Here is a 72,089-nt window from a genome sequence, read left to right on the forward strand (position 1 = left end):
GGAGCGTGCATTGCGTCGTGTCATTGATCAGGCTGTGGAGGAGCAGGAGCGGGAAGATGAGGAAGTCGCAATGCTGGATGAATTCCCAGGGGGGGCTACTCTATCTGAGACAAGTCAACAACAGGAGTCTGATGAGGAGTCAGAGGAGGATGGTGCCGGGGCGGATGAGCAGGAGCAAGAAGAGCATGCTTTAAACCTTTCTGGGATCCCTGTTGTGCGAGGATGGGGAGAGGAGAATGAAGAGGACGACATTATCCTGGATGATGAGCAGGAGCCAGGCCACCACACCGCTTCCACTTTAGTGCAAATGGGGGCCTTCATGCTCCAGTGTTTTAATAGGGACCCCCGTATAAAAAGCATGAGGGTCAAGGACCAGTACTGGGTGGCAACGTACTTAGACCCCCGGTACAAACACAAAATGGCGGAAATGTTACCGCCGTCGCAGAGGGCTGTCAGAATGCAGCACTTCCAGGCCTTGCTTCGAGAAATGCTGCATTCTGCTTTTGCGTGCGCTGGCAGAGGAGCAATTCCCACTCCCAGAGAAGGATTTGCGGGTACCAATCCAACAGCGCCTGCAAGAAGAGGCCGGTTTGAAGATGTGTTGGTGACTTCGGATATGAGGTCATTCTTTCAGCCGACCCATCGACAGGTGTCATCCGGATCCAGCATCAGGGAACGCCTAGACCGTCAGGTGTCCGACTACATTGGGTTAACGGCCGATGTGGACGCTCTGAGGAGTGATGAACCCCTAGACTACTGGGTGGGCAGGCTTGACCTCTGGCCAGAGCTTGCCCAATTTGCAATCGAACTGTTGGCTTGCCCCTCATCCAGTGTCCTGTCCGAAAGGACGTTCAGCGCAGCAGGGGGGATTGTGACCGATAAGCGTACTCGCCTAGCTCACCACAGTGTTAACTACCTCACATTTCTAAAAATGAATGAGGCATGGATCTCGGAGGAATTCAACACATGTGACCAGTAGACCATGTATATGTCTATAAACTATTTTTTTAATCAAGCACACAGACCTTCTTAATTCATTTGGCTCACTTCCTTGACCCAAAAAAGCACACCGTACTATATGCCCCTACCCTCCTCTTTGAAGAGGTTGAGCGGTGTCATATTTCTACTGGGGCTGCTTATGATATCCCTGTGCTGTGCTGACTTCCTCCTGGGGGTTCTTATTATGAAGGGATCACACTATCCCTGTGCTGTGCTGACTTCCTCCTGGGGGTTCTTATTATGAGGGGATCACACCATCCCTGTGCTGTGCTGACTTCCTCCTGGGGCTGCTTACGGTGCTGCTGTCAGCGCTGTATGTCACGGTGCTGCTGTCAGCGCTGTATGTCACGGTGCTGCTGTCAGCGCTGTATGTCACGGTGCTGCTGTCAGCGCTGTATGTCACGGTGCTGCTGTCAGCGCTGTATGTCACGGTGCTGCTGTCAGCGCTGTATGTCACGGTGCTGCTGTCAGCGCTGTATGTCACGGTGCTGCTGTCAGCGCTGTATGTCACGGTGCTGCTGTCAGCGCTGTATGTCACGGTGCTGCTGTCAGCGCTGTATGTCACGGTGCTGCTGTCAGCGCTGTATGTCACGGTGCTGCTGTCAGCGCTCTGTATTACGGTGCTGCTGTCAGATGCCTCTATCACGGTGCATGTGTCATTCCGGTATGTCACGCTGCTGGTGATCATCTCCTGCACCCTCTTCTTTGCCTACCCTGGTCCCTGACCTTCCCTCTCCTCCATTGCCTTCATTAGCTCCATAGTCCTGAATTGTTAGAACAATTTCCCAAATAAAATAAAAATGCTTGTAGTTATCGATCCCAAATTCACCTCATACATGTATTATGTCATTGTCCAGATGGTGGGACTACGTTTTACCCCCTAATAATTACCACGTGGCCGCAAATTCGACATGAAGGTTTGCAAAGTTCGCCTCCCATTGAAGTCAATGGGGCCCGCGGCGAACGTTCGGTTTCGCGAACGTTTGGGTCCGTTCGCATTTCGCTTTCGCGAAACGTCCCGTCGGAAGTTCGTCCATCACTAGTGCTCATGCGTGCACACATATTCGCTCGCAAAGCGCGAGCAGAGCCCTAACGGGCAGTCTTGAAGGGATCTGACATTTCAAAAAACATTATTCAGTTTCATTAGCATCAGGTGCTTGGTAGCTGGTGGTGATCTAAGACTGATTCACTTTTATGAAGGTCAGTCGATCAACCGAGTCTGTGGACAGGCGTAATCTGACCAAATAAAAAAAAAAAATGATTTTTTCTACTTTTTGTTATTAGAAAAATCCAATAAACTCAATTTTAGTCATACATTTAGGCTAAAATGTATTAAGTCACATGTCTTTGGTAAAAAAAAAAGTCAATAACTGTATATTTATTGGTTTGCGCAAAAGTTGTCACATCTACAAACTAAGGTACATTTTCTGGAATTTACACAGCTTTTAGTTTATGACTGCCTATCTCATTTCTTGAGGTGCTAAAATGGCAGGGCAGTACAAACCCCCCCCCAAATGATCCCATTTTGGAAAGTAGACACCCTAAGGAAATTGATAAGAGGCATGTTGAGCCCATTGAATATTTTATTTTTTTGCCTCAAGCGATTGAATAATGACAACAAAAATTATTTAATTTTTTTTTTTTACACAAAGTTGTCACTAAATGATATATTGCTCACACATGCCATGGTTATATGTGGAATTGTACCCCAAAATACATTCTGCTGCTTCTCCTGAGTACGGGGATACCACATGTGGTTGACTTTTTGGAAGCCTAGCCGCGTACGGGGCCCCGAAAGCCAAGCACCGCCTTCAGGATTTCTAAGGGCATACATTTGTAATTTCACTCCTCACTACCTACCACAGTTTTGAAGGCCATAAAATGCCAAGATGGCACAAAACCCCCACAAATGACCCCATTTTAGAAAGTAGACACCCCAAGCTATTTGCTGAGAGGCATGTTGAGTCCATGGAATATTTTATATTTTGCCACAAGTTGCAGGAAAATTACAAATTTTTTTTTTTTTACACAAAGTTGTCACTAAATGATATATTGCTCACACATGCCATGGTTATATGTGGAATTGTACCCCAAAATACATTCTGCTGCTTCTCCTGAGTACGGGGATACCACATGTGGTTGACTTTTTGGAAGCCTAGCCGCGTACGGGGCCCCGAAAGCCAAGCACCGCCTTCAGGATTTCTAAGGGCATACATTTGTAATTTCACTCCTCACTACCTACCACAGTTTTGAAGGCCATAAAATGCCAAGATGGCACAAAACCCCCACAAATGACCCCATTTTAGAAAGTAGACACCCCAAGCTATTTGCTGAGAGGCATGTTGAGTCCATGGAATATTTTATATTTTGCCACAAGTTGCAGGAAAATTACAAACTTTTTTTTTTTTTCACAAAGTTGTCACTAAATGATATATTGCTCACACATGCCAGGGGCATATGTGAAATGACACCCCAAAATAAATTCTGCTGCTTCTTCTGAGCACGGGGATACCACATGTGTGGGACTTTTTGGGAGCCTAGTCGCGTACGGGGCCCCGAAAACCAAGCACCGCCTTCAGGATTTCTAAGGGTGTAAATTTTTGATTTCACTCCTCACTACCTATCACAGTTTCGAAGGCCATAAAATGCCAAAATAGCACAAAACCCCCCCAAAATGACCCCATTTTGGAAAGTAGACACCCCAAGCTATTTGCTGAGAGGCATGGTGAGTATTTTGCAGCTCTCATTTGTTTTTGAAAATGAAGAAAAATAAAATAATGTATATTTTTTTTTCTTTTTTTCAATTTTCAAAACTTTGTGACAAAAATGAAGGTCTGCAAAATACTCACAATACCTTTCGGCAAATAGCTTGGGGTGTCTCCTTTCCAAAATGGGGTCACTTTGGGGGATTTTGTGCTATCTGGGCATTCCATGGCCTCCGAAACTGTGATAGGCAGTGAGGAATGAAATCAAAAATTTACACCCTTAGAAAGCCTGAAGGTGGTGCTTGGATTTTGGGGTACCGTACGCGGTTAGGCTCCCAAAAGGTCTCACACTTGTGGTACCCACGTACTCAGGAGAAGCAACAGAATGTATTTCGGGGTGTAATTTCACATATGCCCATGGCATGTGTGAGCAATATATCATTTAATCACAACTTTGTGCAAAAAAAAAAAATAATAATAATAATAATGTCTTTTTTCCACAACTTTTGTCAAAATATAAAATATTCCATGGACTCGACATGCCTCTCAGCAAATATCTTGGGGTGTCTACTTTCTAAAATGGGGTCATTTGGGGAGGTTTTGAACTGTCCTAGCATTTTATGCACAACATTTAGAAGCTTATGTCACACATCACCCACTCTTCTAACCACTTGAAGAAAAAGCCCTTTCTGACACTTTTTGTTTACATGAAAAAATATTTTTTTTTTGCAAGAAAATTACTTGGAACCCCCAAACATGAAGTGTTTTTTTAAAGCAAAAGCCATACCGATTAAAATGGTGGGTGTTTCATTTTTTTTTTTTTCAAACGGTATTTGCGCAGCGATTTTTCAAATGCATTTTTTGGGGAAAAAAACACACTTTTTTTATTTTAATGCACTAAAAATCACTATATTGCCCAAATGTTTGATGAAATAAAAAATATGATCTTAGACCGAGTACATGGATACCAAACACGACATGCTTTAAAATTGCGCAGAAACGTGCAGTGGCGACAAACTACGTACATTTTTAAAAGCCTTTAAATGCCTTTACAGGTGACCACTTTAGATTTACGGAGGAGGTCTACTGCTAAAATTAGTACCCTCGATCTGACCTTCGTGGTGATACCTCACATGCATGGTGCAATTGCTGTTTACATATGACAACAGACCAACGCTTGCGTTCAACGTTGCGCCTTAGCAGGGGGGACAGGGGTTTTTTTTTTTTTTTTTTTTTTTTTTTTTTTTGCTTTTTTATTTTATTTTTAAACTGTTCCTTTCATTTATATATATTTTTTTATGATTTTTATTGTTATCTCAGGGAATGTAAATATCCCCTATGATTGCAATAGGTAGTGACAGGTACTCTTTTTTTGAAAAAATGAGGGTCTATCAGACCCTAGATCTCTCCTCTGTCCTCAAAGCATCTGACCACACCAAGATCGGTGTGATAAAATGCTTTCCCAATTTCCCAATGGCGCTGTTTACATCCCGCAAAATCTAAGTCATGAAATGCTCGTAGCTTCCGGTGTCTTAGGCCATAGAGATGATTGGAGCCATTCTGGTCTCTGATCAGCTCTATGGTCAGCTGGCAGAACCACCGGCTGCATTCTCAGGTTCCCTGTTGGGACAGGAGAGCCTGAGAAAACCATGGAAGATGGTGCGGGGGGGGGGGACATTCCCTCCCACTGCTTGTAAAAGTAGTCTAGAGGCTAATTAGCCGCTAGGATTGCTTTTACATAAAAGCCGACCTCTGGCTGAAAAGAATGATACCAAGATGATACCTAAACCTGCAGGCACCATTCTGGTATAAGCACTCAAAGTCCAGCAACATACCAGTATGTTGCTGGAACTGGTTGGGCATATATTGTAATTTTTTTTTCATGCAGCCTGTGGGCTGAACGAAAAAAAAATATTGATCGGTGGGTATGCCCACCATTAGAATACCTCCCTTCATCCACCCACTTCTAATGGTGGGCATACATGCACCATTTATATATGCCGAAGCATGGGGGCATCCTCCCGCAAAAGGTAGGAGCAGATCGCTCCTCCACCCCTTATGCCCCCATGCTTCGGCATATATGCTCTTTTTTAACTGTGGTGGTGAAATCACCTCCGACAGTGCTGGAGTCGCGGCTTTACGTATCGTGGGAGCAAACGCTGTTGCTGTCAAGATAAATAAATCCACGCTACAGCTGAATGGCGTACCTGAAAACAAAAAATGGTTAACAATAAAACATTGCAGAATAGAATACAGTACAAAGGAGCAGAACAATAGAGAGAGAATAGACAGAGAGAGAACAATAAAACGACAACTATTTTTGGCTTTTTTATTTTATATATATATTTTTTTTTTTTTTACTTTTTTTTTTTTTTAAACACATTTTTATGTAACTTTAACACTTCTGTTGTAACGGTTCCAGCGGTTTGGGTCTCTCAAAATGTGATGGCATCTTGGGAGACCCTGTGAACGTGTGCCTAGCCTGTGCAATGCTGTACCCTACGCTAATACTCAACTAGTGAATGGTAGCATTCAAAACATTCACCAATGCAAAGACCAGGATTGTCAGGACAGCGGGGACAATAATAACGGGTGTCACGCCTATATCCGCGCTTTCTGCAGATACAACATTTTCTTTGGGGGACTCGTTGGGTAGGGGTACTCAGGAGGACATAAGGATAATGCCTCTCATGCAGCCGGCTTACTGCATCTGGTTGGGGAAGGTGAGGTGGAGCACCGCCTGGATACAGAAGGGCTCTGACGATATCCTCCTGGAATTTAAGGAAGGATCCAGTCCGTCCTGAAGCTTTGTGTAGCACATAAGCATTCAGCATAGCCAATTGGAATAAATAAACAGACACTTTTTTGTACCAGCGTCTGGCCTTACGGGCAACTAGATACGGCGCCAACAACTGGTCATTGAGGTCCACCCCTCCCATGTTGAGGTTATATTTGTGGACACAGAGGGGTTTCTCCACAATACCAGTCGCCGTAGGAATTTGGACCGTCGTGTCTACATGAAGGGAGGTAAGAACGAAAACATTCTTATTATCCCTCCACTTCATAGCGAGCAAATTATTACTGCGCAAGCAGGCTCTCTCCCCCAGCCTAAGACGGGACTCTACAAGCCGCTGGGGAAAGCCCCGGCGATTAGGTCGCACGGTGCCACATGCTCCAATATGCTGATCAAACAAGTGACTAAACAGTGGCACGCTTGTGTAATAATTGTCCACGTACAAGTGGTACCCCTTTCCGAATAAGGGTGACACCATGTCCCACACTATCTTGCCAGCGCTTCCTATGTAGTCAGGGCAGTTCTCCGGCTCTACGTGACCCTCATAAACCATAAAACTACGTGTATAACCTGTGGCCCTGTCACAGAGCTTATACATCTTGACCCCGTATCTGGAACGCTTGTTGGGAACGTATTGTTTGAATGACAAGCGACCAGAAAACTTAATCAGGGACTCATCAACGCAGACAACTTGATGGGGAGTAAACAAGTCTGCAAAACGTTGGTTGAAGTGGTTTATGAGGGGCCGAATTTTGTAGAGCCGATCGTATTCAGGGTCTCCACGAGGACGACAGAGTTCATTGTCGCTGAAGTGCATGAACTGCAAAATCTGCTCGTATCGTGCCCTGGACATGGAAGCAGAGAACACGCGCATATGGTGAATTGGGTCAGTGGACCAATATGACCGCAACTCACTCTTTTTGGTTATGCCCATGTTGAGGGAGAGGCCCAGAAAGATTTTAAATTTGGAAACCGTAACTGGTTTCCATTGTCTGGCAAGGGCGGACTGGGGAATAGTGGCGATGTGTTGCCCAGCGTACAAATTGGTTTGGTCCACAATAGATCTATAGAGATCTTCGGTGAAAAACAGTGAGTAAAAGTCAAGTGTCGTAAAATCAACTGTTTCCACGTTAATGCCAGGTTGGCCAGTGAATGGGGGAAGTATGGGTTCTGCAGAAGTGGTGGGCACCCAATTAGGATTGGCGAATTCTGCAGGAAGGGCACTATGTATATGACGGGCCTGTCTTTGTCTTGGTGGCAGCGGGACACTACTTGTGCTTGCCACCTCACCAGCTTGAACTGCACTTATGGGACTCGCCACGTCACCACATGCTACTGCAGTGCTGGATGTACGTCCAGGGTGTACTAGGCCGCTGGTTCTTGCCAGTTCACCAGAAGGATGAGCGGCTCTAGTATGTCTCTGCTCCATACGAGTGACCTGCGGTTCCTCCACCTGAACAACAGAAAACATTTGGGATCGGGTACACCTGCCCTTAACAGGGACCTCATCTCCTCATCTCCGTCGCCAGAGCTATCTGTCATGGAGCTGCTGTCCTCTACAGGATCGTATTCTGAGCCTGAATCTGACAGATGAGTGACGTCCTCTTCACTATCTGTCATGCTCAGAAATGTGTAGGCCTCTTCACTAGTGTACCTTCGCTTTGCCATTTTGGGCTCTAAATAGCCTGTCAGCGACTGTTTCAAAACGCTACAAAAAAACTGTTAGCAATTGCAGGGATCAAGCCTGACTCTGCGAACGCTGCAGTTATGTGTGTTGTGTTTTGTAAGTGACAGTGATCGATCGATACTGCACTTGGGTGGGCTAGGCTGGGCTTGGCGGAGGGGCTAAACGCAGGTGCTAGCAGGTATCTGGGCTGATCCCGCTAACAATGCGTTTTGGGAAACCTAAAATGCTGGCAATGCTAATATAGATCTGATCAGATACTATATTACTAAGGGAGGTGTATGCTTTGCGCGTGGGTGTTAGCGGTACTGGCACTAACCTGACGCTGCCTGGGGCAACGCAGACCTTATCTGACCCTCAAACTTATATCACCCGCCGGGTGATCAGGGGGTTAAACCTTTATTAGGTAATAAATGGCGGGTGCCCTGAAACTATAAAAAATAACTAACCAACCAGCGTCACCTGTAACAGTTATATGGTGATCACTGGTGAAATGGTTAACTAGGGGGCAATCAGGGGGCTTTATGCGGTAGTATATGGGGGTCCCTGACGCTGTAAAAAGCTGCGGCGAACCTAAATACTTACCTGCCTAACTAGCGTCACCTGTGACACTAATACAGCGATCAGAAAAACGATCGCTTATTAGTGACACTGGCGACAGGGGGTGATCACGGGGTTAAACCTTTATTGGGGGGTTAGGGGGGTAGCCTAGAGCTAAAGGGGGTTAACCCTAACTGCCCTAACAGTTATTACAGTCACAAATGACACCAATGCAAAAAAAAAATGCAATTGGTGTCACTGTGACTGGGGGTGCAGGGGTGATTGGGGGGGTGATTGGGGGGGGTGATCGGGGGGTGAATGTGTGCCTGGCGTGTTCTACTGTACGTGTGGTGTGTTGGTGCAACTCACCGATCCTCTCTCCTCAGTGCTGGAACGAAAAAGACCGACACGAGGAGAGATTACATCACTTCCTCTGCCTGTGTTTACATTACAGGAGAGGAAGTGATGTCACACTGCACTTCCATTCGTCAGGAGCGATGGCGAGGGGGTGGCCATGAATGAATGGCCGCCCCCTCATCCCGGATCGCTCCTGAACGGATTCCAACCGCCGCTGGCACCGGGGGGCCCCCCACCCGCGGGAAGGCACGGACGTACAGGTACGCCCATATGCCTGCCCGTGCCATTCTGTCGACGTACATCGTCGTGCGGCGGTCGGCAACTGGTTAAAGAGGAGTTTATGTAAAACCTTTCCAGATTCTGGTAGGTTACAGTCTCATGGAAAAACTAGTTTTGAGACTGTTCTTGAGCAAAGGAGGAGCAGTGGAGCAGGGGGCCGCCTCAGTGATGCATTGAATTTTTTTTTCGTTCTCGGCACCCAGGGCTGACAGCTTCAAGATCCCATCGGCAGCATCTGCATCATATGGTGGAAGATTATCTAGGGGCAAAAACAGACATGAAGAGCTTTGCCATAGATGATCCACTGGGTTTCTGGGTCATGAGAATAGACCACTGGCCAGAACTTGCCCAGTATGCAATTGAGCTGCTGGGCTGCCATGCATCCAACATGCTTTCTGAATGGGCATTCAGTGCTCCCAGAGGTTTTATAACAGATAAAAGATTGCGTCTGTCCACAGACTCTGTTGACTGGCTGACATTTGTCAAAATGAATCAGTCCTGGATTAGCAGCAGTTATCAAGCCCTTGATGTCGATGTTGCTAATTAAATGATATTTCAATATCAAATCTCTGCAAGACTATCTAGGCTACCTAGGTTTGTGGGTGTTAATTTTATCTTTAAGAATTTCATTTGGTATAGGTTGCATGGGCACAATTAACAGCCAAGGAGCAATTTTTCCACACCTGTTTGACAGGTGCATCACATACCTTTTTTTTACAGCGAGGTCAATTCTTGCTTTCAGCACAAGTACCTGTAGAAGGTTACGGGGTGAAGGCACCACCAACACTCAAAGACCAATTTTTCTGCACCTGTTACCTTTACCCAAAGTCTGCGAAAGAGAAACCAGACTTTATTAAAAAAGTTTTAATCTTGGCCTGAGTGTACTATAATTTGGCTTCTTTACAGAAGGCTTACTCACTGTGGTGCAAAAATGTGTTCTTTCCATCCAAGGTTTGCCAAAGAGACACCAGAATTTATCCAATAAATCTCTAATGTTGTCCCAAGTGCACTACATTGTGGCCTCATCATACAGACTGGCTCCCCAAGCCTTTACAAAATAAAAAGAGCTTGCAGGGGACATCTATTTAAATGTCATTTTTTTCTGCAGCAGATTCAATACACAGTACAGATGCACCATTTTACAGGCAGACTAAGGGTACTCTTCAGGGATCATATTTAAAGGAATTTAGAATTTAGAAGCAAAGCGAAGATTTTTAATAAAAGACTTATCAAAAACTGTCTACTGTATTTTTTAACACTACACTACACAACTTTTTTCCAGGTGAATGGGTAGGGATACAATGTATCCCATACTCATTCACACAGGGGGAGGCCAGGATCTGGGGGCCCCTTGTTAAAGGGTGCTTCCAGATTTCGATAAGCCCCCTGCCCGCAGACCCCGGCAACCACCAGGCAAGGGTTATCGGGAAGAGGACCTTGTCCCTATCAACATGGGGACAAGGTGCTTTTGGATGGGGGTTGCCAGAGCCCCCCCACCCCAAAGCACCCATCCCATGTTGAGGGCATGTGGTCTGGTACGGTTCAGGAGGGAGGCGCTCGCTCATCCCCTCCCTTTCCTGACCTGTCGGGCTGCATGTTCGGATAAGGGTCTGGTATGAATTTTGGGGGGACCACCACGCCATTTTAAAAATAATTTTGGCGTGGGGGTCCCCTCCAAATCCATACTAGACCCAAGGGCTATTTATTTTTATTTTTATCCGGAATATTTTTTTTTTTTACATTCAGCGGGAAGTCAGCTGAGAGCTGATGACTGAACACTTGCTAAGGAAGCGGCGGCCAGCTTCCTGGCCCTCTCCGTAGCAACCAGCTAGATACAGTGTAAAAAAATAAAACACAAAAAGCAAATCACAGCAAAATCGCGGTAAAATCGCTGTAAAAACGCTGTACTTGCGTTTTGGATGCGGGTCCATTGAATTCTATTACATGCAAAATGCTGCATTTTGCAGGAAAAAAAGTCCCGACCCTTTCCAAAAACGAAGAAGCATTAAAATGCATTGATGTGAATATGTTCCATAGGAACCCATGTTAAAAAATGTCCGTGCATTTCTGCAAAACACACTGACATCAACTGACACTGATACTAATTTAAAAACATTCTGAATAAAATATACTGACCATAACCCTTGACATTTCACCCTTATGTGCCCCAAACACTAACCCTGGGACTGATCTAGATCAATCTTTGATCTAGCTAATTTTTATTTAGTTGTAATTATTATTATTTTTACACACACTTGATTTTTTTCTCTCTGCAAGGACAACATATCTCTCCCCTCCATTCACAGAGAGAGAAACACAACTAATCAGAGGCTATCACAGCCATCACATCTATATCAACGGGAGCTGGGGCTCCCACTGAAACCCCGGCCTCTGTGCTGAAAGTGCACCACGGGGCATGTGCCCAGCACAAAGACAGATACATGAATATGCGGCCCCACAGAAAAAAGCCCAGTCCAGTGAGGCTGCATATCTACATACTGTCAGCGTGAAGTGGTTAGTTAATGTTAAGGATTTTATTTATACATCTGTGTCAGTGTATTGCAACACGCAGTTTCTGCTGAAAGAATTATTTCCAGATGCTTTCACATATGACTTGGTATTTAGATTATATCCTTGAATGATCTCTTTGTCAATTACATGTACTGTATGCGGAGCCCAAGATGACGAAGGTGGGCTGGCCTCTTGCACAGTTCCCATTCAAGCAGCCCTGGAAGTTGAAACAGGGTCTGTAGAGGTGATGGAAGGGCACTTGTGCAGGGGATACAGACACTAAAGGCTAGAACTTGGGAGTGAGTGCTGCTATGAGATGAGCAGATGTATGACTGGTGGTAAACATGGATATGTCAAATTATAAGCAGAGCCGAGTCACAAGCCTGGAGTAGTAACAGCCAGGGGCAGCCCGTTCATTAAGGGTACACGGGCACCACCTCCCCTTTCCATCGCCACTGCCACACCCTATTCATGCATCCAGACCCTTTCAGGATGCCAGGCGCATGAATTACAGTGGCAGGGGTGTATTTTTTAAGCACCTGATTAGAGCCAGAGGCTCTAATAGGCTTCAAAATAGGGTGGGCTTGTGGCGTAGAGCATTACGCTTGGAACCCATTCAAGTGTGTTAGAAAAGCAAATGAATATTTGCTTTTCTAACACTAAATCACCTCTCTGCCAATCAGGAAGCGTGGGCCTGATACTGTTTCCCAATTGGCTGAAAGGACAGGCAATCCTATTTGATGCCTAGGAAGAGAGAGATGCACTGCAGAAACCGCCATCATCCACAGGAGGAGGAAGAAAGAAAGCTGCTGCTCGCCGGACACGCTGCCCGTCCGCTTCGTAGATTAGGTAAGTTTGGGGCTTTGATGCCCGACCATGCTCCCGGGGGGGGGGGGGGGGGTTTCCACCGACCCACTTGGAAGGGGAAAAGAAAAAAACACCAGCCGCCACTGGTAACAGCTGAGCAAAAAGACATGCAGGCAGATAGATGCAAATTAAATCATGTTCAGAAGTGCAGGCTAAGTTCATTATTGAAGGTAGTAACATAAGCAGACAGGGGTAATCCAAAAGCAGGTCAGGTAGAAGCCAGGTCAATAACAGGGTAGATGTAAATTTTAAGATCAGGAACACAGGGGCAAAGGCTAAAAGACTGTTCAGTAATGATGATATGCAAAGCTCTGATTTAATTAGTCAGTTGGCACCAGTTGATGTGCCAGCACACCCACGCCTTCATTGTGTACATACAAGTAATTGACAAAGAGTGTTTATATGTCCAGGTCATGCAATGATGGATTAGTCAATTTCTGAACGTGTGTGCGTGGCATTAGAGTCAAAGGTCAATGATGGGTCAAAGGTCAATGATGGGTCAAAGGTCATGTTCAGTATATTTTAGGCAGGATTTTTTTTTAAAGCATTTTTTAAATTAGTATCAATGTCAGTTAGTGTAATGCCGCGTACACACGACCGGACTTTCCGGCAGACTAGGTCCGATGGAATCAGTCCGTCGGACAATCTGATCGTGTGTGGGCTAATCCAGTCATTTCTTGTAAAAAAAATCAGACAGACCTAGAAATGGAATATGTTTCAAATCTGTCCGACGGACTCAATTCCTATCGGGAAAACCGTTCGTCTGTGTGCTGGTCCGACAGACTAAATACAACGCAAGGGAAGCTATTGGCTACTGGTTATTGAACTTCCTTTTTTGGCCCCGTCTTACGTCATCAAGTTCAAAAATGAATGGACTTATGAATGGACTTAGTCCGTTCCTGTGTGGCCAAGTCTGTTTGTTCGGAAAGTCCATTGGAACTCCGCCAAAAGTCCGTCGGGAAAGACCGTCGGACCTAGTCTGCCGGAAAGTCTGGTTGTGTGTATGCGCCATTAGTGTGTTTTAGGTAGGATAATAAAAAGAAAGCAAAATGCGCACTTTTTTTGGCCTGTTCTACAGGTACATGCAGCAACTAACATACACATGTGTGGTATCACTGCCAGGAACAGGAGAATTTATTTTGGGTTGTTCTTTGGTTGGTAGGTTATGATAGTAACAGGAAAAATACAGCTAAATTTAAAGCAAAACATTTTTTTTTTACTATTTTGAGCCAGTTTTTCTATGATGATAAAAAAAAACAGGAGATACCCATTACCATTTACCACCAAATGAAAACCCAATTTGTCCTGAAAAAACAAGGTATAATCCACCTGTAGAGATGGGCCAAACACCCCCCTGTTCGGTTCGCAGCAGAACTCTAACCCAAACAGTGAACCTCATTAAAGTCTATGGGAGCTAAACAGGAAAAATCAAAAGTGCCAATTTTGAAGGCTTATATGCAAGTAATTGGCCTTAAAAGGGGTCTAGGAACTGCCCTGGGGGACATGTATCAATGCAAAATTTTTTTTTAAAAACAATAAAAAATGAACAGGTGTACACTGTGCAGGTGGCACAATACACTGACTGTGATTGCTACAGATGCCTGTGGTATAGGACGAGCAGAACACCAGCAATTGGGGTAGCTTTAGTTGTACACTGTGTAGGTGGCACAATACACCCACTGTAATTGCTACAGCTGCCTGAGGTATAGGACCAGCAGAACACCAGAAATTGTGGTAGCTTTAGGTGTACGCTGTGCAGGTGGCACAATACACAGACTGTAATTGCTACAGCTGCCTGTGGTATAGGACCAGCAGAACACCAGCAATTGGGGTAGCTTTAGCTATACACTGTGCAGGTGGCACAATACACCCACTGTAATTGCTACAGCTGCCTGAGGTATAGGACCAGCAGAACACCAGCAATTGGGGCAGCTTTAGAGGTACACTGTGCAGGTGGCACAATACACAGACTGTAATTGCAACAGCTTTAAATTAAATTCAAAGACACTGTCTCTCCGTGTATCTCTCTCCCCACTGACGCAACACACTATGCAGGTGGCCTTATATAGTGTTGGGCGTGTACGAAACCCCCTGAGCCATAATTGGTCAAAGCCACCCTGGCTTTGGCCAATTACAGCTCACTGTACAGACACCACTGTGATTGGCCAAGCATGCGGGTCATAGTGCATGCTTGGCCAATAATCAGTCAGCAATGCACTGCGATGCTGCAGTGAATTATGGGCCATGACGCGTCCATAATGTTCAGAATGGCGCGAACGGCCCATAATGTTTGGAATTCACTGAATGGGTGAACAGACGATGTTCGAGTCGAACATGGGTTTGACTCGAACCCGAAGCTCATCCCTAGTGAGGAGTACAAAGACAAGTGTGTCTTACCTACAGTCAAGCATGGTGGTGGGAGTGTCATGGTCTGGGGCTGCATGAGTGCTTCCAGCACTGGGGAGCTACAGTTCATTGAGGGAACCATGAATGTCAACATGTACTGTGACATACTGAAACAGAGTGTAATCCCCTCCCTTCAGAAACTGAGCCCAGGGCAGTATTCCAACATGATAATAACCCCGAACACACCTCCAAGACAACCATTGCCTTGCTAAAGAAGCTGAAGGTAAAGGTGATGGACTGGCCAAACTTGTCTCCAGACCTAAACCCTATTGAGCATCTGTGGGGCATCCTCAAATGGAAAGTGGAGGAGCGCAAGGTCTCTAACATCCACCAACAACGTGATGTCGTCATGGAGTAGTGGAAGAGGACTCCAGTGGCAACCTATGAAGCTCTGGTGAACTCCATGCCCAACAGGGTTAAGGCAGTGCTGGAAAATAATGGTGGCCACACAAAATATTGACACTTTGGACCCAATTTGTACATTTTCACTTAGGGGTATACTTTTGTTGCCAGCGGTTTAAACATTAATGGCTGTGTGTTGAGTTATTTTGAGGGGGCAGCAAATTTACACTGTTATACAAGCTGTACACTCACTACTTTACATTATAGCAAAGTGTCTATAGTGTTGTCACATGAAAAGATATAATAAAATATTTACAAAAATGTGAGGGGTGTACTCACTTTTGTGATATATTGTGTCAAATAGGTGCATCAGAATTTGTTTCTTTTTATGTGAACAAATAAATAATGCCACGTAGCGCTATAACTGTGTAAATAATGCCACATAACTAACTACCTCAAATACTCCCACACGTGAAATAATGAATAAAATCGCATGTGTATATGCAAATGCTAAAAGTGCATCACTCTAAATGTCACCTACTTTAATACAAGTATAAGAATTTACATATACCTATACTTAAAGAGGAAGTAAACCCTGATGGGTTTACTTCCTCTTTTTTTCCCTGCAAAGGTAAAGCATAATGGACTACTATGCATCGCATAGTAGCTCATTATGTGTCACTTACCTGACACAGGAGCCAGCGAAGTCGCCGCTGTCCCCTGTAGTCCGCCGCATCCATGTTGCTTGTGGCGTCTCGCAGCTCCGACGAATCACAGCGGCGCAACCGCGATGACGTCACTCCCGCGCATGCGCACGGGAGTCGCGCCTCGCAGCTCCGCCGCTGTCATACGGCGAAGCCGCGATGACGTCACTCCCGCGCATGCGCACGGGAGTCGACAAATTTGGCAAATCCATTCTTGGATTTGCCGCATTTAGTGCGCATGCGCGCCGCTGTCTACGGCGCATGCGCCGTAGACAGCGGTGCCCATTTTCGGGCAAATATCTCCTAAACCATATAGGTTTAGGAGATATTGCTTGGACCTACAGGTAAGCCTTAATCTAGGCTTACCTATAGGTCCAAGTTGTTTGGAAGGGTTTACTTCCTCTTTAAAAACCATAAACTCTACAGTATAAATCCATCAAACCACTGTGTAAAACATATTACATCACCATAAGTAATTATGATTTAACACTCTAAAACAGTCCACTGTAAGTGGACAAACTTAAATTAAACAAGAGTATGAAAATAAATAAAAATAAAATAAAAATGAAAATAAATAAATAATTTAAGTTTGTCTATTTAGTATATATATATATATATTTTCTTATATATATTTTTTTTTCCTTTCTGTTTATTGTCTTTTGTATCTTTGTATTTTTTGGCTTCTTGCACTTTAGTTTAATTATCCTTTACTCAGTAGTATCTAGAATATTGAGTTACTGGCGCATTAGAGCGGCTCATCGACAGGACGGGGGGGAGTGGCCGGATGTGAATGGTGTGTGGCATGTGAGTGTGTGAGGAGATGTGAGTAAGCCGCCCCTACGCTGTCTCTCCCACGTCGAAAGTTCTGAGGGCTGCTGATTGAAGAGAGGGTGCTGAGCGAGCGGTGGGAGAACACGGCGAGCGCTGAGACTGTCTGTGGAGCCTCGGGTGGCGCTGAGGAGCCGAAGAGCGCTCCGGGAACGGCCAAAGTCGGCTGAGGTTGTGCAAGCCGGTGGAAGGAGGCGAAGGAGTGGAGAGCGGAGACGCCGCTCTCAGTGTGGCAGAAAGCGGCGCAGCGCCTCCGGAAGGGCCAGTATCCTGTGCGGTGAGATGGGGGGCTGGGAGGCATAGTGTATGCGCCTAGTATTCTGTGGTTCCTGGTATCCTGTTATTTCCTCCTCTATTTGCCAGAGACAGACCTGACTAAGCTGGACTGGGGATATAGGAGACGGTTGGTATAAAACAGCAAACAGGTCAGCTTTTTTTTGCTCTTGCCCTATTATCTACTGTTATAAACAATCAGATGCTGAGGATATCAAGTTCCTAGGATATATTATATCGCATATATTGAACTGAACTGTATACATCTTACCAAGCTGAGCGCTGCAGATATTTGGGATATAAACTATATCTATGCCTGTCTCAAGCAGCGCCTTCTTATTTGTCTTTTTGAAATAAGTGATATATAAAGTATTTCTCTTTGGATGAATAACCCAGCAGCTAAAAACTCTACAGTTATATATACAGCCGCATATCTCTTCTAAGGGCCGGCACCTAGCAGCCAGTTTTAAAAAAGGGAAAAGGAGAGGAAAAAAAAAAAAAGAAATTCAGCGTTGAATTGTCATTAACCCCGATAACCTTACAATTAAGGACTTTCTCTCCCTCTGGTTTTTTTTTTTTTTTTGTTCTTCCCCGTATGCACCTCTCTTTCCTCCTGAAATTTGGAAGGGTTACATTAGTTCTTCCCCTTTTTTTTTTAGTTTCTCTCTTTCTCTTCTCAATATAATCTAACAGTGAGTCAATATGTCGAGGCGACGAGGAGAGGAATCAGCGCAGGACAATGTGGGGTCACAACAACTGCGCTCCTCTAAAGAAAAAAATAATCAGACAGCAGCTGCTGCTGCGGCAAAGTTAGAGCGGTATGTTCATACACCTGGTCAAACCCCAACAAAGGTAGGACAGACAGTGCAATCAAAAATTTCACAGGGGGTCCCGCTGATAGAAAAAGGCAAGGTCAACCATCTACAATGGCTTTGGTAGCTGGCGGACCCAAGAGTAAAAGTAATAAAAATCAGGGGGATACACAAAGTGATTCGGAACTCACATTTAGCACCAGTATACCTGTGGAGGAATCCCCAACACTGAAGGATGTTTTACAAGCGGTTAATGCATGTAAATCTGCACTGGGTGAAATGGCCGCTCAATTAACAGGAATGAAGGAGGAATTGGCAATGGTCCGCCAAGACATTCAAAAAGTAGTGGAGAGAACTACTGTTTTGGAAACAAGGATAAGCCAGTTGGAAGACGACGTTTATCCAATACAATTAGAGATTAAGAGTATGGGAAAGCAACTGGGCAGTTATGCCCTTAAAATGGATGAAATAGAAAATAGATCCCGACGAGATAATATCAGGATGTTGGGGTTACGTGAGAAAAGCGAAGGCCCTGATCCCATAAAATTCCTGGAGGACTGGTTTATTGAACTCTTTGGTAGGGAAAGCTTCTCACCCTTTTTTTCGCTAGAACGGGCCCATCGGGTTCCCTTTAGAGCTCCGCCCCCAGGAGGCCATCCTAGACCTATGCTGCTGAAGTTCTTTAACTATAAAGATAAGGTGACATTGATGCGTAAAGCGAGAGAGATGGGGGACATCTCTTATAAAGGCACGAAGATCTCACTTTATCCAGATTATTCTCTTGAACTGCAGAGACGCAGGGCGGAATTCCGTGGAATTAAATCTACATTACAGATATATAGAGTACCATATGCACTTTTATACCAGCGAGACTGCGGGTGACGACGCCGAATGGGACTCATATATTTGATTCCCCAACTGGGGCATCACTATGGTTGGAAGCTAATAAGGAGACCCTGCAGAGAAATCATGGGGAAAGGGAGGGAAATCAGCGAGAGGGGGTGGGAGGGGGAGAGCGGGAGGGGAGAGGGAGTAGGGGAAGAGGGGCAAAATGGATATAAGAAAAAGGGGAGGGGAACAGTGGCTTGATAAAAAATAACGGGAAGTGGGAGGTAAATTTGAGGAACGTTGGTAGGGAGACAGTGGGGGCGGCACATGGGTGATTGGGAAAAAAAAAAAAAGAGAAGGTGTATGGAGGGTAAGGTCACGTATAATCCCCCTGGGGAGCACCTAGGTAGGTGGTGGAAGGGGAGGGTGGTAGGGAGATGTGGGGGGGAGGGGGGAGGGGTAAAATGTTTGTAAAATATCATGAGAAGGCAAAAAATGAATATTGCACGATAGATGATCAGAAGAATGATATTAACACTAGTTTGCACATTGACAAAGATACACACCCAAGGGTTAAAGTTAATTTACAAGTAAATAGAGCACTGAAATGTCAGAAGGAGGAGAAAAGTATACGGGTGCACTTGGATTATGGTGATATTTGTGGGTTGTTTTTTTTTTTTCTTATATATATATCTGCTCTGTTTACCTGCTCTGCTACCTTCTCCTTGGGCCAGTTTTCTCCCTTTTGCCTTTTTTTTTCTTTTTTCTCCGATAGATGATACAGGTTAAAACACTTAATATCGGGTCATGGAATGTGAGGGGCCTGGGTAGTGCGATTAAGAAAGCGACTGTTTTTCCCATGTTAGAGAGGTTCAATGTGGGACTGGCCTGCCTGCAGGAGACACACTTGACAAAGTTGTCTATATCGCAAATAAAAAACAGGAAATTTCAACAGCAGTATCACTCAGTATATACTTCTTATTCAAGAGGAGTGAGTGTGCTAATAAAAGACGGAGTGAGCTTCTCCTGCAGGCAGGCCAGTATTGATGAAATGGGCCGGTATATTTTCCTATATGGCGTATTGGAGGGTAGATGTTGTATCTTGGCAAATATTTATATCCCTCCACCGTTTAAAATGGAGGTCATGTATAGATTAATGGAATTTATCGGGGACAAGGAAGATTCCCCAATTATAGCGCTGGGTGACTTTAACGAAGTCCTTGATGAAGAGATTGATAGGTTTCCCCCCAGGATGCGATCCAGGAATACGGGAGTAACCAGGTTGAGTTGTTTTTTGAAGGAAATGGGATTAATGGAAGTATGGAGAGAGAGAAACCTGAGAGTTAAACAATACTCCTGTTTTTCAGGATCGTATCTTACCCTCTCTAGAATAGACCTGGTCTTAGGAAACGCAGAATTAGTACAAAATATAAGGAACATAGCATATATGCCCAGAGGAGTCTCTGACCACTCATTGATGGTGGTGACCTTAAACACCGGGGAAAATAGCACACAAGGAGGATGGAAAATCAGCCCATTCTGGCTTGAACTAATAAAAGACGTAGAGGAGATCTCGTCAAAAATACAAGAGTTTATAGGGTTTAATACGGGTACTGCTCCAATAAGTGTAACATGGGATGCCCTAAAGGCTTTTCTTAGGGGCATCCTGATCCAGCAGGTAGCAGGAACCAAGCGAAAAGCAAGGGTCTGGGAGGAATGTATCAGGAAAGAACTGATCGAGGCTGAAAATAACTATGTAAAAGACCCAACCCCAGAAAATCAAAAAATATGGTTAACTAAACAACAAGGGTATAAAATAGCAGTTACAAAAAAGGAAGAGAGTAAGCGTATATGTCAGAGGCAGCGTTATTTTGGGGAGGGGGAGGGGGTGGGTAGAATGTTGGCCAAGCTGGTGAAAACAAACTCACCGCCATCAGTTGTTACTAGAATTAGAACTAGGTGTAGAAGTGGTGAAGATATAGTAGAAACCTTTAGAGCCTACTATCAAGAACTGTATCAATCACAAGGGATGCGGGAGAAAAGGGAAATGGATAACTTCTTGGAGGGAGTGGAGTTGGTGACCCTTACCCAAGAGGAGAGGGAAGTGTTAGACGCCCCGATAACCCTCAGTGAATTACAACAAGCAGTGTCTGGGATGGCTAACCAAAAGGCTCCAGGACCTGACGGGTTACCGGGGGAGATTTATAGATACTATGGAGAGATGCTGCTCCCAGAACTGCATAAGACATTAAGGGGTGCCGTGGAGAAGGGTAAACTGCCTGCCTCGATGACAGAAGCTATTATTATCGTGATTCCCAAACCAGAAAAGGATCCATTAGAGGTAGCCTCCTATCGGCCGATTTTGCTATTGAATTCGGATGTCAAAATACTAGCTAAGGTTTTATCAAATAGACTGAATCAATTTATTACTAAATTGGTTCATCCAGATCAAACGGGATTCATTCAGGGAAGAACTACTGGTATGAATATTAGAAGAGCTTTCCTGAATATGCAGACTCCGTCAGAGAACATGGGGGCAAGAGCTATAATGTCATTGGATGTAACTAAGGCATTCGACAGCATAGAGTGGGAGTATCTATGGTGCGTATTGGAAAAAATAGGATTCGGGCCCTCCTTTATAGGATGGATCAAAATGATGTATTATGCCCCTAGTGCAAGGGTAAGGGTTAACAACAAGCTTTCCGAAAAGATTGAAATGAGCAGGGGGACAAGGCAAGGTTGCCCATTGTCTCCTCTGCTCTTTGCGCTTGCTATGGAGCCATTGGCAATAGCTGTTAGATCGGATCCGGGATAACAGGGTTCCAAATAAAGGGAGAGAGACAGGAAAAGATCGCTTTATATGCGGACGATGTCCTCCTTTTTTTGGGGGATACCGATCAATCCCTGGGCTGGGCAGTCAAATTAGTAGAAGGTTTCGGAAGGTTTATGGGGCTTGTTATAAACTGGGGGAAATCAGAACTGCTCTGAGTCGACCCCCTAGATGATGTGACTGCGCCAGGGGCTCCCCAGGTAAAGGTGGTGGAAGCTATGAAATACTTAGGTATATACCTGACAGTAAATCCCGATCAGTATATTAATAAAAATGTAATGCCTTTATTAAACAAATTTAAACAAAAGTGTGACGTCTGGAGCCGGCTTCCTTTATCGGTGGCGGGCCGGTGTAGCCTGATTAAGATGATATGGCTGCCTCAATTGCTGTACATCTTGCACAATGCTCCAGTATGGATATGTAAAAAATGGTTTAAGAAACTGGAAACCCTCTTTCGGGAACTCATCTGGAAGAAGGGCACAGCTAGGATCCGGCTTCAGACGTTACAGCTTCCAATAGATAGAGGGGGCTTAGCGGTGCCGCAGCCTAGGAATTATTATCTGGCAGCGCAGCTGCAGCATCTGGCGGGTTGTGACTTGGAAACTGGAAGTAATTTAGTAAAAGGGATTATGATGATAGGCGCCCCTCACAAAACAGTGGCTGAGGTATTAGAGGCTGACTCCTTTCGGCACAAAAATTCCGTAACTCTTATGATGGGTAAAGTGTGGAAAACAGTAAAAATATTAATGGGGTATACGGGTTTGTCAGAATCTACGCCGCTATGGGATAATAAAAATCTCCCGGAATTAATCTCAATAGGAAAGATTAAAAATTGGAAAAGACAGGGTATAAGGAGGCTGATCCAACTCTATGACGGTAATACCCTAAGGTCATTCTCGGACCTAAGGGAGGAATATAACTTACCACAACAATCCTTCTTTAGATACCTTCAGCTGAGACACGCGCTGGCAGCCCAGTTTGGGGTACATATGCCAGTATGGGATAAAATACCTTTGCTTCGGGAGTTACCTACAATGGATAAGGCCAGCGGGTGTATATCGGCAATATATAAACAATTATTTTTAAATGTCAACCAGGAAGGGGACCACTTAAAACAGAAGAGGAGATGGGAAGAGGACCTGGGGGAAATATCAGATGAGCAGTGGAGGAGAATAATGGAATTAGGGCCAATGACATCAGTCTCCCCCTCACAAAAAATCTCGCATCTGATGTTGGTGCATAGGGCTTACTATACCCCTAAGAGATTATATCAATTCGGTAGGAGAGATAATGATGATAGATGCCCTAGATGCCAAAGACAGGGAGATCTTATGCACATGGTGTGGCGTTGTCCGAAGTTGTTTCGATATTGGCGGGGAGTGGTGGAAACTATAAATAAAGTCTTTGAGGTAAAATTAGAAATGGACCCGATAATCTGCGTGCTGGGTTATAGGGAGGCACGGGGAGAACAAAAATGCACTACGGTGGCAGTTGTGCGCTGCCTATTCCAAGCATGTAGAATAATAGCACAAAGGTGGCAGGCGGAGAGGCCTCCATTGGTGAGTGAATGGATCCAAGACATCTGTGAATTAATTTGGAAGGAGAAGACAATATATGTAAAAAGGGGGAACCTGAGAGAGTTTGAAAAAATATGGAGACCATGGGCTGATGAGATGGGATACCCCTTAGATTAGAAATGAGTCGGAGAATTAAGATCAAAATTAAGAAAGGGGTTGTAGACTTTAATTTATGCTATGAGTAAACCGCCTAAAAAGTAACATAAAGACGAGGTAATAAAGGTGAAGGCAGTAGGAAGGTGGGAAGGGAAGGAAAGAAGGGAGGAAGTAGAGGAAAAGGGATAGGGAGTTGGAGAAGAAGGGGAGGAGAGGAGAGGAAGGGGAGGGAATAAAGAAAGGAAAAAAAGAAGATTGCAGTAGTCTAGTAATGTCAAAGGGAAAGGGAGAGGAGGGATGGGTTAATGATTAAAAGGATGATAATTTATAGAAGATAACGATAACAGTAAATTGTATGAGAAATTAATTTTGTAATAGTGATATATTATTGCCTTTTTAAAGTGTTTACGTATACTAAAAAAAAAAAAATAAAAAAAAAAAATGGAATAAAGATTATTAAATGTAAAAATAAAAAATAATGCTACAATGATGTGAAGACGAGGAAGATGCAAATGAACGTAAAGTTGATTGGGGCCTCGTGAAAAACTCGCTGACGTAGCTAAAAAAAAAAAAAAAAAGAATATTGAGTTACTAGTTTGTGTATGTGACGGTGTGAAGTGACGCTGGATGGAGGGGACGGAAGAAGCGAGCTAAGGCGCCCTAAATTAAAATACGGACCTGCTGTGTGGGACCAGGCAGGATACGTGAGGAGGGGTGAGAATTAGCTGTCCATCTCCTTGTTTAAGAGGTCCGCTGTGACCACCAATGCCCCGGCATACTCAAAGCACCTGTTGAAGTTTAAGTGTGAAGTGGATTGAAGTAGATTGATCTTTTGATGTGGCATATTCTTTCACTGTTCATGTGAGTGCATAGAGATTGTTTTTTAAAGATTAAAATGGTTTAAACGTTATTACTAGTGATGGACAAACTTCCGACGGGACGTTTCACGAACGCGAACGCGGCCGATAGTTCACGAACCGTAACGTTCGCGGCGGGCCCCATTGACTTCAATGGGAGGAGAACTTTACAAACTTACAGGTTATATTTGCAGCCACAAAATAATTACTAGCTGTGCACACATAGTCCCACCACATGGCCAATGACATAACCAATGTATGAGGTGAATATGGGATCGACAACTACAAGCATTCTTTTTTATATGTGAAATTGTGACAATTCAGGACTGTGGAGCGCATGAAGGCAATGGAGGAGAGGGAAGGTCAGGGTAGGCAAAGAAGAGGGTGCAGGAGATGATAACCAGCACCGTGATATAGAGCACTGACACCTGCACCGTGATAGATAGAGTCATCTGACACCAGCACCGTGATAGATTCATCTGACACCAGCACCGTGATAGAGAGCACTGACATCAGCAGCGTGACAAACAGCAATGACACCTTCACCGTGATAGAGTGATCTGACACCCGCACCGTGATAGAGAGCACTGACATCAGCAGCGTGACAAACAGCAATGACACCTGCACCGTGATAGAGGGATCTGACACCAGCACCGTGATAGAGAGCACTGACATCAGCAGGGTGACATAAAGCACTGACACCAGCACCGTTATATACAGCACTGACACCAGCACCGTGATATACAGCACTGACACCTGCACCGTAAGCAGCCCCAGGAGGAAGTCAGCATAGCACAGGGATGGTGGGAGCCCCTCATAATGAGCATAGCACAGGGATGGTGGGAGCCCCTCATAATATGCACAGCAGAGGTACAGCCCCAGGAGTAAGTCAGCATAGCACAGGGATGGTGGGAGCCCCTCATAATAAGCAGCCCCAGGCGGAAGTCAGCACAGCACCGGGATGGTGGGAGCCCCTCATAATATGCACAGCAGAGGTACAGCCCCAGGAGTAAGTCAGCATAGCACAGGGATGGTGGGAGCCCCTCATAATAAGCAGCCCCAGGAAAAAGTCAGCACAGCACAGGGATGGTGAGAGCCCCTCATAATGAGCATAGCACAGGGATGGTGGGAGAGCCTCATAATGAGCATAGCACAGGGATGGTGGGAGCCCCTCATAATATGCACAGCAGAGGTACAGCCCCAGGAAGAAGTCAGCACAGCACAGGGATGGTGGGAGGCCCTCATAATAAGCAGCCCCAGGAGAAATATGACACCGCTCAACCTCTTCAAACAGGAGGGTACGGGCATATAGTACGGTGTGCTTTTTTTGTACAAGGAAATGAGCCAAATGAAGAAAGAAGGTCTGTGTGCAAAAAATTGTTTATAGACATATACATCGTCTACTGGTCACATGTGTTGAATTCCTCCGAGATCCATGCCTCATTCATTTTTAGAAATGTGAGGTAGTTAACACTGTTGTGAGCTAGGCGAGTACGGTTATCGGTCATGATCCCCCCTGCTGCGCTGAACGTCCTTTCGGACAGGACACTGGACGAGGGGCAAGCCAACAGTTAGATTGCAAATTGGGCAAGCTCTGGCCAGAGGTCAAGCCTGCCCACCCAGTAGTCCAGGGGTTCATCACTCCTCAGAGCGTCCACATCGGCCGTTAACCCGATGTAGTCGGACACCTGACGGTCTAGGCGTTACCTGATGCTGGATCCGGATGACACCTGTCTATGGGTCGGCTGAAAGAATGACCTCATATCAGAAGTCCCCAACACATCTTCAAACTGGCCTCTTCTTGCAGGCGCTGTTGGATTGGTACCCGCAACTCCTTCTCTGGGAGTGGGAATTGCTCCTCTGCCAGCGCACGCAAAAGCAGAATGCAGCATTTCTCGAAGCAAGGCCTGGAAGTGCTCCATTCTGACAGCCCTCTGTGACGGCGGTAACATTTCCGCCATTTTGTATTTGTACCGGGGGTCTAAGTACGTTGCCACCCAGTACTGGTCCTTGACCCTTATGCGTTTTATACGGGGGTCCCTATTAAAAGACTGGAGCATGAAGGCCCCCATTTGCACTAAACTGGAAGCGGTGTGGTGGCCTGGCTCCTGCTCATCATCCAGGATAATGTCGTCCTCTTCATTCTCCTCTCCCTATCTACGCACAACAACAGGGATCCCAGAAAGGTTTAAAGCATGCTCTTCTTGCTCTTCCTCATCCGCCCCGGCACCATCCTCCTCTGACTCCTCTTCAGACTCCTGTTGTTCACTTGTCTCAGATAGAGTAGCCCCCCTGGGAATTCATCCAGCATTGCGACTTCCTCATCTTCCCGCTCCTGCTCCTCCACAGCTTGATCAATGACAAGACGCAATGCATGCTCCATAAAGAAGGCATAAGGTACCATGTGACTGATGGCACCATGGCTGCGGCTGACCAGTTTGGTGATCTCCTCAAATGGGCGCAGAAGTCTGCATGCGTCGCGCATGAGCAGCCACTGGCGCGGTGAAAAAAACCCCAGCTCCCCAGAACCGGTTCTGCCGCAGACTTCATACAGGTAGACGTTAACTGCACGTTTCTGCTGGAACAGCCTATCAAGCATATAGAAGGTTGAGTTCCATCGCGTCGGGCAATCGCAAATAAGACGTCTGACCGGCAGATTGTGTCGCCGCTGAATGTCAGCAAGGCAAGCCATGGCCGTGTAAGATCTTCTGAAATGGGCCGAGATTTTCCTTGCCTGCTGCAAGATGTCCTGGACCCCAGGGTATTTGACAATGAATCGCTGCACGACCAAGTTTAAGACGTGTGCCATGCATGGCACGTGCGTGATTTTGCCCTGTTTCAATGCGCTAAGCAGATTGGCACCGTTGTCACACACCACTTTACCAACTGTCAAATTGAGCGGTGTTAGCCATTGATCTGCCTGTGAACGCAAAGCTGAAAGGAGTGCCGGGCCAGTGTGGCTCTTGGCTTCCAAACACAACAGACGCAGCACGGCATGGCAACGTCTCACCTGGCATGTCAAATAGGTTCTGGGGAGCTTGGACGGCGCAGCGGAAGAGACGCTAGCAGCGGAAAAGGAGGAGTCAGCCGAGGAGAAGAGAGAGGAGGATGGAGTAGGAGGAGGAGAAGAAGAAGAGTCAGGCCTGCATGCAATCCGTGGCGGTAAAACCAAATCTACATGGGTGCCACGGGTTACATGCTTGATGGCTGTCAGAAGGTTCACCCAGTGGGCAGTAAAAGTGATATACCTCCCCTGCCTGTGTTTGCTAGACCACGTGCCTGTGGTCAGATGTATCTTGGCACCGACACTGTGTGCCAGAGATACATTCACTTGCCGCTGAACATGGCCATATTGCTCTGGGATGCCCTTCTCTGAGAAATACTTCCTTCCTGGGACCTTCCATTGTGGTGTTCCAATGGCCACAAATTTGCGAAAGGCCTCCGAGTCCACCAGTTTATATGGCAGTAGTTGGCGGGCTATGAGTTCTGATAAGCCAGCCGTCAACCGTTGGGCAAGAGGGTTATCCGGCGTCATCATTTTTTTCGCTCGAACATTAGGCCCACGGAAGCCTGCCTTTTTGCAGAAAAACGTGAGCTTGGCGTGATGGAATGTGGAGTGGAGGACAATTGTGAGGAGAGAGGAGAAGGAGAAGTAGAAGACGAGGCTGGACGGTGAGAGCCTGGAGTGTGGCTTTGTGTGTTCCGTTGCTCCCACTGGGCTCGGTGATGGCTGCTCATGTGCCTTCTTAAGGCGGTCGTCCCTAGGTGAGTGTTGGGCTTACCACGACTAATGCGTTGACTGCAAAGAATGCAGAATGCAGATGGCAACGCTATTGTCAGCAGCGGACACGTTAAAAAAAGCCCACACTGTGGAGCCATGTGCCAGTGTCTTGGGAGCGCCAGATGTGACCGTACATGATCGATGACTCGCTCCTGATACATTTGCAGTCTGCTTTGTCCCTCCTGTGCAATGTAAGTTATTCCTGCTTCTCCTCCCTATCTGCTGGTCCATATCTCCCTCTGAACTCCCCTCCTCTTCCTCTCTTGTGGGCACCCACGTGACATCACTAGACACGTCATCATCGATGTCACCTTCCCCACCGCAATAAGTAGAGATCTCGGAGTAGGCAGCAACACCGGGGACCAACCTCATCCTTGGGCTGATCTGGGTACTGTCGTCAGACTGCTGAGTAGCGGTTGTTGCTACCTCCTCTTCCTGATCCAATACCAAGAGTGGCTGCGCATCAGAAATGTCTTGATATGGATCAGAAAATAATTCCTGTGACTCAAGCGGAAGGTATGTGGTGGTGGTGGTGGTGTTGTTGGGGGTAGTGTCTTTGGGGGTGCACATAGCAGAGAGTGAAGAAGAGGGTGCAGATCGAGAGGATGAGGAGGGTGCAGAAGAGTAAGGCTGAGCGAGCCACTCAACCAAGTCTGGTGCGTCCTTTAAAGTAATTGAACGCACCTTCTGCAACTTCCCACTTTGGCTCAAGCCTGTTGCTCCTGCCCTACCCCTACCACCCCTGCGGAAGGGCCTGCCTCTTCCTCTGCCTGTCATTTTTTAAATGACCCTGTGACAAAACTCTCAGTCCCTATACCGATGAAGGACTGCTGCAGTATAGGGCAGCGGTCAGCAGTAGTGCACCTCAACCCTATGTACTGTGGACCTATACCAGTCTTTATAGAATGGCAGACTGTACCTCACTCAACCCTATGTACTGTAGCACCCTAGACAGACCAAGTTACCAGTCCTTATAAGGACCTTTGTGGAACAAGTAGGTTGTGTGTGAGTGATTAGCAGACTGTACGTCAGTCCCTATACCAATGAAGGACTGCTGCAGTATAGGGCAACGGTCAGCAGTAGTGCACCTCAACCCTATGTACTGTGGACCTATACCAGTCCTTATAGAATGGCAGACTGTACCTCACTCAACCCTATGTACTGTAGCACCCTAGACAGACCAAGTTACCAGTCCTTATAAGGACCTTTGTGGAACAAGTAGGTTGTGTGTGAGTGATTAGCAGACTGTACGTCAGTCCCTATACCGATGAAGGACTGCTGCAGTATAGGACAGTGGTCAGCAGTAGTGCACCTCAACCCTATGTACTGTGGACCTATACCAGCCCTTATAGAATGGCAGACTGTACCTCACTCAACCCTATGTACTATAGCACCCTACACCAGGTTATTACCAGTCCTTATAAGGACCTTTGTGGAACAAGTAGGTTGTGAATGATTAGCAGACTGCAGCAGAAGGGCAGCAGTCAAGTATAATATTCTTTCTATATTTGGAAGAAAGAATATTATATGTGTACAAGCCTATTACCATACCACTGATACCAGTCCTTAAAAGAACCTTTGTGGACCTAATATAGTAACAGCTACTGATTAAACTGACCCTCACTGCCTCACACACTGCTTCCTGCCTGTCCCATATAAACTGACAAAACAGAGGCTACTGAAACAATAACTGGAATAGCACTTTTGTGGACCTGATAGTAACAGCTAATGATGATGACTAAACTGACTGTCCCTACAGCAGACACACCGTCCTGTCCCTTTCTCTAAACTGACAAAAGACACTCAGGCTGCTGCAACAATCAGTAGCACAGCAAACCTATATACACCTAACACCTATACCAGTCCTGAAAAGAACTTTTGTGGACCAAATAGCTAGCGATTTGGGTCACTGCAATCTCTCCCTGCTCCACACAGCAACCTCTCCCTATAGTGACAGAAGAAAGAATGTAAAATGGCCGCCGGATTGGGTCTATTTATAAGTTAGGGGGAATGTCCAAGTGTCCATGTGCTGTAATGTCTCAATTGGCTGTCTTGTACCCCATGATGGATGTGTCATCATAGGTCAAAGTTCTTTTACACAGTAAACACGGAAGTCCGCCTGGCGAACGGCGCCAATAGTCCGCCGAATGGGCGGACCGCGAACAGCCGAAATTCGCCGTGAAACGACCGCCGGGTGAACCGTTCGGCCATCCCTATTGGCGATTCCTCCTTTGTGGGGAAAATGATGTTGGTTTCCTCTGGCTGGGGGATTCTGTCTTCTCCCCCACCTCGGGAACGTTCTTCTTTTCTGACTCTTTCTTCTTACTGTCTCTTTTCTCTTTACCCTCTCTTGTCATTCTTTTTTACAGCTCATGAAGTGGTCTCTCTCACCTATGATGCACGAAGTGAAGCTTGGTGGATCCCACTGGTTTCCCGGAATTTGCAGCTGGCAACTAGCACGAAGGTAGGTCTTCTGGGATTTCCTGCCTTCTGTTACTCTCTGCTCCATGGCTAACCCACCCCATCACAACCCATTCCTGCGCATTGCCTCTCATAGTGTACAGGGTCTTAATTCCCCGGTAAAGCGGAAAAAGATTTTCCAGCATTTCCCCGGTAAAGCGGAAAAAGATTTTCCAGCATTATCACAATAGATATCTTATTCCTTCAGGAAACACATTTCCCTAAATCTTATCAGCCCTCCTTCATTCATGCCAAATTCCCTAATTTTTTTTTAGCTAACTCTGACAACAAAACCAAAGGGTGGGACTTTTCTTTTCGGGTAGGGTACAATTCTCCTTGGTATCCGAATTTAGGGATTCAGGGGGTAGATTCCTTCTCATTAAAATTCTCATGGATGAACAAATCTACTCTCTTATTTCTTACTATGCTCCGAACAAGGGGCAAGCGCAGTTTTTCCAAACCATGCTTGGAACCCTAGCTCTGCTTACGGAAGGTGTAGTCATTTACGGAGGAGACTCTAACTTAGCCTTTGACTCTGGTATTGACAAAACACAGCCCCTAGGAAGGAATAGGGTTTGTCCGACCAAGCAGAGTCTAAAAGTCCCTAGACAATTATATCATTATGGCCTAGTAGACGTTTGGAGGGAACTATAATCCCAGGGTTCGGGATTATACTCATTACTCTAGCCCCCACCAAACCTTCGCAAGAATCGACAATTTTTTTATTCTCCAACAACATATTCTGCTGGTTCAACGGTAGGTAATTAGGGACTTTGTCGGACCATTCCCTTGTCCTTCTCTCCCTTCAGGATGGACCAATCCCACGCTCCGGGTTTCATTGGCATCTGAATGCCTCCATTCTTAGTAACCCCGTCCATGTTACGGAAATATAAAAACATATACAAAACTATTTCCGCCTAAATGATGTGGAAGACATCTCCCCCTCATCGCTCTGGGCGGCCCACAAGGCCACCTTCAGAGGTATACTAATCCAATTTTCTACTAGACTGCGTAAGGCTTGCAAGGCAGACATAAACAAGCTAGAAAGGGAATTCTCCTCCTTGAGCAAATTGCATAAAGCCAATCCCTCACAACTTACCTCTGACAAACTTTTTGCGATCCGCAATGCCTTAAACCTAGCACTCACAGCTGTTGCAGAAAAGGACCTCAGATGGGAGGGGGGACACTTCTACCCACAATAACAGACTCGGTACTCGGCTTGCTAGATGGCTAACCCCTAAAACCAGACTTTTCGCGCTTCCCAAAACTAAAATGAAGGACGGTTCCCACACTCAGAATCCCCAAAATATCATGGATGCATTCCATGACTTTTATCTCTCCCTATATGGCAACAAGGAAGTTAGCTCATCCCCCAGTGCTATTCACTCCTTCTTAAAGTCAACACAAATCCCCACACTGAAGGATCACCATAGGGATGAATTGGATGCTCCAATTTCCGCTGAGGAAGTTGAAGGGGTCATTAAAAATCTTAAGACTAACTCGGCTCCTGGGCCGGACGGATTTTCAGTTCCGTACTACAAACATTTCTCTCAGACTCTCGCCCCATACCTAGTACGCTTTTTTAACCATCTTAGGTCTGGCTCTCCCCTTCTTAACAGTCATCCCTAAACCTGGGAAGGATCCCAGCTGTGTATCCAACTATAGACCCATATCTTTGATCAATAACGATCTTAAAATCCTGACAAAACTCTTAGCCAATAGACTATCCAACTTCATTAGCCTTTATGTTCATGCAGACCAGGTAGGCTTTATCCCGGGAGACAAGGCCCAGATCAGATTAGGAGGGCCGTAGACATAATCTCGTTCCTAGGATCAAGGTGGGATGGGGGCCCTCTCCAACAGGGTTACCTCCTTTCACTGGATCTCATGAAAGCTTTTGATTCGGTCTCCTGGTCATTCCTGGTCCCCACACTGGAAAAATGGGGATTCGGACAGTCCTTTATGAACATTATTAATGCACTTTACTCGACTCCAGAGGCCCAAATAAATATGCAGGGATACTATTCAAACCCCTTCCCGATTCTCAGGGGCACAAGGCAGGGATCTCCGTTGATCTTCGCCATGATCACTGAGACACTAGCTATAGCAATTAGAGCGAACCCAGACATTAAAGGTATAAGGTGTGGTCCGAAAATTCACAAATGTGCCTTGTTTGCAGATGATGTATTGCTTTTTATACCCTCTCCAACCACCTCACTCCCAGTTTTATGCAAACTTCTCGACGATTTCGGTGAAATTTCCGGTCTTAGGGTCAATTAAGTCCTTAGCGCTTAACGTTCACCTACTTGTTTCACAACTTAAAAATAGCTTTAGGTTCGATTGGTCGGACCCTCCCTTATTTGGGGATACACCTGACGGCATCTATTGACAAATTATACGCAGCTAACTTCCCCTTTACATTCCACAAGCTTGAGGAAGACCTTGCCTTTTGGGATACACTTAATTTATCTTGGCTAGGCAGGGTAAATTCGGTTAAAATGACACTACTCACACGTATATTGTATCTTTTTCGGTCTTTGCCTATTCCCGTCCCCAAGGACTGTATCCGTATCTTTCAGTCCAGAATTATGAAATTTATTTGGGGAACCAAGGGACACGGAATTTCAAAGGAAACTCTATTCTGCAACAAAAATCAAGGGGGCCTGGGGGTCCCAAACATCCTTTGGTATTACCAGGCGGCGCAACTTTCCCAACTATCCACTGTTTACCTAAAAATTGCCCATCTGGACTGGGTTCATATGGAGAGACAGGCGGTTCCCAGCTATACCCTTGATTACCTTTTATGGTGTGAACCTAGGACCAAACCGGCCATACTGGTCCCTACTCTCTCCCACTCCATTGCTCTATGGGACTCCTTGAAGGTGAACCCGCACGTAACCTCCTACTGGAAGCCCCTCTCCCACATCTTTAGGAACCCCCTTTTCCCTCCGGGCCAGGATATCAAGGCCTTCTGTTGGTGGCTGGATAAAGGGTTATATAGGATCGGCCACTTCGTTTCCCCCTCAGGTCCTTTTTCTCTAGGTCATTGTATCAGGAAGCTTCACATGCCAGAAACGGAAAAATTTTGATTCCAACAAATTTCCCATTTCCTTAAGTCCTTGGGGTTCTCATCCTACTCCCCTCTTTCTATCACTGAATATGAACTTTGGAGTGGCCAAGCCATGGAGCGGGGGGGGGGGGGGGGTATCGGTGATCTATCGTGCACTTGCCCAAACAGATTCTAAAATGCTTTTCATGCGAGAATGGGAAACAGACCTCCATCAACAATGGACCTTAGGGGACTGGCATAAGGCATCAATTACGGCCTCAAAAGGCTTACTTAATGCAACTCTAATTGAAGCTAACTTAAAGATTCTTATGAGGTGGTAGATGGTACCTTTACGACTAGCAAAAATCTATCCGAATGCCTCTACCCTATGTTTCTGCAACTGTGGTCATATTGGTTCTATGGTACATATTTGGTGGGATTGCCCAAAAATCTGAAATCTATGGAATAAGGTGTTCCAAATCATCAGGAAGATCACAGCCTTACCCATCCACAAAAGGCCTCAAATCGTGTTACTAAATTTCTCCCTACAGGGCGTCCCAAAATTAACACAACACCTCATCAGATTTATTATTGTCGGAACCAAACTTACCATTGCTAGAGCCTGGAAGCAGCCCAATGTGTCATTGAGATTGGTTAAAAGAAAGATATCCTGGATTATGGTTCAGGAAAAAATGGTGAGCATCTTCCTGGACAAGGTAGAAAGGCACACAGCGATGTGGGATCCTTGGATCAGATACACTTCTAGGTGTCTACATACACCAGGGACACCAATTTGATGCCAGGTGAGAGTGGTCCACTTCGACAGTAGCTACTCCTTAACTCGTCTTTATTCTTTTCTTTTTCTCTATTCCTCTCCTTCTTCTTCTATTCTCTCTGTTCTCCGTTTTTCTCCTTCAGTGCTCTTTATCCTGCTTCATGTAGGTACAACATGGTGTTTCTTCACTCTATAGGATTATAAAAACACAAGCCTCAATTCCTAAAGCGGCTTGTTCATTGTATCTTTTCTCCATTAGATCGATTGTTCTTCTTGGTTATTTCACCTTTTATGGTTTTTAGTAGTACATTGGTTCAGGAATACGGTCCTCTTTAGCTTGGATCAGATGATAGCTCAATAGAAGTATTAAGAACTTGGGAGGAGTAAGGTCTTCGGGTGTTCGGTACAGTTAGCTCCCATTCAGGGTGCTGGGACCAGGAGGCTCGCCCCTCAAGTTAAAATGTATGATTAACTGGATCAAGGTCCCAAGAGGTGTATTGTCATTAAGGTTTTGCACTCGATATGCTATTTAGCCTACTTTCTTACTGGTCCACACCAGTTAGCGATATTATGTTAGCAATACCCATTAGGACTCATGGTTTGTTAACTGTCAATTCTGAGCTCTATGTTGTGATTTGTACAAATGAGCATTGTTCATACTCTTATTTGTATTTCATTGAATACTCAATAAAAATTTATTGAAAGTAAAAGTGAGGATAAATCCAAACTATCAGTTGCCATCAGGACACGAATAGAGGAGAAATTTCCCAGTGGGGTCACTTGTTTCTGTGAAAAGTGCCTAACAGGACAGGTAGAGGGAAAATCTAACAAATGAAACATAGATGATAAAAAAATTAAGTAGTTTTAATTCTCCCCCACAACCCCCCCAATACCAATACTCACCTGAACCCACTCTCGATCCAGCAATATGCACGGAAGCCTTAGCTATCCCAGGTCCCTTTCTTCTAATTGGCTGAGGCACAACAGCGTGAGCCATTAGCTCACACTGCTGTCAATCACAGCTCGTGAGCCAATGAGGAGAGTGAAAGGTGGGGCCATGCCTAAGTTCTATGTGTTTTATGGACATATAGTGCAGGGCTGGGGAGCGAGCATTCACCAGTGCCCACGTATCAAGTGGCTTGCTATTTGAGGCAATGGGCAAGGGGAAGAAGCGCCAAGAAGAAGAACCATTGCACAGAACAGGTAAGGAGAACCAAAAAGAAGAGGATCAGGGCTGCTCTATGCAAAACAATTGCACAGAGCAGGTAAGTATAACATGTTTGTTAAAAAAAAAAAAAAGACTTTAAATCACTTTAAAGGGTAATTGTCTGTAAATTGCAATGCAATATGGCACCCAGAAGGAGTTTTGTACACAGATTGTGTACAGAATGCCCCCCAGGTATATCATTTCCTGCTTGTGTGATTGACTTAATGATTTTCCTAGAAGATAAAGATATAAATTCTATTTTGAACATGCCTTGCAACAAAAATGAAATTGTTGGTGTATTATTCCCAAAGGGAAATCACATCTAAAGGGATGCAGACCCTGCAATTTTCCTCACTGGATCCCTGTAGGTGCCACAGCTAATAATTTTGAAACCACTGCCATACAGATTGATTCTGAACATGGACACAAACAAACAAACAGCTATTTCTTCACAATAACAAAAGGTAGGACTCTGCAACAAAATTCGTTAAAATCACAGATCAATCAGAGAGAAATATTTTTGTCTCAACATATGTGGAGATGCTCTTTAGGTATACTTTGAAGTCAGAATTTTTAATACAATTTTCATAATTTCAATATACTTTTAAATGCCTTTCACAGGGAAAAAAAAAAAACGTTATCAATGATAACGTTTAAGACATTGCTACAATTTGTAAATTTTATAGTACGTGTTAACAATAAGAAAACAAAAATATTCTACAAGGAGAAAAAAGACTTTGGGGAACTAAGAAACACACTCATGAGACACTGAATACAAGAATAAAAACCTGTTTAATCCATGTATTGTTGCACTATGGTGCAATCTACAGACCAGCATATTATTGGAATTATTATTATCGTTATTTTACTTATCGTTTCCGGTAAAAGGGAAGTAAGCTTAATATAAAGGTAAATGTAAGAATTGTGTTTAATTTTTTTTATCTATTTCTAAAATACTGAAAGACAGTTTTTCACTAATACTGTATTATTCACAATACAATATCTTCAGGTAATTTTAAATACGCATTGCAACTAATTTGATCAACTGTCATATAGTGCTATGATGTAGCTTGTAAAATGGCTTAAATGCAACATGTATTAGCTTGCTTTATATATTTTTTTTTAAATCATATAAATTGAAGCACTCTTAATACCATGAAATATAAGTAAATTAAATCAAACAATATGTAAAATACAGTTATTTGAATAATTAAAAGAGTGGTCACATTATGCATGCACCTGCTGGATGTCAAATTCACCAGACTAGCAAAATATAACAAATAAATTAATAAATATATATTTAAATAAATAAATAGATAAGTAGTCCAAAATAAAGTTCCTCAGAAAAAAATTTAGTTTGTTCTAGTTTGGCTGTATTGCACCAGAAGGACAGGCTCACTTAAGAACCCTTTCACACTGGGGCGGTAGCACCAAAGCGGCACTAAATTTACCGCTGTTAAAGCGGTGCTTTGGCACCGCTATTCGAACGGGAACGGGGCACTTTTAACCCCCTAGAAAGGGTTAAGAAGGGTTAAAAGCACCCATGTAGCAATGCTGCCGAAGTGATTTGCAGGCGCTTCGACAGCGCTGCCCATTCATTTCATTGGCCAGGGGCGGTGGAGGAGCGGTGTATACACTGCTGCTTGCAGGACTTTTTCTAACATCCTGCAAGCACACCTTCCCAATGTAAAAGCACTCTGGCTTTCACACTGGGACTGCAGATGAGGCATTTTTCAGGCCCTTTACAGGTGCTATTTTTAGGGCTAAAGCACCTGAAAAATGCCCCAGTGTGAAAGGGGTCTAAGTGCAGCGTAAACGGAGTGAATTCTCACTTGGATTTTTTTCTTATGAACTTTATTTTGAACTATTTATTTATTTTTATTTTTTTATTTTTTATTTCACTGGTCTAAAGAATTTGACATCCAGCAGATGCATGCATAATGTGATCACTCTTTTGGTTATTAAAATTACTGTATTTCACATATTATTTAAACTCATTCACATATATTTTAGTAGTGGTAAATACAATGGTTGACTATAAGGTAGCCTATACTGTATGTGTCCCAGTGGTTGCAAGCATATAGTACTTGTAGACTTGAGCATCTCCTGTGATGAGAAAGTCTTAATAAGGTTTATTTAACTGAGAATTATAACTCAAGGGAAACACAAAGTTATTTTTAATAGATTTTCATTCATTTTTAGAACAGGTGTCCAAACATAGTTATAAAGCTGTGTGGTAGGCAAAAATGTCATTCATTATTGTAGAGAATATTAAACAAAGCTTTCACTATCTGCATTGGTAAAGGTCGTGATCGGTGTCAGAGTAAATGTAATGCAAGCAAAGAACAAGAAGATTCCCTCACAACAAATGCTTCTACCTGTCTATGTCACTGGGAATCATTTAAAGCTAAACTCTAGGCTTGTGTAAATGACAAAAATGAGTGCAGCTCTGTAATAAAAAATATGCACGCCATTAAATGCATTTTTTTTTAATGCAAGTAGTTAAAGTATCCAGATTTAACCCAGAATCAGCCTCTTGTTGGACTGGAGTGTGAGAAGAAGAAGCAACACAAGTAGCCAATCAGTGTAAGTGCTGACGAGAAGTATGCCAATAGGAATAAATCACAGTGATCAAGAGATGACTCACTGTGCTGCTTCTACTTTCACTGTCCAGTCAAATGCTGGGCTGGGACCAGAATGACCTCAGAAGAAGTAGGTTGGAGGGCATGCACCATTACTTAGGACATTTAAAGGCATAAAAAAAGTAAATATTGCCGCAAAAGATGTTTTGTTATTTTATCTTTTCATGGACATATTTTTCTTGCTATTTTTGAAATTAGCTCTGCTAAAGGATATCTTAATCCCAGAATATAAATGTAATATATGGCAAATGATCAGTCCTTATATGTGGTAGCTCCATTACTTTTATTATTTAGTGTATGAACATTTTCAGCAAAACCTGTTGATCTTGTCAGATTTGCAGTATCCTTGTCACTTTTTATGAGAAAATCTGAAAGCACAAACAATCTTATCTTTGCTCCAAGCTATTTTCCGTAAGGCACTATTTCTCTTCCTTCTATGTAATGGAGATGAATAGAAAAATACATATAGACAAATATGGCTCCCTACATACAGTGAAGTGAGTGACCGTTGACATGCTAGCACAAAAAATATAGTATTTGCTGGTTTGCCATATGAAAAAAGAACTAAAAATGGACAATAAAGGATCTGTAACATACTGATGTAGTTCGTTTTTTTCACAAAGCATTTTTTTTACATACAATCACCAGTGCAATACTTTGAAGGCGACCATCTAAACTACATGGCATGTTCATCAATGCCAGGAGCCTGTCGGGCAAAATGGGTGTGGTAGAGATACTGTTGTACGAGGAGGATTTTGATTTTGTGGGAATTTCAAAGACCTGGCTCAACAGCTCTCATGATTGACTGGCAACCATTCAAGGGTATTTCCTTTGTCGCAGTGATAGAGAGGGTATAAAAGGGGAGGGGTATGTCTATATATCAAAAATAATGTACAAGTGAATGTGAGAGATGATATCACTAAGGGAGCTAGGGAGCGCGTGTAATCTTAGCTCTCCAAAGGGGTGAAGCTAAGGGGAAAATAATACTGGGAGTATGCTATAGGCCCCCTAATCTGAGGGAGGAAGGGGGAGACAGACAATCAGACTATTTGGATTAGCAGCAAGGATGGGAAATGTTATCATAATGGGGGATTTTAATTATCCAGAAATAGACTGGGCAGAGGGAACCATGCATTCGTCTAAGGCTCGCCAATTCCTAAATGTCTGGCAGGACAATTTCATGGGTCAGATGGTAACTGCACCAACTAGAAATAAAGCATTACTAGATCTACTGATTACCAACAATACAGACCTGATCGCAGATGTGGAAACACGGGGCAATTTAGGAAACAGCAATCACAGGTCAATTGGTGTCAGTATAAATAACACAAATAGGAAACATAAGGTTAATACAAAGACACCATATTTCAAAAGAACCAACTTCTTTAAACTACGAACCGTGCTAGAAGGCAAAAATTGGGATAAAATCTTAGGAACAAAGAACACGGAGGAGAGATGGATTTGCTTTAAGAGCATATTAAATAAGGGCATTAGCCAGTGCATCACATTGGGTAATAAATTTAAAAGAGCGAACAAAAGTCCTTGATGGCTTAACTCCAAGTCTGAGGGATCATCATCAGCATTCATACATAAAGAATGCATTAAGTTATTTAAGAGTGCAATTAGGGTGGCTAAGATAGAACATGAAAGACACATAGTGGAGGAGAGCAAAAAAAAATCCCAAGAAATTCTTTAAGTATGTAAACAGTAAAAAGGGTAGGACAGACCATATTGGCCCCATAAACAATGAGGAAAGACATCTGGTTACAAAGGATGGGGTGATGGTGAAGGTATAACATTTATTCTTCACCAGACCCAAAGGTCCTGGTAATGGACTGGGGGGGGGGGGCTCTTTTTTTCAATAAGTTTTATCTATATTGCCGAGACCCAACAATTCATTACAGCCACAATCAGTTTTAAATGACAATTTTTCCTTTAGAAATTAAATTTTGCTGTGGTACTGTTCTAAACACAAGAAAAATGGGCCACTTTACAGGCATACTATAGACACCCTCGGGGCACAATATTTAAAGGAATATTTCATTTTTATTGTTTCACTTTAACCCCTTCCCGCCGAGCGTACGCAGATCTGCGTACTCGGCTTCCGGGGGGTATACCGGGATGATGCCCGCACCTGCAGGCATCATCCCGGTACCGTTTTTTACAGCGGGCGATTGGCTTTCCAGCCATAACAACCGATGCGGCTAAAAGCCGCTCGGCTGTTATGCCGGAGGAGCGGGAGGGGACGTCCCCCCCTCCCGCCACCTCTCGCCGCTGTTACCGGTGCTCCCGCTCGATCGGGAGCACCGATTAGCTATCCGTCGGCTCTGGCTGCTGGGGAGGAACTGGAACGAAGCCGTAATCGGCTTCGTTCCAGTCTCCTCGTCGTAAACACGGAAGCGACGTCATGACGTCACTTCCTGTTTACTCGGCTGCCAATGGCGCCGGTTTAAAAAAAATATCCGGTATTCAGAATCGCCGTTTTCGGCGATCTGAATACATTGAAGTGTAAAGGAGGGGTGGGGGGTCTTTTAGACCCCCGATCCCTCCATAAAGAGTACCTGTCACCACCTATTACTGTCACAAGGGATGTTTACATTCCTTGTGACAGCAATAAAAGTGATCACATTTTTTATTTTATTTTTAAAACAATTTAGTCATTTTAAAATAAATAAAAAAAATAAAAAAATAAAAAAATAAATTTCAAAGCGCCCGCCGTCCCCGCGAGCTCGCGAAGCAAAGAAAACGCATACGGAAGTCGCGCCCGCGTATGTAAACGGTGTTCAAATCACACATGTGAGGTATCGCCGCGATCGTCAGAGCGAGAGCAATAATTCTAGCAGTAGACCTCCTCTGTAACGCTAACCTGGTAACCGTAAAAAGTTTTTAAAGCGTCGCCTATTGAGATTTTTAGGTACCGTATTTTGTCGTCAATCTACAAGTGCGTGCAATTATAAAGTGTGACATGTTTGGTATCTATTTACTCGGCGTAACATTATCTTTCATATTACGCAAAAAAATTGGGCTAATTTTACTGTTTTGTTTTTTTTTAATTCATGAAAGTGTCCCTTTTCCCAAAAAGTTGCGTTTAAAACACCACTGCGCAAATACCGTGTGACATAAAATATTGCAACAATCGCCGTTTTATTCTCTAGAGCCTCTGCTAAAAAAATATATATAATGTTTGGGGGTTCCAAGTAATTTTCTAGCAAAAAATATGGATTTTAACTTGTAAACACGAAATTCCAAAAATAGGCTTAGTCATGAAAGGGTTAAGCATTAAAAAAATCACTGCTCCCGAAAAAGCGGCTGTTTTTTTTTTTCCTCAAAAAAGTTTTTATTCTTACATAACATAAACAGATACACATCATAGTACATGGATAAACAAAAGCAAAGCGGCTGTTTTAAAAAATTTTTTTTGCATTGATACATGTCCCCTGGGGCAGGACCCGGGTCCCCAAACACTTTTTATGACAATAACTTGCATATAAGCTTTTAAAATTAGCACTTTTGATTATTCATATTCGTGTCCCATAGACTTTAATGGTGTTAGTATGTTCTGCCGGAATTTTTTGCCTGTTCGGTATATGTTCTGGTGCATATCAGCCCATCCCTATTAACCACCTCAATACAGTGCAGTTACACCCCCTTCCTGACCAGACCAATTTTAAAACTTTCAGTGCTCTCACAGTTTGAATGACAATTACTCAGTCATCCAACACTGTATCCATATGAAACTTGCGTCCTTTTTTCCACACAAATAGAGCTTTCTTTTAGTGGTATTTAATCACTAGTGGGTTTTTTATTTTTTGTGCTATCAATAAAATAAAACGTAAATTTTGTGAAAAAAATGCCTTTTTCTTTGTTTCTGTCATAAATTTTTGCTAATTAGTAATTTTTCTTCATAAATTTTGGCCAAAATTTATACTGCTACATATCTTTGGTAAAAATAACCCACATTAGTATATATTATTTGGTCTTTGTGAAAGTTATAGAGTCTACAAACTATGGTGCCAATCACTGAAAATTGATCACTTCTGATTAGGCCTTCAGTACATCAGGTGTATCTCATTTCTTGAGACACTAACAAGTCAGGAAAGTACAAATACCCCCCAAATGACCCCTTTTTACAAAGTAGACATTCCAAGGTATTAAGTAAGTAGCATGGTGAGTTTTTTTAAGTCGTCATTTTTTCCCACAATTCTTTGCAAAATGAAGATTTTTTTTTACAAAATTGTCATGTTATCAGGTTATTTCTCACACACAACATATGCATACAACAAATTACACCCCAAAATACATTCTGCTACTCTTCCCGAGTATGGCAATGCCACATGTGTGAGACTTTTACACAGCCTGGCCACATACAGAGCACCAACATTGAAGTAGTACCTTCAGACGTTCTACGAGCAAAAATGACGCATCTCATTTCTCAACCACCTATTACATTTTTGAAGGCCCTGGAGTACCAGGAAAACGGAATTTCCCATAAAATGACCCCATTTTGGAAAGCAAACACCCCAACATATAATCTGTGAGGCATAATGAGTCTTTTGAATGGTTAATTTTTTTCCAGAAGTTTTTGGAATATGTGGAAAAAAATGTAAACGCATTTTTTTTTTACACAAAATTTTCAATTTATAAGATATTTCTAACACATAGCATGTATATAGCAAAAATTACACCCCAAAATACATTCTGCTACTCCTCCCGAGTATGGCGATACCACATGTGTAGGACTTTTACACAGTCTGGTCACATAGAGAGGCCGAACATTGAAGTAGTACCTTTAGGCGTTCTAGGAGCATAAATGACACATCTCATTTCATTCCTACCCATCACACTTTTGAAGGTCCTGGACCACCAGGACAGTGAAATTATCCACAAAATGACCCCATTTTGGAAAGCAAACACCCCAACGTATATTCTATGAGACATGGGCTGCAAATAGGTACTCGGGTACTCTGATGGGCTGGAAATAGGTACTCTGGTACTCTGATGGCCTGGTGACAGGTACTCGAGTACTCTGATTGCCTGGTGACAGGTACTCGGGTACTCTGATGGCCTGGTGACAGGTACTCGGGTACTCTGATGGCCTGGTGACAGGTACTCGGGTACTCTGATGGCCTGGTGACAGGTACTCGGGTACTCTGATGGCCTGGTGACAGGTAATCTGATGGCTTGGTGACTGGTATTTGGGTACTCTGAAGGGCGGTGACAGGTACTCATATGGACTGTGACAGGTACTCGGGTACTAAGATGAACTGTGACAGGTACTCGGGTACTCAGATGAACTGTGACAGGTACTCGGGTACTCAGATGAACTGTGACAGGTACTCGGGTACTCAGATGAACTGTGACAGGTACTCGGATACTCAGATGGACTGTGACAGGTGCTCGGGTACACAGATGAACCGTGACAGGTACTCGGGCACTCGGATGAACCGTGACAGGTACTCGGGTACTCTGATGGGCTGTGACAGGTACTCGGGTACTCTGATGGGCTGTGACAGGTACTCGGGTACTCTGATGGGCTGTGACAGGTACTCGGGTACTCTGATGGGCTGTGACAGGTACTCGGGTACTCTGATGGACCGTGACAGATACTTGGGTACCCTGATGGACTGTGACAGGTGCTCGGTACTCTAAAGGACTGTGACAGGTACTCGGGTACCCTGATGGACGGTGACAGGTACTAGGGTACCTTGATGGACTGTGACAGGCACTCGGGTACTCAGATGGACTGACAGGTACTCAGGTACTCTAATGGACCGTGACAGGTACTCGGGTACCCTGATGGGCCGTGACAGGTACTCGGGTACTCAGATGTGCCGGGACAGGTACTCGGGTACTCAGATGTGCCGGTGACAGGTACTAGGGTACCTTGATGGACTGTGACAGGTACTTGGGTACTCAGATGAACTGTGACAGGTACTCAAATACTCTGATGGGATGTGACAGGTACTCGGGTACTCTGATGGACTGTGACAGGTACTCAAATACTCTGATGGGATGTGACAGGTACTCATATACTCTGATGGGCTGTGACAGGTACTCTGATGGACTGTGATTGACAGGTACTATGAGGGGTGGTGACAGGTCCTCTTTATTAGGGGGGGGGCAATCAGTATGATTGGTGTACACTGTTTGCGGTAACGAGATGTTACCGCAATCTCCTCCTCACACACGATCGGTGTGTGAGGAGGAGAACCCGGTAACATCCCGTTACCGCGGTTTGTTTACATTTTAGTGATCGGCTGTGAAAGGATCACAGCCGATCACGTGGGTAAACAGCCGGCCAATGGCTGTTTACCAGGGTCGGTGACGAGCAGTGTTCCCGGGGAACACGCCGCCACCGGCGTGCACGCGCAGCGCGCTCACGATCGCGCGCATGCGCCGTGCACGTTCGGGGTGTGACCATCTGTGATCGCCCGTGACTTCATCATGGCCGATCACGTGGTAAACAGCCATAACGAATGGCTGTTCACCCCCTTAGGTGACGAGCGGTGTCTCCGTGACACGCCGCCACCGAAGAAACAGGGATGCGCGCGCATTCCCGGTTCAAATGGGAGGCCGTCATATGACGGCCTCCCGCCACAATAGGTGCGCCGCCTGCCCGTCATTTGACAGCCGGCGGTCGGCATCTAGTTAAAGGTTTCTTATCTATGTAACGGGAAATGAAAATGGCAGATTTAGCATGTACAATGTATATTATCACATATGATGACTTTATATAATCTAAAAATATTTCTTCATCACAATTTGTAGTGGTTGATATGTACACCCAAAACCAAAGCACTGTCACTGAGTTCATTCTTCTTGGACTCTCGATGAATCCTTTAGTACAGGTTTTGTTGTTTCATATATTTCTGGTAGTTTACCTGACCTCATTGACTGGGAATCTCCTTCTCCTTCTGGCTGTGAAGACTGACAAACATTTGCACACCTCCATGTACTTCTTCTTGTCTAGTCTCTCTTTCTTGGACATCTGCTGGACTTCCTCCGTTGTACCCAAAACTTTAGCAAATTTTCTTTCAACTAAAAAGAGTATTTCCTTCCCTGGTTGTGCTATCCAGTTCTGTATTACCCTGACTATGGGGCAAACTGAGTGTCTGCTTCTGGCATTCATGGCCTATGACCGATATGTTGCTATCTGCATCCCTCTGCATTACAATATGATCATGAACACAACTGTTTGTTTTCGGATGATCGGCATGTCATTGATGAGTGGTTGCTTTGCTGCATCTTTTGAAACATATTTAACATTCAGTCTAATATACTGTGGCCCTAACACCATGAACCACTTTTTCTGTGAGCTCCCTCTATTGCTTCAGCTCTCTTGCAGTGACACCTCAGCCATCAAGAACTTAATACTGGTTTTCTTGCCCATCATGCTTTTCATTCCACTTTCATTAATCCTTATTTCATACATCCGAATCATAACTGCTGTCATGACAATTCGTTTGGGAAAGAACAAAGCATTTTCCACATGTATTTCCCACCTTGTGGTGGTGGTAATTTTCTATGGGACATCCATATTTGTGTACGGTAAACCTGAAAATGCAGTCACAGAGGACACAGACAAAAAGGTGGCAGTATTTTACACGGTCATCACCCCGATGATCAACCCCTTGATCTACAGCCTGAGGAATAAAGATGTTCAAAAAGCCATGAAGTCACTGATAAAAGCTTAGAAGTATTTGCAATTGATTAGGTCAACTTGCTGAAGATAATATTGGTTCAATGTTCTAAGTTTAAGTTCTATCACGTTTTACAGTTAGGAGTGGTAATGGGATTTTACACACCAGAAGAGGCTCTAGTTCCAGTTGCCATTTTAAATGTGATGCAGTGAATGGAATCGCCAATACACAAAGTAGAAGATGACCGGCAACCTAATAAATTTGTACAGGTTTATGGGTCCTTTCTCACAAGTATACTTATTTATTTTATTTTTTTTGACAAATGTATTTCTTACTGTGATTTTATTCTATAGGATTTGCTGTACCATCTAGTGGCACACAGAAAGTCCGGCAGGTTAGGCAGGGTAAGTATAAGAGATTATTCACTTTTTCCGAAAAGATGAATGCAAGACAAAACGTTTTCTGTGAAGCTATACATTATTTGCATGTACAAAAAAGAAGCAAACACAAATGGGTTGAATACAAGCAGCAACATGGAGCAGCAAAGGGGTTTTTCAAAACTTTTCAGACTTTTACAGTTTGCCTTATGTGGAGAAGTGACCAGGTGGTTACAGGGTCGTGTTAATATAAGGCATTCTTATTTTCTACCCCAAGGTGGAGTTTTAAGTTCCTTTTCACATTTTCTAGTTTCTCTATATTCTGCTGAAAAAAAAAATGTTTACAAAGCCCAATAGCTCAGCTAAAATGTAGACAGTTGTTTATTTGGACATGCAATACATGGCCAAAAAACATAAATAAAGTACATATGGCATTTATAAAACACCCTGCATTTCTCTACAGCTGCCATTCCTCCATCTCCCCAGCTGGAAGTTGATGTGTAAATATAGCAACACTAATGGCGCGTACACACGGTTGGAATTTCCGACAACAAATGTTCGATGGGAGCTTGTTGTTGGAAATTTCAACCGTGTATAGGCTCCATCGGACATTTGCTGTCAGAATTTCCGACAACAAAAATTTGAGAGCTGATTCTCAAATTTTCCAACAACAAAACTTGTTTTCGGAAATTCCGATTGTGTGTACACAATTCCAATGCATAAAATTCCAAGCATGCTCGGAATCAAGCAGAAGAGCTGCACTGGCTATTGAACTTCATTTTTCTCGGCTCGTCGAACGTCTTGTACATCACCACGTTCTTGACGTTCGGAATTTCCGACAACATTTGTGCGACCGTGTGTAGGCAAAACAAGTTGGAGCCAACATCCGTCTGAAAAAAGCCAGGATTTTGTTGTCAGAATGTTCGTGTATGTGTACGCAGCATTACAGCCATTGCTATGCAAAAAATGGACCATCTGACTATTTATAAATATTGTTCAGACATGAGCTCAGAAATTCTAAATTGACATTATCTTCACTTTTGTATTTACTCTGTGCATTCACCTGCAAATCACAGAGGTGAAATTTCATCTGTATATGATGTCAGTTAAAGTAACCCGAAAGTAAAAAAAAAAAATTCAGTTTTTTGTTTTATGCAGCCCATGACCTATAGGGTAAATTCACCTTTTCACAAAAAGTTATCTAACTCCAAATATCCTGGTCAGCCCTCAAGACACCACTGCACGTAACAGCAGTTATACCCCACGTTGCCATGCTTGCAATGGCTAGTGCTCTTTAGTCCAACCAGGTGACCGTACTGACTGATGAGAGGTGCTTATTTCTTCTTGGATACCTTATTAGAAGAAGAAGCCTCAGACATGCTTCTCATTGGCCAGAAAGGTCACATAGCTGTGCTGACCAATGAGTGATTGCCATTGCCTCATATTTTTAAGCAGTTTCAGAAACATATATTTTTTTCCTTTTAAGTTTAACTAAATTAATAAAAGCTGACCACTAGGGATGAGCTTCGTGTTTCGAGTCGAGCATACGTTTGACTCGAACATCGGCTGTTCACACGTTCGGCGAATACCGAACGTTATGGGCCGTTCGCACCAAATTCATGTGGCGCTCATGGCCCACAATGCACTGCGCCATCGTAGTGCATTGCTGGCTCATGATTGGCCAAGCATGCACTGTGACCCCGCATGCTTGGCCAATCACGGCGCCGGCAGCGATGAGAGCCATGATTGGCCACAGGCAGGATGCCTGTGGCCAATCATAGCTCAGGCTGTGAAGTACACGCCCCACACTATATAAGGCCACCAGCACGGCGGCCTTGTGTAGTGTGTTGGCGTCTGTAGGAGTTAGTGGGTGTTCTCTGTGTACCTTCAACACAGTATACACCGTTCGTTATCGGCCGAATTTTGCGTTCTTGCTCTTCTGTAATTGAGCTGTTAGCAATCTGCAGGAGTTTGTGGGTGTTGTCTGCGTGCCCTGTCCGCAGTATCCACCATTATGTCCACCTATATAGCTAGCTATATTGCTCTTTTGTAATAGAGCTTGCAGTCAGTTGTAGGAGATTGTGCCTGTTGTCTGCGTGCCCTGACCGCAGTATACACAGTTATATCCATCTATATAGCTAGCTATATTGCTCTTCTGTAATAGAGCTTGCAGTCAGTTGTAGGAGATTGTGCGTGTTGTCTGCGTGCCTTGACCGCACTATACACCGTTATATCCACCTATATATCTAGCTATATTGCTCTTCTGTAATAGAGCTTGCAGTCAGTTGTAGCTGTAAAATGTACCAGTTCAAAATTACACACAGATTCTACTTAACACAACAAATCTACACAGTCCCTGTCTTGTTTGCCTGTATACTGCTGTTCTGAGTATATAGGGCCTGGGGGCCCCACGTCTTTCCTTTTTTAATATGGGTACGGGGTTCCCCTTAATATCTGTACAAGACCCAAAGGGGCTGGTAATGGGCAGGGGGGGCTACCCATGCCATTTTTCTCAATGCTTTTCATCCATATTGCCGGAACCAGATATTACATTAAAAACGCAAGCAGTTTGAAATGCCTTTTTTTCGTTAAATATCATTTTGTGCAGGGACTGTTCTAAACACGGGAAACACGTGGCACTTCACAGGCATACTATAGTCACCCCCCAGGCACGATATTTAAAGGAATATTTCACTTTTTTTTCCACTTTAATCGTCATTAAAATCAGTGCTTCCACCAAAACTGACATTTTTAAAAACATTTTAGGCACTGACTCATGTCCCCTGGGGCAGAAGCCAGGTCCCCAAACCCTTTTTAGGACAGTATCTTGCATATTAGCCATTAAAATTAGCACTTTTTATTTCGAACGTTCGAGTCCCATAGACTTCAATGGGGTTCTAACGTTTGTACGAATTTGCGGTCCGTTCAAAAGTTCTGGTGCGAAGCGAACCGGGGGGTGTTCAGCTCATCCCTACTGACCACTGTAAGAACCCTGACAAAGATAAATGATTAGTCTCAACCATATAACTTCCATTCTTGTTGGATGGCTTGGTCTCTTGAAGGAAGTTGAAAAATATCACCAGGATCATCAGGTAAAAACCAATAGAAAAAACATGAGAGGGCATCAACTCCACCTAGTATAAAGTAACTACAGTGGTGTGAAAAAGTGTTTGCCCCCTTCCTCATTTCCTGTTCCTTTGCATGTTTGTCACACTTAAGTGTTTCGGAACATCAAACCAATTTAAACAATAGTCAAGGACAACACAAGTAAACACAAAATCCAATTTGTAAATGAAGGTGTTTATTATTAAAGGTGAAAAAAAATCCAAACCATCATGGCCCTGTGTGAAAAAGTGATTGCCCCCTAAACCTAATAACTGGTTGGGCCACCCTTAGCAGCAACAACTGCAACCAAGCGTTTACGATAACGTACAATGAGGCTTTTACAGTGTCCTGGAGGAATTGTGGCCCACTCATCTTTGCAGAATTGTCCTAATTCAGTTACATTAGAGGGTTTTCGAGCATGAACGGCCTTTTTAAGGTCATACCACAACATCTCAATAGGATTCAGGTCAGGACTTTGGCTAGGCCACTCCAAAGTCTTCATTTTGTTTTTCTTCAGCCATTCGGTGGTGGACTTGCTGGTGTGTTTAGGATCATTGTCCTGCTGCAGAACCCAAGTTCGTTTCAGCTTGAGTACACGAACAGATGGTCGGACATTCTCCTTCAGGATCTCTTGGTAGACAGCAGAATTCATAGTTCCTTTTATCACGGCAAGTCTTCCAGGTCCTGAAGCAGCAAAACAGCCCCAGACCATCACACTACCACCACCATATTTTACTGTTGGTATAATGTTCTTTTTATGAAATGCAGTGTTCCTTCTACGCCAGATATACTTGGACATACACCTTCCAAAGAGTTCCACTTTTGTCTCATCGGTCCACAGAATGTTGTCCCAAAAGTCTTGGGGATCATCAAGATGTGTTGTGGAGAAATTGAGACGAGCTTTGATGTTCTTTTTGCTCAGCAGTGATTTTCTCCTTGGAACTCTGCCATGCAGGCCATTTTTGCCCAGTCTTTTCCTGATGGTGGAGGCATGAACGCTGACCTTAACTGAGGCAAGTGAGGCCTGCAGTTCCTTGGACGTTGTTGTGGGGTCTTTTGTGACCTCTTGGATGAGTCGTCGCTGCGCTCTTGGGGTAATTTTGGGCGGCCGGCCACTCCTGGGAAGGTTCACCACTGTTCCATGTCTTCGCCATTTGTGGATAATGGCTCTCACTGTGGTTCGCTGGATTCCCAAAGCTTTGGAAATGGCTTTATAACCCTTTCCAGACTGATAGATCTCAATTACTTTCTTTCTCAATTGTTCCTGAATTTCTTTGGGTCTCGGCATGATGTGTAGCTTTTAAGGATCTTCTGGTGGACCTTACTGTGTCAAGCAGCTCCTATTTAAGTGATACCTTAATTGTGAACAGGTGTGGCAATAATCAGGCCTGGGTGTGGCTAGAGAAATTGAACTCAGGTGTGGACAACCACAGTTATAGTATGTTTTAACAAGGGGGGCAATCACTTTTTCACACAGGGCCATGATGGTTTGGATTTTTTTTCACCTTTAATAATAAACACCTTCATTTACAAATTGCATTTTGTGTTTACTTGTGTTGTCCTTGACTATTGTTTAAATTGGTTTGATGTTCCGAAACACTTAAGTGTGACAAACATGCAAAGGAACAGGAAATGAGGAAGGGGGCAAACACTTTTTCACACCACTGTATATCAAGGCAGCTGTCCCTTTAAGTTCCAGAGTAACACTTAGGAACAGAACTAAAATAAGGCAAGGCATTAGCCCGATTTGTGACAAAATAATGAATCATCCCTACATTAAAAACTAAATAAATGGTGAATATATATTATAAGTCCATAAAGTCAATATGTGAATCCATTCACCATGTACATAAACAGGTAGCACTATATTGTACATGTTTATGACCCCATTGAAGAAGTCCACATGAGGACTCAATGCATATGGAGTAAGGAGTAATGAGCTGATGCTATCCCTCGACCATTCCTAACCAGACAGCGGTAAGCAGGTGGATTTTACATTGTGCAATTTTCTGCTGGCACGGCTTTTAATGCCTTTAATGTGTGTGAACCACTATAAGATTTTATGGCAATAAAATAGATTTTTACAGCGAACACTAGATGGTATGTTTTCTATTTTATATGGCCGGTATTACATGTGAATATCCCACAAAGGAGAGAGTTGAGCTGTGAAAGCTATAGGCCTCATTCTCACGAGGCGGATCCGCTTACACGTTGTCTACCTCTGTCAGCCAGCTCAGCAGGAGATCTCTCCGTTGATCTCCGCTGAGCCGGCGGATGACAGGTCCCTCTCTGCTCAATGAGCGGGGCGGGGCTTGTCGAGTGCCACTGGTTTCTATGGAGAGATCGGATAAAAACAGACAGCATGTCCGTTTCCATCAGATCTCACCCGATCCGCCAGCGACGGATCCGAACATAGGGCCATCCAGCTGCTTTTAGTGGATTGGACCGTGTCAGATATCAGCGGACATGTCACCGCTGACATCCGTCGCTCCATAGACTAGCATGGAGCGCTCGTTCAGGTCCTAGAGTGCAAAATACTCAAGCGCTGGTGTGGGGAAAATCTAATAATCAAAGAATAATAATAAAAGCTGCACCAATATCAGTGATCTCTCACTTATACAGATGCAAAAAACTATATAAATTATTAGTGAGCTAAAATCAATAATCAATGCAAATAATCTCTCGATATTCCAGTGCCATAATATCAATAATATGTGTAGATAAATGAATAATAAATAGCCGTGTATGTAAATAAAAAATGTAAATTATATAAGAATTAAATATAAATTAAAATTAATTAATTCTCCATAATTAATAGACCGTGTATATAGATGAATAAAAATAAAATTAAAATAATATTCCTTAATTAATGTATTCCATGTGTATATAAATTAAATACCACATATACATCATATACATTTATCTGCTCCTGATAAGATGGAATGGATCAAGGGTATGATCAGATACAGCTCTTATCTCTATACTGCAATCGGAACACTCCCATGCGGTAATGTCCACAAGATTCAGGGTATAATCCTCAAAGTGATTTAACACTCAGTCTTGCATATTCTGTCCATAGACATCTTACCAGACAAGCTCTCAGCGCTGTTCCATTATTCCACGTATACCGCTTATCTCTTTAGCTTTTTTATTTTTCATTTGCCATAGGAAAGAAAAAGAGACAAAGGATAGTGTACTGCTGCGATATGTGAATAAACTTTAAATGTGAACCTCAATCCACTCACAAAACCTTTCCGATCAAAGCATGGACTAGCGGCAGACCATCAGATTGTACTCCTCCTCACAGCCCATTTACCTGTTTTGTGCCGATCGTCACCACTCATATACCCATAATGAGCTACAGAACAGCACACAGTTATGAAAAGACATAATAAACTATTTACAAAAGTGTGAGGGGTATACACAAATAAATAAATATATATATATATATATATATATATATATACACATATAGTAACCTGGGGGACAGGTAGCAGGTATAAAGCTCCCTGGGATGAGCCATTTCTCAGGCACAGATACCAAGTCCAGAAATTAAGTGACCAACAGTGCTGTGTTTATTTGTGATATATACAAGTCCATATACAGGTGCTCTACAGTGTTCCAAAAGAACAAAACAAAGGGCAAAGTAACAAAACACAAAACCTAGCCATGTCACGGCTCTAGCTTTACCGTCTGCAGGCCCTCACTATCAGGCTGAACAAGCCTACTGCTTGTCAGTCTCCACAAAGAACGGCTTAAGAGGTTTTACCAACCTTACTTCTCTTCACAGACCAACTGTGTTTGAATGTCCCAGGCAGAGAGCAAAGGCTGTCTGCTCAGGTGAGCCTAAATTAGCCTGGGGAGGAGGACCAAGACCCGAACTGGACCACAGATTCCTGAATGGGTATGAGAAGAGCCTGGGAGAGGTATAAACCCCGAACAGGACTTTCCCAGGCTCTCTCTGGGACGGTCTGCTACATATCCTCCCCCTAGTTTCAACCCCAGGGTTGGAACACCTGTGGCCCAACAGGAGTGAACACGGGACAGGGCATCTACATTCCCCATCTCCACACCTGGCCTGTGTTTTATGGTGAAGGAGTAATCCTGTAGAGCCAAAAAGCACCGTTTCACCTGTCTATTAGTCTCCTTCTTTTGGGCCATCCACTTCAGGGGAGCATGGTCAGTTACTAACTCAAACTGGCGGCCTAACAAATAGTATCTGAGCGCATCCACAGCCCACTTTATGGCTAAACACTCCTTTTCAATGACTGCATACTTTTTCTCATGGTCATTGAGCTTTCTGCTTAGGTACACCACAGGGTGTTCTTCTCCATTGTGTACCTGCGATAGTACTGCCCCGATACCAACATCAGACGCATCTAGGCTTTTGCAATTCGTTTCGTAACGAATCGAAATTCGGCCGAATTTTGCATCTTTCGGACATTCGGATGCATCCGAATGTCCGAATAAAAAAATAACAAATTACAACGAATACGAAAGAAATATAACGAATGAATTCGACATGATTCGAAATTATTTCAACTGCATTCGAAATGATTTCAACATGATTCGACATTATTTCAACTGCATTCGAAATGATTTCAACATGATTCGACATTATTTCAACCACATTCGAAAATATTTTGTGAACCGAATTTAGGGCCATGTATCTCGGGGTCACTTGGTGCTAGAAACTCCAAATTTGGATATATTGTAGTGATAGTACCATTGTGTTTGCATACCAAATTTGGGGTTTCTAGCTATAAGTGACCCTGAGATATGTGGCCCCAAAATTGGGTCGCAAAATGTTATTAGTTAATAGAGCAGAGAATGACATTTTGCGACCCGATTTTGGGGCCACATATCTCGGGGTCACTTATAGCTAGAAACCCCAAATTTGGTATGCAAACACAATAATACTAGCTCTACAACATATCCAAATTTGAAGTGTCTAGCACCAAGTGACCCCGAGATACATGGCCCTAAAATCGGGTCACAAAATATTTTCGAATGCGGTTGAAATAATGTTGAATCATGTTGAAATCATTTTGAATGCAGTTGAAATAATGTCGAATCATGTTGAAATAATTTCGAATGCATTCGAAATTATTTCAACATGAGTCAACATTATTTCAACCGCATTCGAAAATATTTTGTGACCCGACTTTAGGGCCATGTATCTCGGGGTCACTTGGTGCTAGACACTTCAAATTTGGATATGTTACAGTGCTAGTACCATTGTGTTTGCATACCAAATTTGGGGTTTCTAGCTATAAGTGACCCCGAGATATGAGGCCCCAAATTCGGGTCGCAAAATGTCGTTCTCTGCTCTTTAACTAATAACATTTTGCGACCTGATTTTGGGGCCACATATCTCGGGGTCACTTATAGCTAGAAACCCCAAATTTGGTATGCAAACACAATAGTACTACAACATATCCAAATTTGAAGTGTCTAGCACCAAGTGACCCCGAGATACATGGCCCTAAAGTCGGGTCACAAAATATTTTCGAATGCGGTTGAAATAATGTCGAATCATGTTGAAATCATTTCGAATCCAGTAGAAATATTTTCGAATTTCGTTGAAATATGTTCGAATGTGGCCGATTTTTCGAATTCGGTAGAAAACTAAACGAAATCCGAAAACGAATTTAAGGAAGTTAACGAATATAACTAAACGAAATTAATGAATTAACGAATTAAAACGAAACGAAACTAAACGAATTTTTTCCTTTTGCACATGTCTAAACGCATCCATCTGAACCAAAAAATCTTTAGAGAAATCGGGGGAGTACAGTACTGGCTGTGCACAAAGAGCCTTCTTCAGGACCTGGAAAGACTCCTCTGCTAGTGAGGACCATTTCACCATTACAGAGTCTTTACCTTTCGTCAGGTCTGTCAGAGGGGCAGCTATAGTTGCAAAATTTGGAATAAATCTTCTATAATACCCCGCAATGCCAAGAAAGGCCCTGACCTGCTTCTTGTTTGCAGGACGTGGCCACTTCTGGATGGCTTCTATTTTACTCACTTGAGGTTTTATGACACCACGGCCAATAGTGTAGCCCAAATACTTGGCTTCCTCTAGACCAGGCATGTCCAAAGTCCGGCCCGCGGGCCAATTGCGGCCCGCGGTCCGGTTTTGAACGGCCCGCCTGGTTATTTAAACATATACATCTTTTGTGGCCCCCGACGATCTCCCAGCGCCGGGGTCACAAAAGATATATAGTCCGGCTGCCTTGGAGGGAGGAGGCAGGACGAGTGCCGTGCACACAGGCTGAGAATTTCCTGTGTACATGGCAGCTGTAATAGGAAGTCCCATCTCTGCCATTGGACGACTTTTCTGTCCATCAGAGGAGGCTGGACTTTCTCTTAAAGGGGCCGTTGTGTAAACAGGAAATTCTCCTGTAGGATGTCTTTGGCGCTCGTCCTGCCCTCCATGGCTGCACTGATGGTAATGGTGGCTGCATTCCTGGCAATTGCAATTGTGGGGCTGCATTCCTGGCAATGGTGAGTGAATTCCTGGCAATGGTGGCTGCATTCCTGGCAATGGTGGCTGCATTCCTGGCAATGGTGGGTGAATTCCTGGCAATGGTGGGTGAATTCCTGGCAATGGTGGCTGCATTCCTAGCAATTGGGGGTGAATTCCTGGCAATGGTGGCTGCATTCCTGGCAATGGTGGCTGCATTCCTGGCAATGGTGGCTGCAATGGTGGCTGCATTCCCGGCAATAGTGGGTGCATTCCCGGCAATTGTGGGGCTGCATTCCTGGCAATAGTGGGTGCATTCCCGGCAATGGTGGGGCTGCATTCCTGGCAATAGTGGGTGCATTCCTGGCAATGGTGGGGCTGCATTCCCGGCAATGGTGGGGCTGCATTCCCGGAAATGGTGGGGCTGCATTCCCGGCAATGGTGGGGCTGCATTCCCGGAAATGGTGGGGCTGCATTCCCGGCAATGGTGGGTGCATTCCCGGCAATGGTGGGGCTGCATTCCTGGCAATGGTGGGTGCATTCCCGGCAATGGTGGGGCTGCATTCCTGGCAATAGTGGGTGCATTCCTGGCAATGGTGGGGCTGCATTCCCGGCAATGGTGGGGCTGCATTCCCGGCAATGGTGGGGCTGCATTCCCGGCACTGGTGGGGCTGCATTCCCGGCAATGGTGGGGCTGCATTCCCGGCAATGGTGGGGCTGCATTCCCGGCAATGGTGGGGCTGCATTCCCGGCAATGGTGGGGCTGCATTCCCAGCAATGGTGGGGCTGCATTCCCGGCAATGGTGGGGCTGCATTCCGTGCAATGGTGGGGCTGCATTCCGTGCAATGGTGGGGCTGCATTCCGTGCAATGGTGGGGCTGCATTCCTGGCAATGGTGGGGCTGCATTCCTGGCAATGGTGAGTGAATTTCTAGCAGTGGTGGGTGCATTCCTGGCAATGGTGAGTGAATTTCTAGCAATGGTGGGGCTGCATTCCTGGCAATGGTGGGTACATTCCTGGCAATGGTGGGCACTGCATTCCTAGCAATGGTGGGCGCTGCATTCCTAGCAATGGTGGGGCTGCATTCCTGGCAATGGTGAGTGAATTTCTAGCAATGGTGGGGCTGCATTCGTGACAATGGTGGGTACATTCCTGGCAATGGTGGGCACTGCAATTCTAGCAATGGTGGGCGCTGCATTTCTAGCAATGGTGGGCGCTGCGTTCCTGGCAATGGTGGGCGCTGCGTTCCTGGCAATGGTGGGCGCTGCGTTCCTGGCAATTGTGGGTCTGCAGATGGGCACTGACCCTTATTTTGCTTCAGTTCTTTATTTAAAATTAAAAAATTTTTTCCTGAAGCTTCCCTCTTAAAGTGAAGGTGCGTGTTATACCCCAAAAAATACGGTGTATCCAAATAATTCACTTGAGTTCATCTCTTCACCACACACAGCCACAGAGGCATGAGAATTCTTGTTGGGTAGTGTATTAGTGCTCGGCCGAACACACTTAGACCGAATTTTAATGGTTCAAAGAATGTCAGGCAAAATGGTCGGCCCTCGAGCATGTTCAGTTCATCAAATCTGGCCCTCTTTGAAAAAAGTTTGGACACCCCTGCTCTAGACCAATGGCACATTTTTTTGGATTTGCCGTAAAACCGTCTTTGAAGAGGGAATCAAGGACAGCCTGGACATGAGGCAAGTGAGACTCCCAGTCAGCGCTATATACCACTATGTCATCTAAATAGGCTGCTGCATATCGTTGGTGGGGTTTTAGGGTCCTTTCCATGGCCCTCTGAAATGTCATGGGGGCATTTTGCAACCCAAAAGGCATTTTTTTATATTGAAATGAACCCTCCGGGGTCACAAATGCAGTCTTTTCTTTGGCGCTATCAGTCAGGGGTATTTGCCAATACCCTTTTGTCAAGTCCAAAGTGGTAATATAGTGAGCTTTGCCAAGTCCTCACACCCCTAACATTTTTGTAAATATTTTATTCTATCTTTTCATGTGACAACACTGATGAAATAACACTTTGCTACAGTGTAAAGTAGTGAGTGTACAGCTTGTAAAACAGTGTAAATTTGCTGTCCCCTCAAAAAAAACTCAACACACAACCATTAATGTCTAAACCGCTGGCAACAAAATTGAGTACACCCCTAAGTGAAAATGTCCAAATTGGGCCCAATTAGCAATTTTCCCATCCCAGTGTCATGTGTCTCATTAGTGTTACAAGCTAACTACCAATCAAAATACCTGATCTGGCGTCCATGGCTCGAATGGTTTAAAAAAAACAAGACCCAATAGAACAATTAAATAATTGAAGAGATATTTACCATGACATTCTGCATAGTGTTGGAATGTGGGCCCAGTCGAGCTTGGGCGTTGGGTGCAGTATGCTCCCATTGGGGCATCTGGTGCCCGGGGCCGTACCGCATAAACACACTCATGAGAGGAAGTTTGCACTTCATACAGGTTTTATATAGTGCCAACTAGTGATGGACGAACTTCCGACGGGACGTTTCGCGAACGCGGACCGCGAACGTGGCCGATAGTTCGTGAACCGTAATGTTCGCGGCGGGCCCCATTGACTTCAATGGGAGGCAAACTTTGCACACCTACAGGTCAAATTTGCAGCCACAAAATAATTACTAGCTGTGCAAACATAGTCCCACCACATGGCCAATGACATAACACATGTATGAGGTGAATCTGGGATCGACAACTACAAGCATTCTTTTTTTATATGTGCAATTCTGACAATTCAGGACTCTTAAGACAATGGAGGCGAGGGAAGGTCAGGGTAGGCAAAGAAGAGAGTGCAGGAGATGATCACCAGCACCAGCACCGTGATATACAGCACTGACACCTGCACCGTGATAGAGTGCACTGACACCAGCACCGAGATAGAGAACACTAACAGCAGCAGTGATACCAGCAACTTGCTACTGGGCCCAAAAATATGACACCGCTCAACCACTTCAAACAGGAGGGTACTGGTATATAGTACGGTGTGCTTTTTAGGTTGTGATTAGCAGACTGTACCTCACTCAACCCTATATACTGTAGTACACTATACTTTACCAGTCCTTATAAGGACCTTTGTGGAACTAGTAGGTTGTGATTAGCAGACTGTACCTCAGTCCCTATACTGATAAAGGACTGCTGCAGTATAGGGCAGCAGTCAGCAGTAGTGCACCTCAACCCTATATATTGTGGACCTATACCAGTCCTTAAGGGATAGCAGACTGTACCTCACTCAACCCTATGTACTGTAGTACCCTAGAACTTACCAGTCCTTATAAGGACCTTTGTGGAACTAGTAGGTTGTGAATGATTAGCAGACTGTACCTCAGTCCCTATACTGATAAAGGACTGCTGCAGTATAGGACAGCAGTCAGCAGTAGTGCACCTCAACCCTATATATTGTGGACCTATACCAGTCCTTAAGGAATAGCAGACTGTACCTCACTCAACCCTATGTACTGTAGTACCCTAGACCTTACCAGTCCTTATAAGGACCTTTGTGGAACTAGTAGGTTGTGAATGATTAGCAGACTGTACCTCAGTCCCTATACTGATAAAGGACTGCTGCAGCAGTAGGGCAGCAGTCAGCAGTAGTGCACCTCAACCCTATATATTGTGGACCTATACCAGTCCTTAAGGAATAGCAGACTGTACCTCACTCAACCCTATGTACTGTAGTACCCTAGACCTTACCAGTCCTTATAAGGACCTTTGTGGAACTAGTAGGTTGTGAATGATTAGCAGACTGTACCTCAGTCCCTATACTGATAAAGGACTGCTGCAGTATAAGGCAGCAGTCAGCAGTAGTGCACCTCAACTCTATATATTGTGGACCTATACCAGTCCTTAAGGAATAGCAGACTGTACCTCACTCAACCCTATGTACTGTAGTACCCTAGACCTTACCAGTCCTTATAAAGACCTTTGTGGAACTAGTAGGTTGTGAATGATTAGCAGACTGTACCTCAGTCCCTATACTGATAAAGGACTGCTGCAGTATAGGGCAGCAGTCAGCAGTAGTGCACCTCAACCCTATATATTGTGGACCTATACCAGTCCTTAAGGAATAGCAGACTGTACCTCACTCAAACCTATGTACTGTAGTACCCTAGACCTTACCAGTCCTTATAAGGACCTTTGTGGAACTAGTAGGTTGTGAATGATTAGCAGACTGTACCTCAGTCCCTATACTCATAAAGGACTACTGCAGCAGAAGGGCAGCAGTCAAGTATAATATTCTTTCTATATTTGGAAGAAAGAATATTATACGTGTACAAGCCTATTACCATACCAGTCCTGAAAAGAACCTTTGTGGACCTAATAGTAACAGCTACTGATTAAACTGACTGTCCCTCACGGCCACACACAGCTTCCTGCCTGTCCCTATTTAAACTGACAAAACACAGGCTGCTGGAACAATAACTTGAATAGCACTCAAAACTATATCCTGTACTACTTTACCATACCAGTCCTGAAAAGGACTTTTGTGGACCTAATAGTAACAGCTAATGATTAAACTGACTGTCCCTGCTGCACACAGCATCCTGTCCCTTTCTCTACACTGACAAAAGACAGGCTGCTGCAACAATCACTAGCATAGCAGTGCCTCAAACCTATATCCTGAACTACACCTAACACCTATACCATGATACCAGTCTTTAAAAGAACTTTTGTGGACCTAATAGCTAGTGATTTGGGTCACTGAAGTCTCTCCCTGCTCCACACAGCATCCTCTCCCTATAGTGACATACGAAAGAATGTAAAATGGCCGCCGGATCGGGTCTATTTATAAGTTAGGGGGAATGTCCAAGTGTCCATGTGCTGTAATGTGTCAATTGGCTGTCCTGTACCACATGATGGATGTGTCATCATAGGTCAAAGTTTTTTTACACAGTAAACACGGAAGTCCGCCTGGGCGAACGGCGGCAATAGTCCGCTGATCGGGCGGACGGCGAACAGCAGAAATTCGCCGGGAAACGACCGCCAGACGAACCGTTCGGCCATCCCTAGTGCCAACAGTTTGTGCAGCGCTTAACAAAATAAAGGCAGACATTACAGTTACATTACAATTTGGTACATGAGGAATCAGAGGGCCCTGCTCATTAGAGCTTACAATCTAACAAGGAAGAGTCGATTGATACAAAAGGTAATAGCTGTGGGGGGTGAGATGATGGAGGAAGTAAAACAGTGTTAGTTAGAAGCAGGATAGAGAATGGTTTTCAGGGATTGTCTAAAGATGGATAGATTAGGGGACAGTCAGAGAGATTGGGTTAGTGAGTTCCAAAGGATGGGAGAAGCTCTAGAGAAATCCTGGAGGCGAGTATGGGAGGATGTGACAAAGGAGTATGAGAGCAGGAGGTCTTGGCCAGACCGAAGAGAGCAGCTTGGTTGGTATTTTGGGACTAGGTTAGTGATGTAGCTGGGGGCAGAGTTATGGATGTAAATTATTGTTAGTACTTAGAATTTTATTTGTTGAGTGAGTGGAAGGGATTGGCAGAGAGGAGTGGAGGACACAGAATGGAAGGTGGATGAGTCTTGCAGCGGCATTCATTATGGACTGAAGGGGGAATAGTCTATGTAAAAGTAATCCAATGAGGGAGTTGCAGTAGTCGAGGCGAGAGATAACCAGGGAGTGAATTAGAAGCTTGGTGGTGTCATTAGTTAAAAAGGGGCATATTCTGGAAATGTTGCGGAGGCTAAGGCGGCATGATTTGGACAGGGATTGTATGTGGGCCTGAGAGGACAGTTCTGAATCTAAGGTTACCCCTAGCACCCTCGCATATGGTGATGGACTGATAGATGTGCAATTGATCTTGATAGAGAATAGTTAGTCAACAAAACCAGAGCCCCTACTGACCTGTGTTTAATTAGATTAGAGTAGGCATTACGTGGCTTCTTGCCTTGCCATACGAAGATGTTGATGGTGGTTTGTAAAGATTTGAGGTAGTATTGTGGAATGGGAATAGGAAGCGTGAAGAAGAAATCTAGTAGTTGGGGTAATATCATCATTTTGAAAGCATCTAGACTCCCTGACCAGGAGAATTCATACGACTTAAGAAAATGTAGGTTGGGGGGTCTAGTTGGCTTGGAATAGGTCCTTTGTTTCGTTAAGTTTATAGTACGAAATCTTGCTGAACCACTGTAGGGTTCTAGGGTTCTATTTGTATTATTAAGATTTTTCCCTCCATGGTGAGGTTCCTACAATTCCACATTAACATTTTCTTTTCTATTTTATTAGCAACTAAATCCCAATTGCAGCTCCCAGATTTCTCTCTATTAAGACAATACCTAAAATCTCAATACTGTTCTACTGTACATTCATTTCTGGGGCCAGAACTATCCCAGACACCTAGACCAAAATAATTACATTTGTTGATATTCAACGTAAAACCAGATGTCTCACTAAAATGTGAAGTGTCTCCCAGGGCTCTTTTAAGAGAATAGGGTGTGGTAGAGCACACCATCCATGTAGCTTAAAAATGTTACCTGGTTGCCCCTTCCACCAGATATAAATGCCACTCTGATCACCTTGTCCTTGTGCAGCATCTTCAGGAGGGGGTCCATAGCATAGATAAAAGGAATGGAGACAAGGGACATCTGTGCTTCACTGGTTCAGGTGATTTAATTTGTATAAAACCAATTTTAGTCTTAAAGAGATAAGTTTGGCCATAACTTTATAATCTACATTTAACCACTTGCCGTCACCGACCAGCCATCGCAGTTTTACTGCGGCAGAATGGCATGGCTGGGCAAAACGACATTATGTTACGTCAATTCGATCTGTGGCCACTAGGGGCGCACGCGCCCGCTGCTCGCCCCTGGAGCCAATGCGAGTGCCTGGCAGGCGCGATGACCACTGGTCGCTGTATAATTTTCAATGGTCCCAAAAATGTGTCAAAAGTGTCCAATTTGTCCACCGCAATATCGCAGATCGCCGCCATTACTAGTAGAAAAATAAATAATAATAAAAATGCCATAAATCTATCCCCTATTTTGTAGATTCTATAACGTTTCCACAAATCAATCAATATACGCTTATTACGATTTTTGTATTACCAAAAATATGTATGTAGAAGAATACTAATTGGCCTAAATTTGTATTTGTTTTTTTTTTAAATGTGGGATATTTATTAAAATTAAAAGATATTGTGGTTTTTCAAAGTTGCCACTGTTCTTTTGTTTATAGCGCAAAAAATAAAAACCTCAGAGGTGATCAAATACCACCAAAAGACAACTCTATTTGTGAGAAAAAAGGATTTAAATTTTGTTTGGGTACAGCGTCGCATGACTGCACAATTGTCAGTTAAAGCGTAGCAGTGCCAAATTGTAAAAAGTGCTCTGGTCAGGAAGGGGTAAAATCTTCCAGGGCTGAAGTGGTTAAAAGCATAATTGGTATATAATTATCCAAATTATCTCTATCACCCTTCTTAAAAAGAAAAAAACACATTGTCCATCTCACTGTCAAGTTCCAGTTCCTGCAGGCTTTATTCCTGTCTTTCTCTCCCATGTTGCTTTACTCTCAATTCTTTCCCGCTTTCAGTTTGTGTAGACCCTGCCACCTCCTTGAACCTACTTGCTCTTGACCTATAAAACCACCCAGATCTGACTTCTTTTTTGTCCTGACCAAGTTTTTCTTTTGCATGTCCTGACTATGTGTCTGTTCCAGGGCTGTTTTTGATGCTTAGATCTAATTACCACCCCCCCCCCACCCCCAATAAAAAAATAAAAGACTAGGTCACCCTTGCTGGAGAACAGCATTCTTGAAAAGACCAGATAATTCATCTACCTGAGTATCAATGAGTACTTTATATAGTGTCCCCAAAAGTGGATGCTAAGGGTTTCCTAACAAAGGCTTGACCTTCTTAGGACTTAAACTATATACAACAATTTAGACTAGATTCACCCAAAAGGACCTAATTCTTGCTAACATCCCAAATTGGATAACCATAGAAAATAAAAGAGTGTCCCCCAAAAGAGTGCACAGGGGACTTTAGGCAACTATACATAATAATAAATAAGAGTATTGTTGTAATACAAAATGTATTGAAAAAAAATGTTAAAAGGATAGGTGCATACATCACCATGTAGAACATAAATAAAAACAAAGATACAGTTTATTTAATTGGCATTGTTATTCTCCTATTGTCTTGCTTGATGCTTTTTTAGGAGCTCACAATAATCCTTTCTTCAGGAGGCATTTTCATAAGGAGATATTTGCAACAAATAACAAGTTATAATAAAGCATAGCATAGGTTTAGGAGTCAGAGAATCCAAAGAACAGAGAATGAGCATCGTGGGAGATGGATCTAGGGAAATCACCTACCGATTAGCCGAGATCTGCATTGGAGCTCTTCCAAAAATTGAATGTGTAGATCAAATGTGTAGATCAAAGATCACTTGTATAAAAAGAACTTGTGCATTAGAAAACAGATAGAGAGATAATGACTCTGATGTGGCCCCAGCAACAGTCGGGTATGAAGCTCTTGATGTGATATCTGGATATGCGAGGGTTCCCAGAGAGCGTCTCAGAGCCTTGGGGGATTGAGGGTGGAAATAAGCTCACCAATAGCGCTGGTTGACTGAAGACAGATGGACACAGCAACCTACAGTCACAAAGTGATCTGAAATGATCTAAACAAACTTGAAAGAGATAGTTTGCTTGGCCTTGATTTATTTTTTAATCTTGGGGATGTATGTTCACACATCATTCCCTTAGGCCGCGTACACACGGGCGGACTGTTCGCCCAACTTTGTCCTCTGAACAGTGTTTCAGCGGACAGTCCGCTCGTGTGTGGGCTTCAGCGGACAGTTTCAGCGGACAGTCTGACGAACAAAGTTTTTCTGAATTTCCGTAAGACTGTCCGCTGAAACTTGGTTTGAGCGGACAGTCCGCTCGTGTGTAGGCTTGTTCGTCAAACTAAGTTCCGCGCATGCTCAGAAAGGATTTACACGCCGAAGGTTGCATTGCAGTGTATAGGACGTCGTTTTTTGAGTCCCGTCGTACGTGCCGTTCACGTCATCGCGCATGCTTTCAGCGGACTGTTCGTTCATCGTGTGTGGTCAAGTCCGCTCATGCAAATTTTGAGCGGACTGTTTATCGGATTGTTTGACAAACTAAGTTGGGCGAACAGTCCGCCCGTGTGTACGCGGCCTTAGACAGCAGATACACACTAATGATGGTTACGGTGTTGTATGGGAACATATCATAAATGATTATATGATTTTATGATATGTTCCCATACAACACCGTAACCATCATTAGAAATGTGGGCCAAGCGAACAATTTCTTTCACGTATTCTTTATAAATAGGCTGGGTTATAGGAATTTTGTTCCTTTAGGGTGATAGTCACCAGTGCATGATCTGAACAAGTTATTGTATGTATAGTCACTTCCAAGGTACTTTGTAGGAGAGTAAGGTCAGTCAGAAAAAAGTCAATCCTCGAGTGTGAATTGTGAGGAGCTGAAAAGTAAGGCCGCGTACACACGGGCGGACTGTCTGACGGACTTGGTCCGCTGAAACGTGTTTCAGCAGACAATCCGCTCGTGTGTGGGCTTCAGCGGACTTTTTCAGCGGACAGTCTGGCGGACTAAGTCTTTCGGAATTTCCGTAATATTGTCCGTCCAAACTTGGTTTCAGCGGACAGTCCGCTCTTGAGTAGGCTAGTTCGACGGACTAAGTATGGCGCATGCTCAGAAAGGATTTACACGGCCGAAGGTTGCATTGCAGTGTATTGGACGTCGAATTTCTAGTCCCGTCGTACGTGCCGTACACGTCATCGCGCAAGCTTTCAGCGGACTGTCTGTTCGTCGTGTGTGGTCAAGTCCGTTCATTCAAAAGTAGGACGGACTGTCTGTCGGATTGTCTGACGGACTTAGTTGGACGGATAGTCCGCCCGTGTGTACGCGGCCTAAGTATAATCCCTTTTCAAGGAATTGTCACATCTCCATGCATTGTATACAATTCATCTCTGTTAAAAGGGATTTCATCTCATATTTGTGTGCGCTCTGAGAGGTAGAGAAGTCCATGACTTTGTCTACTACACAGTAGAAGTCCCTGCATATGAGTAAAGATCCTTTTTTATGTTTAATAATATTCTTGTAAAGAGACCTTAGAAAAGATGCTTGACCCGTATTTGGAGCATAAAGATTCACATACCGATATGATGTATCTGCATTTGGGGTCAGTGATTACTGCATGGGATTGAAATGCTACTGATTTGTTAACTACGATCAATGTACCTCAATTTTTACCTGAGGTGCAAGTATGGAAAATGTGAGGGAATGATTTATCCAAGCATTTGGGCTGCTTGTCCCGAGAGAAAAGTGTCTCTTGGATGCAAAGTTTGTCCCCTTTAAGCTGTTTAGCTTCTTGCCACATGGCTTTCCTTTTAAATGGGATGTTCAGACCATGTGCATTAAGAGAGATCACCTTAATGGTCATAATAACTTTATAGCGTTCATGCTAAGCCACGTACACACGGGCAGATTGTATGGCCTACTTAGTCCGTCATACAATCCGACGGACAGTCCGTCATACTTTCGAATGAACGGACTTGACCACACACACCACTTTTTGAGCGGACTAATACGGCGTACTAAGTCCGCCGTACTATCCGCCCTACTTTTGAAATGAACGGACTCGCCCACACACGCGGAGGAAAGTCCGCTCATTTTGAGCGGGTATCCAGGTAGGCGGGGCCCGCGAAGGAGACGTCGCTGGCCCCGCCGCCTGGTATGGACTTAAAGGGGAACCCCAACGCCGAAAAAAAATCGGCGTGGGGGTCCCCCCAAGTCCACAACAGACCCTTGTCCGAGCACGCTACCCGGCCGGCCAGGAAAGGGGGGCGAGCGAGCGCCCCCCCTCCTGAGCCGTACCAGGCCGCGTGCCCTCAACATGGGGGGGTGCCTTGGGGAAGGGGGGGCCGCGCGGCCCCCCCACCCCAAAGCACCTTGTCCCCATGTTGATGAGGACAAGAGCCTCTTCCCGACAACCCTGGCCGTTGGTTGTCGGGGTCTGCGGGCGGGGGGCTTATCGGAATCCGGGAGCCCCCTTTAATAAGGGGGCCCCAGGATACCGGCCCCCCACCCTATGTGAATGAGTATGGGGTACAATGTACCCCTACCCATTCACCTGTAAAATAAAAGTACAAAAAAAAACACAACACACGAGATAAAATAATTTATTGCACAGCTCCGGGGGTCTTCCATCTTCAGGGGTCTTCTCGCCGGACTCCTCTGCTATCTTCTTGTAGCTCTTTTGCTAGCGGAGGAGTCCGGCTTTCTTCCTCGCCGCCGGCCTCTTCTCCCGACTTCGGGGGTCTTGTCCCCCTCTTCGGTTCTTCTGCCGGGCCACCGCGCCTTCTTATAGCTCTTTTACAGGCGGTGGCCCGGTCTTCTGTCGCCGCCGCCGCCGCCGCCGCCTTCCGTTCTTCTTCTTCTTCTTCTTCTTCTTCTCCAGGAGTTGTTGCCTCGACGATCTCTCCGGCCGGAATGCCAGGGACGCACTGTGCGGCCACTTATATAGGGACAAGGGGCGGTGTCACATGGCTTTATGTCACATGGGTTCATGTCACATGGGGACTATGACATCGTAAGGGGGCGGGGTCACCATGTGACACCAACCCATGTGACATAAAGCCATGTGACACCGCCCCTTGTCCCTATATAAGTGGCCGCGCAGTGCGTCCCTGGCATTCTGGCCGGAGAGATCGTCGAGGCAACATCTCCTGGAGGAGAAGAAGAAGAAAAACGGAAGGCGGCGGCGGCGGCGACAGAAGACCGGGCCACCGCCTGTAAAAGAGCTATAAGAAGGTGCGGTGGCCCGGCAGAAGAACCGAAGAGGGGGACAAGACCCCCGAAGTCGGGAGAAGAGGCCGGCGGCGAGGAAGAAAGTCGGACTCCTCCGCTAGCAAAAAAGCTACAAGAAGATAGCGGAGGAGTCCGGCGAGAAGACCCCCGAAGACGGAAGACCCCCGGAGCTGTGCAATAAAGTATTTTATCTCGTGTTTTGTGTTTTTTATGGTACTTTTATTTTACAGGTGAATGGGTAGGGGTACATTGTACCTCATACTCATTCACATAGGGTGGGGGGCCGGTATCCGGGGGCCCCCTTATTAAAGGGGGCTCCCGGTTTCCGATAATCCCCCCGCCCGCAGACCCCGACAACCAACGGCCAGGGTTGTCGGGAAGAGGCCCTTGTCCTCATCAACATGGGGACAAGGTGCTTTGGGGTGGGGGGGCCGCGCGGGCCCCCCTTCCCCAAGGCACCCCCCCATGTTGAGGGCACGCAGCCTGGTACGGCTCAGGAGGGGGGGGCGCTTGCTCGCCCCCCTTTCCTGGCTGGCCGGGTAGCGTGCTCGGACAAGGGTCTGTTGTGGACTTGGGGGGGACCCCCACGCCGATTTTTTTCGGCGTTGGGGTTCCCCTTTAAGTCCATACCAGGCCGCGGGGCCAGCGACGTCTCCTTCGCGGGCCCCGCCTACCTGGATACCCGCTCGAAATGAGCGGACTTTTCTCCGGGCGGGAAAAGTCCGCTCATTTCAAAAGTACGGCGGACTGGCATACACACGGGCGGATTGTCCGCCGAAATGCGAGTACGTCGGACAGTATTTCGAAAAATCCGAAATACTTAGTACGCCGGACTGCATGCTGAAAAAGTCCGCTGAAGCCCACACACGAGCGGACTGTCCGCTGAAATGTGTTTCGGCGGACTAAGTAGGCCATACAGTCCGCCCGTGTGTACGCGGCACTAGATGTGGCTCAGAGCAAGTGATAGGATGCTGTACTTTGGTATAATTACCTGTAGGTGAAGGCAAAAGATAGGAGTTAATTTGCTGGATGTTGAAGATACTGTATTGGCTCCCTTGTTCTGAGGCTGCATTTGATTCCAATTGAAGAAGATCATCATATCTGGCTGGTATATGTAAAACATAAAAAAGTAAAGAAAAAAGAACAGTATAACATATAAAAAAAAGTGAAACTAATCACAGTGTGCGAAGGATTTTGCTTCTGCATGGTGGTGGTCTTTACTCCGTTAGATCCAGCACATTCATCCAGATTAGGCTAGATGTAAATGTGAGGTGTCCAACCCTTATGGTCGCTTAGCAGTGGTTTCTGTTACCCAAGTTTGACTTTCTGCCACTCAGAAGAAATTTTGTAAATGTGAGATTCAATAGGGCCTTTTTAATCAACTGGGATACGCTTCCACTGCCCAGCAAATTTCAAACCATTCTCCAAGTTATTTATACCATATGTCTTGCCTTCCCTGGTGATAATGATTTTTGTTGGAAATCCCCAGGTGTATGGTATCTTGGGGTTTTGAAAAAGCTTGGTCAGTGTGGCGTGGTTAATGCATGTGGGCAGCGTATGTTGCCAGATTACACAGATATGTCTGTATATGGGTCAGGTAGTGGAGAATGCTTTCTGGTAAATCTCATCAAATCCTCTTTAACATGGAAAAAGTGAATACGTGCTATGATGTCCCTTGGTATTTTTTTTGGCAGGTGCTTTGGTTTAGGCAGGCGATGGGCCCGGTCTACATTTACCTCCCTTACTGGGTTGTCTGGCAATAAAGCGGAAATAAATTGTTGAACAAATTTTCTAAGGTCTGCAGGCAAGATAGATTCAGCCACCCCTCTTAGCTTTACATTATTTCTTCTTGAGCGGTCTTCAAAATCTGCCATTTTATTTTTAATCACCTGTATGTTGTCTGCTCCGTTATATGCATCTACAAGCTCGTTATGAGCTGCAACAAATTCCCCCATTTTATCTTCATTGTGATTTCCTCTTCCCTAAAGCAGTGACTTCTGCTTTAAGCTGAGTTGTGCATTCCATCAGGTCCCTGTGTAGTGAGCCCCTTAAAGTCACCAACATATCCTTCATCATTGTGTCTGTTAGTGGCTGGTCCAGGATGGGGAAGTCATGCATTTGTTCAATGAACTCTCTAGTGCTGTCCTGTGACATGTCATGTCCCCCCCACCTCACCTGGATATCTGTGCTCTGATGAATGCTTCTGTGAAACCTTCTGTGGGCTCTGTACAGGGGATGCACCTGGTGATGATCCGCTGCTGTTTCATGGGGATGATGCCTGATACTGCCGTATGGCCTTGGCGTATGCACCGCTGCATCAGCCGTTCCACAGGCTGCGGCACCATTTTGAGGCCTATGAGTGCTGGCTGTATAAAAAAAAACTATCTTCTTTTTAGGACCTTGCTCAAATTTCCTCTTGTTCATTTTGGTGGTCAGTGATATCTGGGTAGATGGGCGATGGATATCACCTCACAGTGCCGTCTGGTGTCGTTTCTAGTTGCTGGATTGTGCTGTCTCCTCAAGCTGCCATTCCCTCGGCTGCTGGGTATGCCCCCTCAGAGTCTTTATGTTTTCAATCTTATCGTTGAGGTGGAATCTCCTATGCCTGTCCACCCATGGATTTTTTTCTTTTTATGTGTTCTTAGGGGCTATTGACTTCACATACGTCTGCATTGTTAAGATAAATAATTTACAGCATTTTATGTGAATGGTTGAGCAAAATATGCAGCCATTTTATTGAATTTGAATCTTTATATGATGGAATAATTTTTTGTTTAGCTATTTATATTGTGGAGGGTGTGGTACTTGTAATTCCAAAAATTTAAGGGGGTGGTCACTGTGTTCTTACTCCCTATCTATTCTTAGGTGTTTATTTATGTTTGCGGCCCAGTTCGGGCGATTAACCCTCTCTGAATTGTTGATTGATTGCCATTGAGTATAAAAGTGAGGATAAGAGTGCGCATGCGCGGCGCCCTGTGATGGACGCCTGAACATAGGGCTCCGCATCGCTCCAGCCATCCCGCACACTTAGCGGCTGAACACCGCCGGACACAGCCACAAAACGAGTAGCGGAGGTGCCCGCCGACAAAGGGGCACACTCTGATGAATGGAGGGACAGCACGGAGAGATCTAGGCACCCGCTTTGCAGGCCTCCCGGGAGCGGACTAAATCTCCAAGATGGCGTGACAGGCTTCAAGAAGAGGTATGCAGAGGGGGTCATTCACCACTACCCCATGGAGGTCCCTTGTCCCCTGCCACCACAGTATCACTGTTTAATCATACCCTGGATGACATTCAGGGGCTATCCCCTGCAGGGGATCACTCATCCAGGCATACCACTGCTTTTTTTTTTTTTTTTTTATAAAATGTTATTGAAAAAAGTGCATTACACAGTGACATAATCAGCAGGTACAAGGATTTTTTGTATAATGTACAGTATACAAGTCAGATAAAACATCGAGGTGGGTCACGCAATGTTGTATAGGCACAAATATTTTAAATCGAGAGCGGAGAGTAACCCTCTCCCTAGCAAAACTGAGAAAACATGAGGAGGCCATGACTGGATGGATCTGTTAACAATAAGGCATTGAACTAACCTCATAAGGAGAACAAGAAATGTTACAAATCAAAAGGAAGGCTGAGAAAAGGGGGGGGGGGAAGGGGGGGGCAATCCTGCTGTTCTATTGAAGGTAGGCAACCAGTAGTAGAAAAGGTCATGTTCGACAAGAATCATTGTAGACAAAAAAAAGTTTATCAAGGTGTGCTCGTTCATGAGGAGTGAGCTGCGCCACAATAAAAGGGTCCCATCTGTTGTGGAAGCGTTGTGAGGCTTTCTGGTGGGCCAGATTGGCATTGAGTTTGTCCCGAAAAAAAAAGCTGCAGGAGATCTCTTTTAACCTGGGAAATGGAGGGTGTGGATGTAGAGGTCCAGTTGGCCAGTATGGCCCTTCTCGCTAGCAGGAGGCAGATCAAGGCCCAGTCTTTACCCGGTGGACTGGGAACGGTGGACCAAGGAAGCAGTGTGGGGTCCCAGTGCCCGAAGATAAGGAGGAGCGGGTCCTTGGGGAGCTTCAGCAATGTAATCTGGAATATAAATGCCAGGATTTGGTCCCAAAAAGCAGAGATAAAAGTGCAAGTCCAGTACCGGTGCGCAAGAGTAGGCTGGGGATGATGGCACAGCGGGCATAATGCGAGCGAGGTTGAGGTTGAACAAAGTTTGGAAGTTGGGAGAAAAGGAATATGGGCACGGTGAGCGATTTTCAGCTGGGTTTCCCTCTAAGATTCATTGGGAACCAGGTTGTATACAGAGTTGAGGCCTTGCAGGATCTTGTCCACTATGTCTTCTTCTGGAAAGTCTTTTGCCCAATTCAACACTGAGGATGAAGCCAGAGAGGGGGTTGTTTTAAATAGGAGAGGTTTATATATATCGGAGATTTTGCAGGTGTCCTTTTGTATGAGTGTCTCAAGGAAT

The 72,089-nt window shown here is 44.6% G+C and overlaps 1 protein-coding gene across 1 annotated transcript; it reads left to right on the plus strand.

Moving 5' to 3' along the window:
• Positions 1-36,324: 36,324 nt before the first annotated feature.
• On the plus strand, positions 36,325-49,494 carry LOC143989130 (olfactory receptor 5AP2-like). The gene is made up of 2 exons (XM_077489153.1): positions 36,325-36,470; positions 44,972-49,494. The coding sequence occupies exon 2, from the start codon at positions 44,980-44,982 to the stop codon at positions 45,895-45,897; it is 918 nt and encodes a 305-aa protein (XP_077345279.1). The 5' UTR covers positions 36,325-36,470; positions 44,972-44,979; the 3' UTR covers positions 45,898-49,494.
• Positions 49,495-72,089: the final 22,595 nt, after the last annotated feature.

This window comes from Lithobates pipiens, unplaced genomic scaffold (genome assembly GCF_037356315.1).
Source record: "Lithobates pipiens isolate NorthernLeopardFrog02 unplaced genomic scaffold, aLitPip1_a1.2 Scaffold_18, whole genome shotgun sequence".
Taxonomy (NCBI): domain Eukaryota; kingdom Metazoa; phylum Chordata; class Amphibia; order Anura; family Ranidae; genus Lithobates; species Lithobates pipiens.

Coding starts and splice junctions, on each gene's coding strand:
- LOC143989130 (XM_077489153.1), top strand. CDS start 44,980: ATGTACACCCAAAACCAAAGCACTGTCACTGAGTTCATTCTTCTTGGA.